Source organism: Silene latifolia, chromosome 6, assembly GCF_048544455.1.
Source record: "Silene latifolia isolate original U9 population chromosome 6, ASM4854445v1, whole genome shotgun sequence".
NCBI lineage: Eukaryota > Viridiplantae > Streptophyta > Magnoliopsida > Caryophyllales > Caryophyllaceae > Silene > Silene latifolia.
In genome coordinates this window covers 16,423,925-16,496,013 of record NC_133531.1, presented here as the reverse complement: position 1 = coordinate 16,496,013, position 72,089 = coordinate 16,423,925, and the positions used below count along the sequence as shown (strand labels likewise).

At 40.2% G+C, this 72,089-nt stretch overlaps 4 protein-coding genes across 4 annotated transcripts; all 4 read left to right on the top strand.

Annotated features, from left to right (window-relative positions):
- Positions 1-41,700: 41,700 nt before the first annotated feature.
- LOC141587612 (uncharacterized) lies at positions 41,701-42,510 on the top strand. The gene has a single exon (XM_074409087.1). It carries the CDS (start codon positions 41,701-41,703, stop codon positions 42,508-42,510), a length of 810 nt encoding a protein of 269 aa, XP_074265188.1.
- Positions 42,511-47,035: 4,525 nt separating this feature from the next.
- On the top strand, positions 47,036-47,722 carry LOC141587611 (uncharacterized). Its single transcript, XM_074409086.1, has one exon. It carries the CDS (start codon positions 47,036-47,038, stop codon positions 47,720-47,722), a length of 687 nt encoding a protein of 228 aa, XP_074265187.1.
- A 6,060-nt stretch (positions 47,723-53,782) lies between these two features.
- On the top strand, positions 53,783-54,547 carry LOC141587610 (uncharacterized). The gene has a single exon (XM_074409084.1). It carries the CDS (start codon positions 53,783-53,785, stop codon positions 54,545-54,547), a length of 765 nt encoding a protein of 254 aa, XP_074265185.1.
- A 16,147-nt stretch (positions 54,548-70,694) lies between these two features.
- LOC141587609 (uncharacterized) lies at positions 70,695-71,880 on the top strand. Its single transcript, XM_074409083.1, has 2 exons — positions 70,695-70,809; positions 70,910-71,880. The coding sequence occupies exons 1-2, from the start codon at positions 70,695-70,697 to the stop codon at positions 71,878-71,880; spliced, it is 1,086 nt and encodes a 361-aa protein (XP_074265184.1).
- Positions 71,881-72,089: the final 209 nt, after the last annotated feature.

Sequence of the window (72,089 nt, the reverse complement as noted above, 5' to 3'; positions counted from 1 at the left end):
ACATCTTTGTGATCCTTGCGTCGAGGGTAAGATCTATGTATCGAATTTGTTATATTTAATTAAGTTTCGTTAAACCCTAATTTTGGGAATTGGGGATTTGTGGTAGTTTTGTGTAATTAGTGATTATGTGATTATATGCTAGGAGGAGGATTCGTAGAAGAGGAATTTTGATACAGCTGTTGAGACCGTCTGATTGTGTTGCTATTCCAGGTAGGGTTTCCCTACTCAGTATTACTTACATAATGTGTGGTGATTGTGCTGTAGTTAGTGTGGTTGATTGATTCAGACGGTTGTGATTATACATTGTTGATAGATTCAGACGGTTGTTGATATTAGGATTGTGATTGTTTGTCTATGGTTCTCGAGATGCGTTCTCGGTTGAGTGGAGTCACTTGCGGGAGTGGATTCACGCCCTAGTTTCGCCCTTCGTGGAACCCGCCACGGAAGGGGATGTGCACATTAATGAGACAGGGTTATCGCTCGGTATGATGAGCGGGGATTTGGTGGGTACGGCTGCGGTCCCCCACTAGCGGGGCTGGTCCAGTGGACAGTCGGTGACGGAGATTGATTGGAGTGGGTGTGATTGTGTGTGTGACCGTTTGAGCGGTGTTGTTTGTTGTGTTGTTGGATTATATAAATTGTGTGATTAGTACTGACCCCGTTTAAATATTTTAAAAACTGTGGTGATCCATTCGGGGGTGGTGAGCAGTTTACAGGTATATCTTGGATACGCGTGGGATCTAGCTGGGGATGGAGTCATCACATATCAGAGTCTTTAGTCTTCCGCTGTGTTTGTTAAAACAGTTCCATTCAGTTGGTTTATAGTTTGAGAACAGTTGTATTTTGCTTACAGTTGGTTTTGTTATGTAATCACTTAAACTTATTTAATAAAGTACGTTTTCTTAAGTGATCCTGGTAAGACACTTGGAGTATGGGGGTGTTACAAATGGTATCAGAGCGACGATCCTGAAACATGTAACCAATGAATTTAATGAATATAAGGAGTCAATTAAAATGAACCCGGGGTAAAGGTTGTAGGAGCTAATGCAAAGACTTGGGAGACGTCCTAAAGTCGCGAACTCGCCCTACAATTTTGAACCGGTCACCATGGGATATGAGTCGGGATCGCTATGTGTTTTTCTTGTGAATTGTGTACCTATATGGTGATGTGTGGCATGAATCAGTTGATGTATGTATGTGGAGAATGAGAATGTGTAGAAAAGATGGTGATGATGTGATTTTGTAAGTTATTGATTGAAAGCATGATAGTTGTTTTACGATATGGCATTATAGAGATACGGGAGGAAAATTTGTTTGATTTGAGTTATACATAGAGTTATGTATACATATATGTTGTTGGTAGTGTTGTACGAGTTTATATAGCTGAAAGTTTGAGTAAGAGCATGAATAATTGGTGGAAAAAGATGATAAGTGTTGCATGATAATATGATTTTTTTTTTTTTTTTTTTTTTTTTTTTTTTTTTTTTTTTAAAGCATGTTGTATGATGGAAGAGATGTTATAATTTTGTTGTGCTAGTAACATGTGAATATGATACTTGATGTCATATAATTGTAATTTTGTTTACGTAAAGTTATATAATAAAAACATGTGGGTAATATGTGATTGATAAGTTGAATGATATATGTGCATCGAGTTATTTGTTGCTTGGCTTTTGAAGATAGTAACATATGACTAGGAATACTGGTTTTATGAGTTTTGGATTGGTTTTGTTTGCTTGGTTGTTGTCTAAGTTGTTTGGAAGTAAAAATCAAATAGTTATGTCGTCTGATTACAGCAAAGTTGTCTTTAAACTGTTATAACTTGAGATGCATAAATTATTTTGATGTGATTCTAATTGGAGGTGATAGCTTGTCCTTTTACGATTCTAACGATAGGTCACACGCCCAAATCGACCAAGAAACGAGTGAGTTATGACTGTTTTACGAAAACTGGACAATGCTGAGAATTGCGTAGGGTACTCGATCGAGTAGCCTTGGCACTCGATCGAGTGGGGGGCACTCGATCGAGTACCTCAGTTACTCGATCGAGTAGCACTGGTGATTTGTTTTACGTGCTTATGACCTTCACCTACTCGATCGAGTAAGTCCCTTACTCGATCGAGTGGCTCAGACTCGGTCTAGTGACCCTGTTTTGGGTCATATGCTTATCTTTTGACTTCGTTGCATATTATGTTTAATTCAAAGTGGTTATTTTGCTTCTTTATGCATTGTTTTACATGTATGTTGGTCTTGATACGTAAGTTACCCAATCTTATGGGGTAGTGAGTGGCACCTTTTGGTGAGTATGAGTTTGGTGGGAGGAGATGAGCTATATGTGGTTGTGATGGATAGTGGAAAAGGAAAAGAAAGATCGTTATGGCTTAATTGAGACATAGAGCATGTTTTATGAGATGAGAAGAGTGATATGATTGTGTGTTGAGTAACGTAAAAGCAAGTGAATATGGGCAAGGGATGATGTGAGTCTAAGGAACGTGAGAATAAAAAGATTGAAAGTAAGGATGTGGATAGTGGCAGCTTGAGATGTGTAAAGAATTATGGAGGGAGATGGTTAGGAGTCGTGTGGGTTATGGATATATGTAGTGAAAGTTCGTTTTAAAGGGGGTTGAGAAGAGTGGTAAACAGTGAACTTTATGGAGACATGTCGCGAGGTAGATTTGTACACAGTGAGTGAGTTTGGGAGATTTGGTTTATTAAGAGATGAAACTACTGTGGGATTTCCTTGGGCATTTAACGGTATGAAATGAATTCTGATTTCTAAAGAGGTACAAAGGAGATACAATTGTTTAAACAGTGAACGTTGATTTTATGGATTGATTAGTGGCAAATGTGAGTGATAGCATAATAAGAGAAGATCCATGGTAAGAAAGAGTGAGATGATATCGATATAAAATAATGGGATTTGAGTTTTGGAGCGATGAGAAGGTAATTGGTGCACTAAAGGGTTAGATAGAAGTAATAAGGAGTTGAGCTATTAAATGGTATTGTTGAGTATAAAGAGAAAAGAAGGATAACAGTAAGTTGAGAAAAATGTTCCCCGGAGTTATGTAACATAAAAGTAAGGAATCGTCGAGACGTATGATACTATCAAGAGTAAGTAAGTTAATGGTTATACAGAAGTTTCAGGACAACATGATTAATCATGAGTTTCGAGGAATTAAGGGAGTAAGAAGTTGGTAGAATATCTGCATGATATGAGATTTTGGTGGAGAGTTAGATGATGACATAATTAAGAATAGTATTGGGAAGAATGTTGAGGTAATTTTGTTGATGGATTCGATGTTCGTTATTTGGGATGTTAACCAAAGATAGGAAAGAAATCGTTATGTTTAGAGATGAGTGTAAGAGGTTTGATGTCCGGACAATGGTAGTGTTATGGTTTGTGACTAGTGGTTAAGGGTGATGGTATATTAGAAAGGTAACAATTCTAAAGAGGTTGATTTTGCTTAGACCAGATTGCTATGTATGATTGTGAGAGAGTATAAGGTGTGGTTATATGAGGCGGTTGTTAGTAGTTGAGTATTACTAGTATGGTTATATTTGGCATGAGTTGATGGTTATGCGAATGGGAGAACGTGTTATGAGGGGCATACGAGTTAAGCTCGGGTGAGAGGTAATTTTTTTTAAGGTGGTAACTTACGTGATCAGGATTGACTGGTTGGATGTGATTACGGGTCTGTGATATATATATAAATGTTTGTGTGAGAATTTGACCTCACAAGACGTGATATGGTGTGATTATCATAAAGTTGTTATTTGAATGTTCTGTAATGCATGTTGGGTACGCTAATCTAATTGAATGATGATTAAAAAATGTAATAATTTGAGTGATCTGGCATGACTGGTTATACCTGTATATATTCATGATACATTTCAATCTGTGATATGGTAAGGGGATGATATTCATGAGGTTATTATCTGTTTAATTCATAAAATATATTGCGTTGTGATTTAGTAAAGTGGATTTGAGTAAGTTTTCCTTGTGTGAGAAGTTATTCTGAGTCAGTGTTTATGGGAATTGTATGCAGTTGTGATGTCTATCGATGTGGTTGTTGTGCCTCGGGTGGTGATCCGGGCACGGTACATAGTGTGGTGGTGCGGGTATTTTCGCACTGCGGTGTGGCTGTTGGTGGCGGTGTTGCGATGCCGTCACCGGTTGTGGTGGAGTAGGCGGGATGATTATGATACGAGTTCTCAAAAGTACATATCAGTTATACATAGTTGTTGTTTTGTTTGTTGTTGTTTCCGGTGAGTTTCAGTTTGGACAGATAGACTGTTGTTTTGTTTGTTGATGTTTTCTTTACCAGGTTAAGTTTGGGAATGAGGGTAGAGTACGATATGAAATAGAGTTGTATATGTTTTCGTTGTTGTCATGGTATAGTGACATTCTGTTGATGGGACACGGTTGTGAGAGGTTGTTACAGTAATTCTGATCTTGTTCTAGATAAGGCTTTCGTAGACATGGTAATGGCAAGTGATTCGTAAAACATGTGTGGTAATGACCTGAAAGATGCAGGGGGTTCATAATCCTTTGTGGAGACAGTGAGTGTAGGGTGTTGGGGGAATTAGTGTCATGTTAAGTTATGTATGAGTTTTGCAGTAATCAAGGAAAGAACTTGAGGATCTAGTGTGAGTGTACATAACGAGTGTGGATCGTGAGTTATGGTTTTGGGAGATAGGTGCTTTACATAGAGAGGTATGTTGCTTTGCAGTAATAATGGAGAGTTAGTATGGTGATTTTGCTACGAGTTTTATGGTATAGGTTAGGTGATGGGCCGAATGAGTTGAGATATGAGAAATGTTGAAGTAAGAGAGCTTTGGATATATACATGGCGAGTGTTTAGATTATAGGTGGCTATCTTTGACATGCGGTGGTGATGAGAATAATGAGACAATATAGCTAGGATTTAGTATTAGTGAGTTACGAGGACGTAACATTTATCTTAACAGGAGTAGGATGCGATAAAAGAGATTTTGATGGTTGTACATATGGTGGTATATTTTTGGAAGTAGAGTGTTGGTGTAGCATAAAGGACGGATATTTGTTTTGATTTTTTTTTAAAGGTCATGACAGTTGGATGATGATGTTATGAGTGTGAGTAAACTTCGAGGACGAAGTTCCTTTTAAGGGTGGTAGAATGTAACATTCCGTTTGATGTTTATGAGTGTCTTGATAGTGGATTTTCTAGTGGATAATAGGTTAGTGAAACGGAGCTAGCAGCGTTAGTGGACGGTAGTTGGTAGTGTATGGAGTTGGTGTCGGGAGAGTCGATGACGTAGTTGATACGATATCGCGAGCCATGTTGTGGAGGTAGGAATAGTTGGTGGAGTTGGTGTTGAGAGTTCATGTTTTATAGGTTGGGCTTTTGTTTTGAGTTCTTAGTTGCGTTGTTGTGTCTTAATCGAGTCAGTATGTTTGTTTTATGTATGGGTTGAACTTCGGGGACGAAGTTCTTTTTAAGGAGGGAAGACTGTAATACTACGATTTTATGAGTCTTTGGGTACTCTATCGAGTGGGCCTTACTCTGTCGAGTAAGGGTGTGTTGCGTTTTAAAATAGTTTCTGACCTGTTGGGTACTCGATCGAGTAGCCTTGGCACTCGATCGAGTAGGGGGGGCACTCGATGGAGTACCTTAGTTACTCGATCGAGTAGCCGGATTACGGGGTGATGATTTGTCGGGTTTTGTTAATAATGCGATTGAATATATAAACAACTCCGTCACTTCCTTAATACATTTTATCAAACCTAATTACGTTCAAAGAGAAAACAAACTACGTTATTCGCATCAATCACATTATTGACAAATCCCGGAGCTTGAGTGGTCGGATTTCATCGTTCTTTACATCTTTGTGATCCTTGCGTCGAGGATAAGATCTATGTATCGAATTTTTTATATTTAATTAAGTTTCGTTAAACCCTAATTTTGGGAATCGGGGATTTGTGGTAGTTTTGTGTAATTAGTGATTATGTGATTATATGCTAGGAGGAGGATTCGTAGAAGAGGAATTTTGATACAGCTGTTGAGACCGTCTGATTGTGTTGCTGTTCCAGGTAGGGTTTCCCTACTCAGTATTACTTACATAATGTGTGGTGATTGTGCTGTAGTTAGTGTGGTTGATTGATTCAGACGGTTGTGATTATACATTGTTGATAGATTCAGACGGTTGTTGATATTGTGATTGTGATTGTTTGTCTATGGTTCTCGAGATGCGTTCTCGGCTGAGTGGAGTCACTTGCGGGAGTGGCTTCACGCCCTAGTTTCGCCCTTCGTGGAACCCGCCACGGAAGGGGATGTGCACATTAATGGGACAGGGTTATCGCTCGGTATGATGAGCGGGGATTTGGTGGGTACGGCTGCGGTCCCCCACTGGCAGGGCTGGTCCAGTGGACAGTCGGTGACGGAGATTGATTAGAGTGGGTGTGATTGTGTGTGTGATCGTTTGAGCGGTGTTGTTTGTTGTGTTGTTGGATTATATAAATTGTGTGATTAGTACTGACCCCGTTTAAATATTTTAAAAACTGTGGTGAGCAGTTGGTTGACAGGTATATCTTGGATACGCGTGGGATCTAGCTGGGGATGGATTCATCACATATCAGAGTCTTTAGTCTTCCGCTGTGTTTGTTAAGACAGTTCCATTCAGTTGGTTTATAGTTTGAGAACAGTTGTATTTTGCTTACAGTTGGTTTTGTTATGTAATCACTTAAACTTATTTAATAAAGTACGTTTCCTTATTGTCTTATGATTATCATTGCCTCGGGTAACCGAGATGGTAGTATCCTTATACCTGAGTGATCCTGGTAAGACACTTGGAGTATGGGGGTGTTACACCCCATCCCCAACCCTTCAATTTTCCCGCATCAACATTCACTTTACTCCACCCTTGCCTAGGCTTCCTCCATCCTCTCCCTATTACCACCTCCTCCTCAACCTCCCTTCGACCAGCCCCTTCATCCCTCATCTCCTCCACTTACTCACGCACACGCCTTAGAACCGCATCCACACTCCACTGCTTTCCATCAAACACCACTTTATTTCTTGCCTCCCATATAGCCCATAAACCAGTCATGAAAGTCACACTCTCGCTAACACCCAGCTCCCTCACCACCGCTTCCACCCACTCCCTCACCCTCTCAAACCCGACCTCCTTCAAAGCCTCAATCCCCAACCCGTCCCAAATCCCCCCAACCCAATTACAACCCCACACCACATGAAGGCTAGTCTCCTTGTTACACGAGCACATCAGGCATTCATCATCAGCTGCACTTATCCTTTTAGCAATGTTACCTTTTGTGGCGATGGCGTCATTACAGAGTTGCCACACAAATACCTTAATGTGAGGTAACACAGGTGCTTTCCAAATCTTACCCCATAACCACTTCTCATGAGAATAGTCGGACTGCTCCACCAGCTCACTCCAATCATCCACGAGAGCCCAATAAGCCGTTCTCACCGAGTACTCCCCATTCTTCGTCAAGCCCCAACACCATTCGTCTTGACCCCCACCCGCACTTAAACGGATATTCAAAATGCGCTCAGCTTCAAACGAAAGGAATAACTCCTTGATCATCTCGTTATTCTATCTCCCCTCCCCCTCCACCATCAGCTCTTCCACCCTCATATCCACACTACAATTCCCTCTTGGCGAAAGGGCCCTGCTACTCTTCGTGAGTGGTATCCACGGGTCTCCCCAAACCCGTGTATCCTTGCGTCACCAATTCTTTTCCGAGCTCCCAGCCTCATCACATCGCGTGCCTCCCAGATGCTTCTCCATGTGTAACTCGGGTTTTACCAAGAGCTGCCTCCATAAAAGTGGTATCCGAGAAATATTTCGCCTTCAACACTCGCACCATCAGTGACTCCCTTTCCGTCATGAGCCTCCATGCTTGCTTACCTAACAAAGCCATATTGAATTTGTTAAAATCTCGAAATCCTAACCCCCCTCTTGACTTCGGCATACAAAGATTGTGCCACGCCATCCACGCCATTTTCCTCTTCCCTCCCTCGGTTCCCCACCAAAAGCTCGAGACAAGCGACCGTAATTCATCACAAAAATTAGCCGGCAATTTAAAGACACTCATTTCATATGTCGGGATTGATTGGGCCACCACCTTTATCAATACTTCCCGCCCCGCCTTACTGAGTAACATTCCCCGCCATCCTTGTAACTTCTTACTGAGCTTATCCCATATCACTTTTGACACAACCTGCCTAGAATGCCCCACTACAGTAGGGAGCCCCAAATACTTATCCTGCACCCCCACTACCCGTACTCCAAGGACCTCAGCCACCCGGTTTCTTCGCGCTTCACTTGTTCCCTTACTAAAAGATACAGTGGTCTTATCAAAGTTAACGACCTGACCCGATGCCTTCTCGTATGCATATAGAAGAGCTTTCACCCTACCAGCCTCCCTTTCATTAGCCTTGACAAAGAATATGCTATCGTCTGCAAAGAGCAAATGAGAAATCGCAGGGGCAGTTGGGGCAATTCGAATACCATGGATAGCGTTATTTTCCACTTCTCGACGTAAAAAACTCGACAACACCTCCGCACATAGGATAAAAAGATATGGTGAAATCGGATCCCCTTGTCGAAGCCCCCTCTCCGGAGTAAAGTTAGTAGAAACCGTCCCATTCACCAGCACCTCATAATTGACCGTCGTCACACATTCCATAACCCTCTCGACCCACGACCCATCGAAGCCCATCTTTATCAACACAGCTTCCAAAAACTTCCACTCCACCCGGTCATAAGCTTTCGACATGTCTATCTTAAGAGCCATGTGTCCTCCACCCCCTCTCGAATATTTCATATGATGAAACAATCAAAGGCCAACAAAATATTATCAGTGATAAGATGGCCTGGAGTAAAGGCACTCTGATTTTCCGACACTATATCACCCAGGAACTGCTTCAACCTATTTTCCAACACTTTAGATACAATTTTATAGACCACATTACACAAACTTATGGGCCTAAAATCCACCATTTTGTCTGGCGCCTTCTTTTTCGGGATTAAAACAATTTGGGCTTTATTCAATTGAGCTGGGATGCGTGCGCCTTTGAGAATATTCAAAACCTGTCTAATAACAGACGGTCCTACAATATGCCAGTAAGTTTGAAAAAATAATCCATTAATACCGTCTGGTCCAGGCGCCTTGAGCGGGTTCATTTGATTCAGTGCCGTAATAACCTCCTCTCCTGTGTATTCGGCTCTCAAGAGCTCGTTCATATTCCCAGTAACTCTGCCTTCTACTCCCCGCAATATATCATCAAACCCAGCAGGGGATATAGGCGAGAACAGCCCTCGAAAATATCTAGTAGCAGCTGTTTAGGTATTTTTACCCAAGTCGATTAATTAGGATCAATGTAGTCTATATTCGTTGGTTGGATGTACGTTTGTTCGTATGTCAATAAGTAAATAGAAAAATAAAGTGCGTAATGTAAATTAACACGTGAGATTTGGTGACGCGGAAAACCCAATGTTGGAACAACCGCGGGAGGGACGGTACCCTGCCAAGTATTGAACTATATGAATAGGAGGATGATTACAATTACGGCACAAAGCTAATCCTGCTGGCCTTAGGCGTCAGGCCTGCAAGATCTTGGATGAACGTATACTATCTGTTGAGATGTGATCTTGAGTGTTGATGTATAAGTGCGGGTGTTCAATGAATGAATTCTTGATTTGCTTCCTTGGCTATATATAGGGTAAGAACCCTAGACATGTCCTACCTCGAATATGGAAAGGGAATATAATTTCCATAAGGACTCTTTCCAAACCCGGACTCCCTTGCCAATTCTCCCTGATCTCCCTAACTTCTCCCTAACTTCTCCATGACGCTTCTTTCCTTAACGCGGACGCCTCCTATGATGGGCTCCTAATCTTCCTTAAGCCCGTTTCCCTTTTCTCCAATCGCGGGCTTCCTTCCTCCTCATCACTTCTTTCATAATATTTACTTTATTAAGTGGGCCTTCTTTATTGTGCTATTTTTAGCCCAAAAAGTTTGTCCCAAATTTCTTGTGAAGTACGCTTTCAAGTATCGAGCAAGGAATTTTACGTAACCAAATGCCAAAAAACCCTATGCCGTCTTTTTTACTCCTTCCCATGCAAGCCGCCCCTCTCCTCTTTTCTCGCACCCTACTCCCTCTCTCCTCTTTATAACCCCAACGTCCATCTTCCACTCTCATTAATCACTTCAAATCATTTTAAAAATACTTCTCCTTTCTTAAACCCTCAACCTTCCTTCTTTTCATCTTTCGCCGGCTCCACTGTTCATCTTCCCCGTCTTCCTTATCAGGTAATCCTTCCTCCTTCCTTCTTTAATTTTCACTTTCTCTCTCCACTATGGGTAAAACTCGTCAATCCTCCACACCTTCTGATCGTAATCTCGACCCTACTTTTCCTTCTCGGGGACTCTTTAAGCACCCCCACGACTGCGATTCTGCTTTAACTCCGGCCGACATTCCCACGATCAAGAATCTGCTTGGTCTTGGTGACGGGGTGGATATCGCCATCCCTGAACCGGGACAAAAAGCTGACGCCTTTCGTCCAGGGTGGGTTAGTTTCTACCTGTACCTGTTTAGATATGGCCTCCGTTTTCCTTTCCCTAAACTCATTCAAGATTTCATCTTCACCAACAATTTTGCCATGGCACAAATTTCTGCTGCCATTTGGAGAGTTCTTCTCTATTCTCCGCCGGTCGAGTGACTGCAAAAAATCTGTCACTTTGGGTGATCTAGCCCATATGTACAACATCAGATCCCTGGGCAGGGGTCAATTCTCATTCTGGGGCCGTGGAGAGGCTCCCTTCAGACACGTGTCAAAATCCCGTGATGAGAAATGGTTTGAGGACTTCTTCTACGTGAGGAAGGACTCCATCCAGCCTCCTGCTGACTACATTTTCGAGAAATGGGTTCTAACTTCGAGTAAGTAGTCTTCCTGTCACCTGATTTGTTTTATCTCGCTGCTTACTAGCTTACTTCATCGTTTTCGTGCAGGCCCCTGTGACCTTACCCGTATTGGCGCCAAGATCCCTACCTGCAGCAAACTGTTCAGCATCTCTGAATCTGAGAAAAAGTTTCCATACCTGCTTCCTGGTTTTTCACCTGCTTCTTCCTCCAATCCTCCTCGCCACCCACGTATGTCTTCCTCGGTAAGACTTCTGCAACCACTTTTTATTTGCATGCTGTTTCCGCTGACGTTTTAAGTATTCTGTCGTCTGAGGCTATGTATGTTTGCAGGTTCAAAAGTTGATCAATTGGAACTCATCCTTCAAAGTGCTAAAAGAAAGAGACCTTCTGCCAGCCCTGATGTGGCCTCTCCTCCAAGAGGAGTGCTCCTGCCGCTCCTTCCGGACTCCTCCCACAGCTTTCCGATTCACCGCACGTGAGCCCTTGGAGGTCAACTCGTTATCTCGCCATCCGCCTACTCCTCCTTCCAGTCCTCGTGCTTCGTCTAGTGGAGGCATCATTGCTCATTTCCCAGAAGGCTTTGGGAATGTGGACAAGGTGCCCTACTGGCCGGAGATTGATCAGCTGCTCTTTCCTCCTGTTGAGGAAACGTTTTTGAGTTCTCCCCGGAGGAGATGGCTGAAAATGACGTGCACAACGCCTTCATGGTAAATATTCTTCATTTTCTACCCGTCTGCCTCGCTTAACTTAGATTCTCGCCTCCCGACTTCCTTTTTTGCCGACTCTTGATTTTTCCCCGCCTGCACCCTCCAACCGCACTTTACAACAGAAGATGATCAACATAGTGCGGATTTACCAGCCGTGCTACCAGCGCCAAGAACCGGAGTCAAGGAGATCATGCGATCCGGCACAAAGCGGCGGATCGATCGAAGGAGCGTGTGGTGGAGCTGAAGACCGAGCTTGCTGTCACCAAGAAGAAGCTGAAAGAGGGGGCTGATCAGCTGGCGCGTACTCAGGCGGTGTGCAATACTTTCTCTGACTCCCTCAAGCGCTCTGATGAGAAGATCAGTGAGCTGATCTCCTTGGCCACCAATGTTGTCGCCTATGCTACCTGGCGGGGAAAGATCAGCGGGATGCGTGCTGCCCTTGAAGAGGCTCCTACCCAGTAGGCTATAGAGGAAGAGGATAAACAGCTGGAGATGCTCTACCCGACCCAACCTGATCTGAGTGTGCTGATGCCTGAAGTTGGGGAGGTTAATTCTCCTGCACTTGCTGAGGAAGCTGCTGGGGATGGAGCTGGGACGTCCCAGGATGCTGCTGACGAAGCTCAGGGCGCTATGGCAGCTGAGGATGCACAGGCTGGTGTGGTACCTGAAACAAGAGGTCAGCAGGCAGAGGAGGTGCCAGAGGTTGAGGTCATTAATGTGACCGATAATTATGTTTTTTTTTGTGTTTTGATGAACTTTTGGTAGTCTGGCCCAGAGGTGGCAGACTTTGTAATTTTTTTTAAAACTCTTTCTGTGTTTGCTCCGCCAAGGAGGCGGTTAAACTTTGGGCCGTACTTTTGGATATATTTTGAAAATACCCCTTGTCATAGTTTGGCAAGGCTTTAGCTTATATATCGTGTGCTTGTTGTTTACTTTCCCTATTTTTAGGAAATTTGCCGTGTCAGCCTGTTTGACTGATTTAGGCGAGTCCTGTCATCCTGAGAAGGTTGACGTTATGACTCAGCTAGCTGCCGTGTCAGCCTGGTGGCTGATTTAGGCGTATGCCGCAATGTAAGGAGGAGTGGTCGTGTCAACCTAGGAGGCTGATTTAGACCAGCCTGGTCAGCCTGAAAAGGCTGATCCAGACTAAGCTAGCTGCCGTGTCAGCCAGATGTCTGATTTAGGCGTATGCCGCAGTTTTGGACTACTTAACCTTGTTCATGATGCAAGGTGTGTTCATCTCATTTAAAGCCGACAGGGGCGTCATTGAGGCAAGTTTATCGTCATTCTAGGACCGATGGAGACGCTGCAGGATTTTGGTAACGTAGATATCCCTACGTTCCATGTTCGTGTGCATGCATGCTGGGGCCCAGATTAATTGCGATTAGTGCGAGCTACGTCCAAGGGGTGATATCAGGGGTAGTTGGATAAGCGTATTCAGCTGTCAGCCAGGCTCCCTTTCGTATGTTCCACAGTCCGCCTGGTGAGGGTGCTCCTTATGTAGAAAATAGGTTAGGCATGTTGGAGTGCCATGTGCCTTGTCACCCCGCGTTGGCAGTTGAGAGTCCTGCTAGACATCCTTTCAAAGTACCATAGATACCAGAATTCAAAGTGGTGTACTTAGAGAAGCCTGAAAATAAAAGAATCTATTAAAATGATGTGAAGTATCTGTCGCCATCTCATGGGGTACCAGAGCAATTGTGGTCCCAGGACGCTGCCAGACCACACCATCTAATAATAGTTTAAAATCTTAAAATAACTAGAGACACCAGAAATAAAAGTGAAAATGGCAGTATGCCTACTACCGGATTTTTATTTTAATTTTTAAAAGACGGTTTGGCTTTTCATAGTACATCATTCTGAAAGCTAGAGTCTACTTATTATTAAAAGTAATATCTCTTCAGGTGAAGTATGTTCCATGGGCGTTGTATGATTTGACCTTTCCATAATCATCAGTCTGTATGCGCCATGGCCAACAACTCCTTCTACCTGGTATGGTCCTTCCCATTTGTAGGAGAATTTGCCTGCCTTACGATTCTTGGTGTTTTGAAACACCTCTCAGAGAACCAGGTCTCCTACCTCCAGGAGCCTGACTTTCACATTCTTGTTATAATTCCTGGCCACGGACTGTTTGTAGGCAGCCAGACGGATTTTTGCGTTTGCTCGCAGCTCGTCAATTGTGTCTAGGCTTTTGATCATCTCTGCATTGTTTAGTTCCCCTGTCATATTTTCATACCTGTGAGTGGGGACTAGAACTTCTGACGGAATGACTGCTTCTGCGCCAAACACCGGGCTGAAGGGTGTTGGGCTTGTTGCTATCTTTGGTTTCGTTCTGTCTGACCATAACACTAGTGGCAATTCATCTGCCCACTTTCCTCCAACTCCTGTAATCTCCTTCTTAGATTGTCCATGATGATTTTGTTTGCTGGATTCAGCTTGCCCGTTGGACTTTGGAGTCCTAGGTGCTGACTTTTTTAAGGTGATGTTCCACCTGGCACAGTATCCCTCGGTATCGTTTGAGATCATATGTGAGCAATGGGCTTTATTTGCCAGACTCTTGCCCCCTGCATGGTTTCCACACTCGCCACTGTGGAGAGCATGCAACACGGTCTGTGCTTCTTCCTTGCCCAGGCACCGTAGGTAGGGGCCTACTAGCGATTTTCTGAACAATGTGTCATCAATAAGTATGAATCTGGAGGCCTTTACTCTGAAAACTCTTACTTCCTTCTTGTCATCTGGTAGCTTGTTATAGCGCAGCCAGTCTAGGTAAGGTGTGCGCCAATCGTCTGCCTGATCGGCTATTTGGTCTGGCTGCCTGTTTGGCTGGGAGCTCTCACCTTCCTCTGTAACTGCTCGGATTTCTTTCTCGCTCTGTGGATCATTCAGTTCGCCTCTGTCTGTTTCGTCCGTCTTCTGAATAGACGGTTCCAGCATGTGTGCTATTGGAATGCTGGATAGCTCTGTTGGTTTAAATGTTGCTCCCAGGGTTGCTAGGGCGTCTGGTTCCACGTTCTGGTCTCTAGGGATCTGTTTAAGTTTGCAAGTTTCGAATTTCTGTTTTAACTCCTTTGCTACTTTTAGGTATGCAATCATCTTCGAATCTCTGGCTATAAACTCATCATTCACGTGGTTGACTATTAATAGAGAGTCGCTGGATATGAGCAGGTGCCTGACCCCTAATTCCAGAGCTAGCTTCATTCCTAATATCAAGGCCTCATACTCTGTTTCATTGTTGGTTGCCTTGAATTCACATCTTACTGCTTGCGCTATCGTCTCCCTGTGGTGACCGCAGACTAATCCTACGCCGCCCCCTTTGGTTGGGAGGCTCCGTCAATATGCATCCGCGACTTCTACCTCCTTGCTTCCTTCTAAGGTGAGAATCTCTGTAGATCTCGCGGTTCTCGGATGGCAGGATCAAGTCCGATACGAAGTCGGCCGTGCTTGTGATTTGATTGTTGTTGGGATCATATTGGATGTCGTACCCACCGAGGTGCACGACCATTTCGACATTCTCGCCGACGATTCAGGCTTCCTCATGATAGCTTTTAGTGGGTAATTGGTCACGACATGTATAATGTGGGACTCAAAATAGGGGCGCAGTTTGCGAGATGCTACTACCAATGCTAGTACTAACTTTTCAAGGGATGTGTACCTGGTCTCTGCCGGCAGCAGAGACTTGCTCACGTAGTATACTGGCTTCTGCTCCCTTTCTTGCTCTCTAACCAGGACTTGCATCTCCTCTCACGTGTCAATGACTTGACCAATGAACTTGTCAGTGCTAAAAACATCACTGAAAAATGGGAAGGAAGTCAAACCGTGTTAAACTTCCTCACGAATCAAACCGAGAGATGTAACAAAACTGCTGGTTTGGGGTTCAAATGGAACAGTCAGACAGACTGTTACATCCTGAAGCCTAAAACTGATTTTAGAAGGAGAAAGTATGTTGGTCTTCCCGAATACATTATTTGCAATTATTGTGGTAAGAATGGTCATGTCCTCAACACTTGTGAAAAAAGATTTCATGACATTAACAAGAACATCAAAATAATTAAGCAAATATGGATTAGGAAAGATACCATAAGATATGTTGATCACAAAAGGGGACCCAAGTTTGTTTGGGTTCCTAAACTCAAAGTCTAATCTTGTGTAGGGCTTGGTGAGAGGCGGCCGCAATTGGTACTTGGATAGTGGATGCTCTCGTCACATGACGGGTGATAGAAGCCAATTCCTCTCACTTAAAGCATACAATGGTGGCACGGTAAGGTTTGGTGACAACAAGAAAGGTGAAGTAATTGGCATTGGAAAAGTTGGTAAGTCACCATTACTTTGTGTCGACAACGTGCGGCTTGTCAAAGGTTTGAAGCATAATCTCCTTAGTATCTCTCAACTTTGTGATAAGGGTAACATTGTAGAATTTAGTGCTAATATGTGTCGAATATTTGATGCCACTACTAATGAACTAATACTCGAAGGAAGACGTGTCAAAGACGTATACTTAACTAATTTGAACACTCTATCCGGTCACACCATGTCTTGCATGAGTGTAATGAACAATGATCCTTGGTTATGGCATAAAAGGTTTGGTCATGTTAGTACAAAAACTCTTAATACTCATAAAAGACTTGACTTAGTTGAAGGTATTCCCAACATGAAGTTTGATTTTGATAAAGTATGTGATGAATGTGCTAGAGGCAAACATGTTAGAAGTTCCTTTAAATCCAAAAGAATTATGAGTACATCTCAACCTTTGCAACTTTTACATATCGACTTGTGTGGACCAATGAGAACTAGAAGTAGAGGTGGTAGTCGTTATGTGTGTGTCATTGTTGATGATTACTCTAGGTTCGTTTGGGCACTCTTCCTAAGCTCTAAGGATGAGAAATTTGATGAGTTTCTAATTTGGTTAAGAAAGATTCAAAATAAACTTGGTTTAAAACTTGTTTCGATGAGAACCGATCACGGAACCGAATTCGAAAACTCATCATTTGGTGCTTATTGTGATGACAATGGTGTCAACCATAACTTCTCGGCTCCTAGAACACCACAACAAAATGGTGTGGTTGAAAGGATGAATAGAACCCTTGAAGGAATGGCTAGAACAATGTTATTATCTAGTACGTTGCCTAAGAACTTTTGGGCCGAAGCGGTAAATACCGCTTGCTATATTCATAATCGTGTCATGATAAGGAGTATATTGAATAAAACTCCCTATGAATCGCTACGTGGAAGAAAACCCAACATTTCATATTTTAGATGTTTTGGAAGCAAATGTTTTGTTCATAACAATGGTAAAAACAACTTGGGTAAGTTCGATCCACGTAGTGATGAAGGAGTATTTATTGGGTACTCCGATCATAGCAAGGCCTATAAAGTTTACAATAAACGAACCTTGTTAATTGAAGAAAGCATCCATGTCATTTTTGATGAATCTAGTGTGCTTGGATAGGTACAAAGCGTGAATGATGATGATGATAGTGATGACGATGAGTTTGAGATTGGTCTTGTTCGAAAGGACTTCGTATTCGAGGATGAAGAAGCTCCCAAAGATCGACTTGCAATGAACACGAGGACTGTCACCTTCAAAGGAAATCAGCAACTCGGGGGAACACGTAGCACATCTCTTGTTTCTTCTCTGAAGCAACAGACCCAACGATCAAGTTTCCACCTCCGTAATCGAAACAACCCATAACAGTGAGGATGAAGATCCCTCTAGGCCAAAAGAAACAGTCACTGTGACCGATGCTGTTGAGGGGGAACAAGAAACCATTGTTCCAAAGAAGTGGAAACATCAAAGCTCTCATCCACTCACTAATCTTACAAGTGATCTCAACTCGGGAATTCGAACAAGATCATCCCTCAACAATCAAGCTCATCTCAATGAGTATTGTGCCCATAATGCCTTCCTTTCTCAAATTGAACCTTCAAATGTAACAGTCGCTTTGACTGATGCAGACTGGTTGCTTGCTATGCAAGAAGAACTCAATCAATTCAAAAGAAACGAGGTATGGCACTTAGTCCCTAGACCGCCTAATAGTACCGTCATTGGTATTAGGTGGATCTTTCGCAATAAGCTTGATGACTCGGGAGAAATTGTAAGGAACAAGGCTAGGCTAGTGGTGCAAGGTTATAACCAACAAGAGGGTATTGATTACGATGAAACCTATGCACCGGTAGCTAGACTTGAGGCCATACGATTGCTCATAGCTTTTGCGGCTCACAAAGGTATTAAACTCTTCCAAATGGATGTTAAAACCGCTTTCTTAAATGGATATTTGGAAGAAGATGTCTTTGTAGAGCAACCACCGGGTTTTGAGAACAATGACTTGCCTAACCATGTTTTCAAATTAGACAAAGCTCTTTATGGTTTAAAACAAGAACCTAGGTGTTGGTATAATAGATTGTCTAAGTTTCTTATTGAAAATGGTTTTAAAAGAGGCTCCGTTGACAAAACATTGTTCTTAAAGTCACAATCAGACGAACTGTTGGTTGTACAAGTATATGTTGATGACATTATATTTGGTGCAACAAATGAACTCCTTTACTTATATTTTTCGGAACTAATGAAATCGAAGTTTGAAATGAGCATGATGGGTGAGCTAGAATTTTTCCTTGGGCTCCAAATTAAGCAATCAAAGGATGGAATCATGATCCATCAACAAAAGTATATTAAGGAAATGCTTAAGAAATTTGGGATGACTAATGGTAAGTCTCATGATACACCTATGGTAGCCGGGTCCAAATTGGACAAAGATGAACTCGGTAAGAATGTTAGTGATAAGGTGTATAGAGGTATGATAGGCTCCCTTCTCTACTTGACCGCAAGTCGTCCCGACATTCTCTTTAGCGTTTGTTTATGTGCTAGGTTCCAAGAAAATCCGAAAGAATCACATTTTAAAGCCGTTAAACGAATTCTTCGGTATTTGATTGGAACACAAAATCTTTACTTATGGTATCCCTTACATTGTCCTTTTGATCTCATAGGCTTTTCGGATGCGGACTATGCGGGATGTACGGTTGATAGAAAGAGCACCTCCGGAATTGCAACATTCTTGGGTCCTTTTTTGATCTCTTAGGGCTCAAAGAAACAAAATACGGTAGCTCTTTCAACAGCCGAAAGTGAGTACGTTAGTGCCGCACATTGTTGCTCTCAATTACTTTGGGTAAGACAACAACTCTTGGATTTTGGTATTATTTTTGACTCCGTTCCCATAATGTGTGATAATACGAGTGCAATAAATATTTTCAAAAATCCTATTCAACACTCTAAAACCAAACATATTGATATTCGTCACCACTTTATTCGTGATCATGTGGAAAAAGGACATGTTAAACTTATCTTTTGCAAAACCGAAAATCAAATTGCCGATATTTTCACTAAGCCACTTGCAAGAGAACATTTTGAGAAATTTAGACTAGAAATTGGGTTAATTAATTGCTTGTGATTTTTAGTGTGAGTTTTACAAATTTTCTTAATTGATTAAATTAAAATTGAATATATGTTATTAAGTATTCTAAGTGCATTGACATCACTTTTAGACCAAAAATTGACACCGTATTCGTGAGTCGGTAATCACTCAACCTCTTATCTAAATTTACGTTTATAATATACTACCTTGCGTTTTTATTTCGAGTGATTGAAATTAATTGGTTGGGCCAACTACCTCACTTACCACATTTATTGGGCCATTTACTCCCTCAAACCAACCGAACACCCATAACCCACTTATCCCTTCATCTCCCAAATCCATAAGCTCCCTCAAATCTTACCTACCCTTTAACCCACCATGGTCAAGACCTCTTTCAATACCCCTATACCCGTCAAACCAGTAAAAATGACATCCCCACCTGTCACATCTAACCCACCGACAACAACAACTCAAACCATGCCTTCACAAAAAATCTCCCATGCCTTTCCTCCACAAACCTCAACCACAACTCCAACCCCATCACCGAACCCAGAACCACCAAACCCTCATCCAACACCTCTCTCCACTGTCCCACCATCATCGGTCCCATCTGACGACATCCCCATCTCCACTATGGTCGGGCGTCATACTCGAGGAGGTCGGAAGAAGAGTACTACTGTCCCAAGCTCTTCCTATGAAACGGTTACGGTGAATGTTGATGATATTGAAGAAACTGAAATTGATTTGAATGAGAATCCGACTAAGTCTGCCGAGTCAGATCCGATTCCGGCAAAGAAAAACAACAAAAGAAAAGATAAAGCCTCTTCATCCCAATTATCCCCTATCTCCGAAAGTGTCGAGCAAAGCAACATTGAAAACCCCACTATCCCTGTTGAAACACCCAGTGAACCACCCCTGAAAAAATCGAAACAATCAAAGAAAAAATTGGTGTATCTTTCACCCTCTGATTCGGTTTCCCTGACCTCTAAATGGGATTTGGCTCTTGTTTGGGATCAACTCGAAAGTCTAGATCTTCCTACCTTCATATACAAAAATTGTGAGAGGTTGATGAATCCCAAAGCCATCCATTCTCCTCGGGTTTACAATCAATCTTGGTTCGAGCCTCCCGCCTTTCACACTGTCCGTGACGATTTTGGCTCAAGGTTGAGAGAAACTGTTGGAATTACGTGAACCGGTCTTTGTAAGTGAGGTGATTCAATTCTTTGCATCCGTCCGAGTGGATAAATCGGGTGATTTCCTCACGGCTAAGGTGAATGGTAAGCCTCTGAAACTGACTCAATCTGATTTTGCTACCGCCCTTAATATTTCAACCGGAGGTTATGATAATCTCCCCTCTGAAACCTGGATTGCCTTACCCTACGCCTCACCCCTAGCAGTCGCTCAAGTTGTTTGTCCTAAAACAGTCACTTGTGGTCCTGTGAGCAACACCCAAATACCCCCTCCTCTTCGAATTGTTTTTAATATGTTGTGTCGTTCCATTTACCCTTCGGGTGACCGGGGAAAACTCTCCATAGCCCAACAATACCTAAGTTATCACATTGCAACTCACAAAAAGGTGAATTTGATTGGGTTAATGTTTAAGCGCTTTCATCTCATCTCGACCAAACTCCGTAAACCCTCTTCTAGCATGCTACACTTACCCTATAGAATGTGGTTGTCGGTTGTGCTCAAGGCACACGGGGTATTAGTGAGTTCTAGTTTGGGTTCATTAGACATATGTGACATCATGAGTGATGGTCAAATGGGGAAAATGCTTATCAAAGTGGAAAATGACGAATTGATCTCTGTGAAAATTAAGACGGATCCTGAGGGTGGGTCGTCTAATCAAGTGAATACGGGTAGTATGCGGGAAGTTCTTCAAGATGTGGCTGAGTTGAGTGCTTGGATTAAGCACGATGCTGGTCAAAAGGATTTGGCCATCTCGGCTCTTGCTTCCACCGTGGACCTCATTCGTGGTGAAGTGGACATTATATCCACTCTTGTCTCAACAAAGGAACATGGTGATGATGCTCCATTGGATGATGATCCCTTGGGTAGTGACTCGGATGGTGACCAAGCTTCCTCTCCTTAGCCTATCCCATCTATTTCGGCCCCTTGACCTTATCCTTGACTTTTTCTTTTGTCCCACCATGTTGTGCCCTCCTAAGACAATTTCTTTTACTCGTTATTTTGATGCTTGGTGGTGTATCTTAAACTTTATTTAGCCGTGGTGAACTATGGTTAACTTATGTTTAATCCGTATGTTTATGTTGACTTTGTTACCTTGTCACGGTTATATGTGTTTTTTTGTGTTTTCTTGTGGTTATCTGCACTCTAATGCCTTTGACATCCCTATCCTTTTTGATGATGTCAAGAGGGGGAAAAGGTAAACTCATGCTCTTAATCTCTTTGCATATTGATTAACTAATGTCTAGGCCTAACCTTCTTCGCTTTGAATCTTGTTTTGGGGCAATGTAAAATTGTCATGGTTAGTTTGATTCTAGTTCTTGCTCTTTATAAGGTAATATTGTCCCTTCTCTCATTTGATCTTGCTTGTTTAAAATCTTGAATTAAGGTGTTTACATTGCTTATACATTCGTTTAGGGCTTGTCATCATCAAAGGGGGAATTTGTTGGGTTCCTTATGATTGATGATAACATGCCCATTTAACTTGTGTTATCTTAGTTTACCTTTTCAGGATTAATGATTAAATCAAGCTTGGATTAAGAAGTGTTGAAGTTGTTAATCATCCCATTGTATCGAGTCTTATGTGTCATCTAATATACAAGTGAGAAAGTAGAGTATCCTAGAGTAATAGAAACAGTCAAGACGACTGTTACTTTTACAAGTAAACAACTGCTTGGATTGTTGCCACAACTCGTAACACTTGAAGCCTTTTTATCTTTCGAAACTCCTTCACGTGTCTCTTATTTTTCAAAGATAAACTTCAGATTTTTATTAGGATTTGGCCTTCAATAAAGAGTGGTTTGAATAATTATTATTTTCAAAATGTTTCCTCTTTATGCAAATTTGACCCTTTGGTCCTTTAGAAAACAAAAAATGCTTTTTGCCATATTTGTGTAAACTTGTCATCATGTGACTTGTTTTTCCCTTTTTGTTTTCTGAATTTGCATGAGCTTTTATGGATAGTTTTCAAACACTCTTTCCTTTCTTTTGCCTTTGCATAAGAACCTTCTTTGGTGCAAGTATTGGGTGGTTGTTGAGGCTCTTCACATGTGTGGTCTTTGACCCTTCAAAACCCTAGCAACCTCCTCACCCATTCTCTCTATAAAAGGCGAGCCATTCCTCCATAAAAATCTCAAGACTTTTTCTGAAATATTTTCTAAGTTTGCAAGTTGTTTTTAAAGCTTAAAACCATGTGTCTTTGCAAAACTTCTAAGAGTCTTCTAGTTGTTACAGTCGTGGCTACTGTTACATTAATATACTAAACTCTCTTGCTTATGAATTGTTGATCTTGTAAAAGTTGTTCATCTCTATTCTTTGTTAAGAATATGTTAGTGGAAACTTGATCCTTATAACATTCTAAGTGTGTTAGTAGAGTTTAGGACGGAGTAGTCTTCAACTCTTGGCAACCGGAGTAGGTTGCGAGTTGGCTTGTCATAAGAACGGAGTAGTTCTTGGACTTGTAACACAACCGGAGTAGGTTGTTGCTTTTATTGTACGGGTCTTTTAGTTGTCGGAGTAGATCACTAAAAGAAATCAATAAAAAGTAGATTGGACGTAGGCACTTGAGTTTCTTGCCGAACCAATTCAAAAATCTCGTGTTTAATTTTCTCACTTTATTTCCGCTGCTCTTTTATTTTTGTTTGTCTTGCTCTGCTTACATTTCGAAGTAACAGTTCATCATACTGTCACATTTGGTCTGCAGTCTGTATTCCATAAACTGAGACAAATAGATACAGTCCGAACAGTTGTTACTTTCATTCTTCAGCAGACATTCATTTTAGTACTCGTGTAATCTCGCAATATTACTCGAAGTATTCTCTCTTCTCTTTTGTTCTTGCAACTCACTTTAATTAATAAAGTTGTAGTTAAAATTTTTAAATAGCACCTAATTCACCCCCTCCCCCTCTTAGGTACTTGAATCCATAAACTCAACAAAAAATAATCCCCAAACCCCAACTACTTAGATTTTGACATCTCACATAAAAAACTGGAGATGAAAATTGGGTCACTCACGTTCGTCGTGGGATGGGTCAAGAAAGTTGGGTCATATATATTGGGTTCGAGTTGAGTCAAAGTAAGCTGGGTCACATATATTGGATTTGAGTTGGGTCATATTGGGCTATGGGTTGTATAAACTTGTATTGAATCAATAAAAAAACCGGGTTCCTTACTGAAGTTATAATTAGAAATGTTAAGCTTGACCCGACCTGAAAATCCCACTCGAATCGCTTTTTCAAGCTGGAAGACCCGTAATTTTTGACCCGTGATCCGAAGTAATCCGAACCTGAAATGACCCATTATTTTAGGGTCGAAACCCGACCCACTCGTTCGACCTGATGAGTGAAAGATAAATAAAGAATATTATTAAAATATTAATATTTTATATTTTTATATTTTATTTGAAATAATGAACTGAAAAATAATTTTTTAATATTTTATATATAAAAATTAATTTTATATTATTTTATAATAAAATAATGTACCACAATAATTTTAATTATCTAAAAATCTCTTAGTATAGTACAATAAGTAATGAATATAATTATAATATTATTATTAAATATAATTTAATTTTACAAAAGTTGTTTTTTCGGCTAAAAATGGTAAAATTAAAGACGGCATAAACATTTTTCTACCAGAATTATGACCCTGACCGACCCGAGACCCGTATAACCCAACCCGTATTTTTACTCGACTCATCGATCAGCTCGACTCGTTTAACAGGTCTAGTTACAAATTACAATACATATAGAATCATCGTTATATAGGGGCTTTATTTTTGTCAATATAGTATATCATATGGGGGCTTTATTTTTGAATCGATAATTTCACGCGTAAACAATTTATGGACATATTGATATTAGTTTTAAGTAATTGATGTGAATGTCAAGTTGTTGTTATTTCAAATATATTTTAAAGGTAAATTGTTATCAGTTCATCCATTAAGTTGAGTCAATCATATCACAGTCATGTTGAGTTTGGGTGGGACAAATAAGGTTACTATCGGTAATTGGTATAACTTCAAGTCAAGTCGGTTTGGATTCAGTTAATCTAATTTTCGGGTTATATATGGGCATATGGCCAAGTTTAAGGCGGTTTGGATCGGATCAACTTTTACCTAGCAGCTCGTCAAGGTCGACGCCTAAGGCCCTATTCTTTTGAACTTAATTTCAGCTCATTTGAGTTCAACTCGGCTCTATTTAGTTCAGTTCAGCTTCATTCATTTTAGTTCATTTCAGTTCTCTCTTCACAAATTAACTATTTCCTTCACTTCAGTTCAAACCGTTTTAGTCCAAAAAAAGAGGGCCTAACTCAATTACTAAAACCCTAAATATTGAGTCATTAACCCCTGAAGATTTTATGAAAATTAACCTAGGTGTTCATACAATAGAAAACTATCGTTTCACTATCTCATGGAGATAACCAAGAAGAGGAAGAAGACGAAATCATTGTTGAAATCAAAGTACATTCCACCTGAATTATTACCTCTTATATTTGCAACATTGCCAGTGAAAACTCTCGTTAGCTTCAGGTGTGTCTGTAAATCTTGGTGCTCCGTGATTGATCACCCTGATTTCGTTTCTATGCATCTTAAACTCTGTGTTTTGGTAAATTTCTACCAATTTAGGGTTAAAGTGACCGCTCTTTTTGGCCTCGTATCGGGGGGTTGAATTATATGTGATTTGTGACAGAATATGTATGTAATTAAGACGAAATAACGATGTAAGTAAAGTAAAGGACGAAATAAGGGAATAATGACACAAGAGATTTTGGTGACGCGGAAAACCCGATGTGGGAAACAACCGCGGGGGGAGTCGGAATCCCGCCAATAGTCCACTATGTAATAATCGGAGTACAAGTACAATATACAACGGTCTAGATCCGATGACGAATAACTTGTCTAACGGTGCAGATGGTATGCAAATCGGACGTCAATGGCTATTTGTGGGTTCGCACTGTTTATACGTAGGTTTGTATATGGAATCATAAGATGGTGGTAATGATTGGATAATCATTGTTTCAATGATGGTGGTAACTTATTTAGGATTGGTATCTTGTACGTAGTGATAATAGGGTTTGGGTGATGATGTTGAATGACGCAAGGGAAAACATGGTGTATGGCCTTTCAGATATTATACGGATGTTTTCCGTATGAATCATGGGGTTGGTCATATGGTGAAGCTCTGCCTACTGTCGCTATTCTGCTACCGGTAAACCGTTGCTATCCTTCTGGATTATGTTTGCTATTCTCATTGAACGGCCGCAGCCAACCCATCTTTGTGGGGCATCATTGAACAGATCATCAAGCTCGATGGAGAAGTTTGCTGGAATTCTCACTGAGCAAGTCGCTGGTCACCGGATATGACTCCTACTAGATATACTTGAGATAATTCAGCATCCCTACTATGTGCCTAGAATTATGGTACCCTGGCCTGCTTGATTCTGCTGAATCGTACTCTGCGTCCTCAGTAGACGATTTACTGCTCTCCTTGGTTCTCGCCGGGATCGGAAGTAGATGTAAACTGATTTTTTTTACTGACGTAGACTCGTGTACTCATGTTAGCAGACTTTTCAGGAAGCGGCTTTCTGCTGGAGGATGCTCAGAATAACTGGTGGACTCTAGGATCCTGATTGCTGACGTTGGAGTCCTGATGGTCAAAAGCGGGGAATCGAAAGGGCCGGTTCGAGTCTGCGGATGGCTTTGGGAACCAGACGGCTGATGCTGGGAGCCTGATGGCTGAATTTGGGAACCAGACGGCTGACGCTGGGAGCCTGATGGCTGAATTTGGGAACCAGACGGCTGACGCTGGGGACCAGGTGGCAGATGCTGGGATTTCAGACGACTGGCTCTGGGAACTGGACGGCTGACACCGGGGACCAGAAAGCTGATGCTGGGAGCCTGACGGCTGGATCCTGAGAAGCACTTTTCACATGTCCTTTCCGTTCGGTTATCTGGTCACCAAGGGTAGATCTGGTGGTCGGAACTTTCGGCACAAGTTTGCTGTGCATTTGCTATGTAGGTGATACCTGCAAAATATTAGTAGTGCGATGCATGGACTCTCTAATGTATGATGCATACTATATGATGATTAGACATGCTGTAGACTATCATATGTCGTGAATGCAGTGTCAACCATGACTATATGCTGTGTCTCTGTCATTTCGTTTGCCTTTGTCTGGAGTTTAGTTCCCACTTTATGATTTGCGAGGAGGCTGACCTAGTTCCAGGTGCACAGCCCTTGCCCCTGGTGACAGATACTTGATAACATATTTTACCCATGACGTAAAATATCTTATCACTAGGATTAGCTGACTAGAGTGTACCTACATTGATTGTTTCTGACTAACAAGGAATGTTGCGTTCCTTGTGGTTCCAGACGTTTGAAATCCGTGCGTGCACCTTTTGTTCTACGACATAGTTATGGAATTACTGAGTTAACGTTAAGGTATGGGTGGTCTTAGTATGTCGTACCCTGCGCTCTACCTCGGCGTATGCTCTCCATGTGGGTTGACTTAAGATAAATATCTTCGCAGCCTCACATGGCATGGGCTGGACCCTCAAAGTGTCCCTTATCCGTCAAGCAACCAATATTAATGTTAAAGCCTTTCTTCCTAGAAGCCTGAAAGATAACCAAATAGTACAAATACCTGGTGCTATCTCATGGTGTTCCAGAGCAACATCTGGATCCAGGAAGCCACATCGCGTACCACTTGGGTTTTTAGAAAATATTTTGTTTTAAATAAAGAGGAATAAATAAAATAAAATAAAACAAAAACAAAATTTTGAAACTCAAAAAAGGGACTCGATAAAACAAAAGATATTAGAAAAAAGGTTTTTGCTTCATGGACTGTTGAAAGGTACTTTGTACACTAAGGTTTTGGCACTTTGTCAGACAAGGTACGGTCGGGGATTATACAAGATTTGACCTTGCATGGCCATCAATTTGTACACCCTATTACCTGGCGCTTTCAGCCTGTCATTGTCCTTTCCGATTGTAAGCAAATTTTTCAGCCTTGTGATTTTTGGTATTTTCAAATACCCTTCATAGCACTAGGTCCTCTATTGAGAGAGTCCTGATTCTCACGTCGCTATCATATGCCCTTGCTTCTGATTGCTTGTACGATGTCATGCGTATGTGAGCACTTCTTAGTTCAGTTGTTGCGGCTCTTTCTTTTTGCTATCGTTTCAGGTTCTCAACATTGAGTTTGTTGTTTGACCAAGCTTGCTCGATGGACTGTTGACTTCAGCTGCCGCGTGGGGGACATAGTCTCTGCCCCCTGCATGCCTTTCACGGCTTTGCTGTGGATGGCATGCAAAATATTATGAGGCCCACACTTGCTTTTTACTTTCTTGCTGAGAGTAGTGTCACTTCTTCTTGTCATTTGTTATTTCACATTCTGGTGTCCAGGGAACCAGGCTGGTGGCAGCAAGTGTTGTTGTGATTTTTCACTTTGGGAAACTGATGCAAGGATGTGTTTTGCAGCATTCTGGCTGCTGCTTGTCTCCCATATATTCAGGGTGCTAGGAGCTTTTATGTACCAGCGGTACATTGATTGAATTGCCCCCATGTCATTGATTCATGTCCTGCAAGCTGCTGGCGGAGCTACCGGTCCTGCTGGCCCGACCTGTGCGCGGGGAGGCTGTTTCTGCAGGCCGAAAATTTGTTTTAGGAAGCGCTCTGCATTCTGCGTCCTGCGTCCTGCATCCTGCATTCCGCGTTCTGTGTTCTGCGTCCTGCATTTTGCGTCTTGCGTTCTATTTTCTACGGTCTGCGTCCTGTATTCTATATTCTGCGTCATATGCTGCATGAGGAGCTATTTTATATGGGGAAGGAGTGGCAGGTTCTGGAGCCTGAGTAACCACTCCTGCTGGTAGGGAGATCTCCTGCAAGAAATTATTCTAATAGGGCCAGCAGATGGCATAGCCAACGACCTTCCAACGCTCAAGACAATAGTTATTCAAAATATAACAGGGGAAGCAAGATTACGAAGTTTATGAATTACTTTAAGAGCGACATACGGACATGAATTTTTCTTGTTCTTCGTTTACCATGGTTTTAGCACATGAATGATAAGCATAAGTGGTGAGATACCTAGCTTGAATGCTACCCCCAAGTTGTAAGGACGTCTGCCTCCAGGTTCTGGGTTGTGGCTCCTGGCTGGGGACCTATCTGGTTTCAGATATTCTCAGATGCCCGACTCTCAGGGTCGCTACATGCTCGGACGATCAGGCTCTCTCCTGGTCCCCTCGCGGAGACCTAGGTACCAGGCTACTCTTGTCTCTCTTATTGGAAATTCTGCTAGTGTGTCATGTACAACTCTGATTCCTATTTCCCTTTTAGGTTCCCGATGTTTTCATCTACCTAGGTCTGGGGTGCTGGACTAGAGTTAGGTGCTAGTCTAGCATGGTTGTGACTTAACTGTCATTCGAGGTTCGAACTTTAGGGTGTGAGCACTTAAGCGTATGGTTCAATTGGTCATTGTTCATTTACCCTAATAGCTCTAGTTTTTTCATATAGGCTTTCAGGGATAGTCAATTACCGCATGGATATGATGAGACTAAAATAAGAAAGAATTTACAGAAAGTTATAACAAGTGAAAGAAACAGTTTTTCAAGTGACGTGTACCTGGTCTCTGCAGGATGCAGAGACTTATTTGAGATAATATTCTGGGTGTCAGTATGACGCTAACTGAAGCCTTGGTTACCGACAGGTATGGGGAACAGGTGCTGGGACCAGGCGCGGGGAATCAGATACAGGGACTAGGCGTACTGTGACCAGGGTTCTTCTGGTTCTAGCCCGGACAGTAGAGGTAGTACTAGGGTTCCCCTGGCTCTGCTCCCTTTGGCTGATGGCTCCTGTAAATGGGCTATGCAGAAGTCTGGCTCACTCTGGGTCCTGCCTTCCATCTGGTCATGTTTCCTGCCTCCTCAGGTTTTGCATCTGCTTCCTCCTGCATCCTTCTTCCGACTTCGTGCTTCCGACTTCCTGCTTCCAGGATTTCCGTTTCAGGTTCCTCCTGCTTCCAGGATATTTCTGGTTCCTTCTACTTCCTGCCTCCCAGAAGTTAAGAGGAGATAGTTGGTCGAGACTTCTTTTATTCTACTAGGTCTCAGCGTCTTGGGGACCTGGTTCTAGGTGCTGATGAGATCGGCTCCCCAAAAATGATGCTTATTGGGTCAGCCACCCGAAAATACTGCTGGTCAGGTCAGCCACTCGAGAATGCTGCTGGTCAGGTCAGCCACCCGAGAATACTGCTGGTGAGGTCAGCTCCCCTAAAATGCTTTTGAGGCTGCTGATGTTCCTGAGCCAGAGCTAGTTCCTGCAAGAGAAGATCAAACACAGCAAGGTAGAAAAGTTGGTGTAGCTGCTGCCGAGGAGAGAATCATGTTAGGAGGACCTCTCCTCTAGCCCGTTTGTACTCTTGTTTATCATTGCCTGGCGACTTGGCCCTTTTGTATTTTGCTTTGTTTCGGGATTTTTTCCAGAGATGTAGACTGGGTATGAAACTCGCTTTAGAAGCTCCATATGAGATACTACCCTGTGAGGGTGACCATTGGAATAAGCATCCAAGCTCCTGGCGGACTGCCTGTCGATTGCTATTATTGTGTACCGGTTCTTATATTTCAATTGTTTCTTTGCGAGCTCCGATAGTTCAACCAGAACGCTCATTCCGGTTTGCCACTTGCTAGATTCGATCTGCTTCCTATCATGTAACCGTAGGACAAAGCGAGAACTACCACGTTAGTTTTAAGAAATTCAAACATTTGACGATGAAGATTACCTGTGTACTCTGAATCTTTAGCACTGTTCGTTCCGGGTTCAGCTTACCCACGTTCTGTGGCATGCCTTTTTCCCCTTTAAGTATTTTAGGTTGCAAAGTTTTGATCCACCTGTTATCACGTAAATTATTCTACCACAAATAGAGGTGTAAATGGTAGAACCTGACTCGTGGAGCTTATTTTACCGGACCTGCCTCCACGTGATAACGGGTGGTGGCTACTCCAGGTTTTCTGGTCCTGCAAGAGGATTAGAGACATGCAAAATAGTACCAAATATGTTACAACCTAACAACACTTCTGCAGAGGTCTGCCCCCAGGGTCGCTGGCTAGTGGAGTTGTAGTGACACTAGTTCAGTTTGTCATTCTGGTTCATGTTGGCTGAAAGTTCCTGCAACAAGGAGGAATTTAGCTCCAAAACAACTACTAGATACGGTGTTACCTGATGCTGCCTCCATTCTGGTCAGCATGGGAGAGTAGTAGGATGCTAGGCATCCGGTATAGCCTGGTGTCCTCTCGCTTCTGCGCAGCTCCGTGATTGTCTCTCTGCAACTTGCTTCTGGATAGCCTAAGTCAGGTTGTGAATTTCCATCTGGAGCACCAGCACGACGTCTAGGGATCTTTGGTCCTGCGATTCTGGAGGTCCTGATCTGCCCCCATCCTGGTACCTTCGAGTTTGTACCCATGTACTGAACATTCCTGCTGGTCCATTTTTCTGCTGGTACACTTGTTCCTTGTACGCTGCTGGCGGTTTCTGGTGCACTGACCATTCCTGCTCTAGTAGCTAGAGGCTGGAGGGATTCTGGCTTCCAAATCTGCTATAGGACTCTAGAGGATCTCTGGAGAGCAGTTCTGCTGCCATCATCTGGATGAATTCTGGGACCAGATCTGCTGGAGGACCCTGGGAAATTTCATGGACCAGATCTGCTGGAGGACCCTGGGAAACTCCATGGACCAGATCTGCTGGAGGATTCTGGGGAACCAGACCTGCTGTCGGACAGGGTCCAAATCTTTGGCTTTGGGGAGCAGATCTACGGCTCTGGAGAGCAAATCTACTACTGGATTCCGGAGGAATTCCGGGAACCAGACCTGCTGTCGGACTCAAGCTTCTAAAGGAAATTCGGGGATCAGGTCTGCTGCCGGATTCTGGAGGAACTTCGAAGACTAGATCTGCTGCCGGACTCTGGGACCAGTTCTGCTGCGGGACTTCTGGAGGAACTTCGGGGACCAGATCTGCTGCCGGACTCTGGGACCAGATCTGCTACCGGACTCTAGGACCAGATCTGCTGCTGGTCTTCTAGAGGAACCCTGGAAGCTGATCTACTGCTGATTTCCGGGGAGGGTCCCAGGAAGCAGATCTACTGCTAACTTCTAACGGAGGGTCCCAGGAAGCAGATCTACTGCTGATTTCCGGGGAGGGTCCCAGGAAGCTCTGACTTCTGGCAGAGGATCCCAGGAAGCAGATCTGCTGCTGGTTTCCGAGAAGGGTCCCAGAAAGCTCTAACTTCTGGCAGAGGAGCCCAGGAAGCAGATCTGCTGCTGACTTTCGGGGAGGGTCCCAGGAAGCAGATCTATTGATGGCTTTTAGATGACTTCATGGATACTGATGAGATCTTGTTCGCTAGGGGACATGGCACCGAATACTGACTTGATGACAACTTGTTTATGGAGATCGATCACCATGTCCCACGGTGGGCGCCAAACTGTTTTGGTAAATTTCTACCAATTTAGGGTTAAAATGACCGCTCTTTTTGGCCTCGTATCGGGGGGTTGAATTATATGTGATTTGTGACGGAATATGTATGTAATTAAGACGAAATAACGATGTAAGTAAAGTAAAGGACGAAATAAGGGAATAATGACACAAGAGATTTTGGTGACGCGGAAAACCCGATGTGGGAAACAACCGCGGGGGGAGTCGGAATCCCGCCAATAGTCCACTATGTAATAATCGGAGTACAAGTACAATATACAACGGTCTAGATCCGATGACGAATAACTTGTCTAACGTCTGCGTATGGTATGCAAATCGGACGTCAATGGCTATTTGTGGGTTCGCACTGTTTATACGTAGGTTTGTATATGGAATCATAAGATGGTGGTAATGATTGGATAATCATTGTTTCAATGATGGTGGTAACTTATTTAGGATTGGTATCTTGTACGTAGTGATAATAGGGTTTGGGTGATGATGTTGAATGACGCAAGGGGAAACATGGTGTATGGCCTTTCAGATATTATACGGATGTTTTCCGTATGAATCATGGGGTTGGTCATATGGTGAAGTATAATTGGGTGTGTTTTGGTAAATTTCTACCGTTAAAGTGACCGCCCTTTTTAGCCTCGTATCGGGGGGTTAAATTATATGTGATTTGTGACGGAATATGTATGTAATTAAGACGGAGTAACGATATAAGTAAAGTAAAGGACAAAATAAGGTAATAATGACACAAGAGATTTTGGTGACGCGGAAACCCGATGTGGGAAACAACCGCGGGGGGAGTCGGAATCCCGCCAATATTCCACTATATGATAATCGGAGTACAAGTATAATATTCAATGAACTCGGATCTGATGATGAACAACTAATCTGGTACGCATATGAGACAGACGGTACATAAACTGGTCATTGGCGGTCTTTTGTGGGTTTATGACAAAGTACGTAGGTTAGTTTGTATTGCGGGATTATAATTATGGCAATCATTGATTGAATAATGATTGCACAATGATGGTGGGATAATTCTTATGGAATTAGTTTGGTTCGTGGATGGTTTAGTTGCTGCTTCTTGCTTACTTGCTTTCTCTTTCTTGTACGCCGTGGTGTATGTTTTTGTGTGGATGAATATGGATCCCTTCTCTTGTTTGTCTTCCTTGTATTTATAGTGAATAAACCCTAGTGGGTTTATTAGGGTTCCCCACTTAATTGTCTTGTTCCTCAAGGTAGAGTTTGGTAACAACTTGGACTTTCCTTATCTTACCCGGGATCTTATTAACATCTTAGTCCAAGCCGAACTCTTCATCACCTGCTGTCCTTGGCAGATTATCCTGCTTCCAGACCTGCCTCCTTGGCTCGGTCCATGGGCCCGACTCCCCATGTATGTAATGGGTCCATTGCTCATTAATTAACCACTTATCTCGTGCCACGTAGCCTAGGAAAAATACGGTAATTTTGGCCCTAACAGTTGCCCCCAATTTCGCTTCTCAGCTTTGTTGAGGAGGGAAATTGATTCTTCAAGCTCTCCCTACTGTCGCTATTCTGCTACCGATAAACCGTTGCTACCCTTCTGGATTATGCTGTTATTCTGCTGGAAGGGGCTGCAGCCAACCTACTGTGATAGACCGATGGAACAGACTGCTGAAGCTCTGATAGAGAAGTCTGCTGGAATTCTGCTGGAGCAAGCTGCTGGCTGCTTGCCGGATCTGACTTCTGCTAGATATACTTGAGATAATTCCGCATCCCTACTCTGTACCCAGAATTCTAGTACCCTGGCCTGCTTGATTCTGCTGAATCATACTCTGGTGTCGTTGTAGACTGATTTCTGGCTCTCCTTGGTTCTGCTGATCGGGAAGTAGATGTAAGCTGATTTTTTACTAATGTAGACTCGTGGACTCCTGTTAGCAGACTTTTCAGCAAGCGGACTCTAGGTGGATTTCTGCTGGAGGATGCTCAGAACAACTGGTGGACTTTAGGATCATGATCTCTGACGTTGGGGATCCTGATGGCTGGTGCAGGGAATCAGACGGCTGGTTCTGGAGTCTGGCAGGTGGCTTTGGGAACCAGACGGCTGATGTTGGGAGCCTGATGGCTGAATCTGGGAACCAGGCGGCTGGCGTTAGGGACCAGACGACTGACGCTGGAGACCAGATGGCTGGCGCTGGAATCCTGTTGGCGCCTGGGAGCAAATGCTTGACACTAGGGACCAGGTGGCAGATGCTGGGATCCAGACGACTGGCTCTGGGAACCAGAAAGCTGATGCTGGGAGCCAGACGACTGGGTCTGGAAACTGGACGGCTGACACTGGGGACCAGAAAGTTGATGCTGGGAGCCCGATGGCGGATGCCAGGGAGCAGATGCTTGACACTAGGGACCAGGTGGCAGATACTGGGATCCAGACGACTGGCTCTGGGAACTGGACCGTTGGCTGTGGGAACCAGAAAGTTGATGCTGGGAGCCAGACGGCTGAATCCTGGGAAGCACTTCCTACCTGTCCTTACCATTCTCTTATCTGGTCACCAAGGGTGTATCTGGTGGTTGGAGCATTCGGCATAAGTTTGCTATGCACTTGTTATGTAGGTGATACCTGCAAAATATTAGTAGTGCGATGCATGTGCATGGATGGACTCTCCGATGTATGATGCAGACTATATGATGGTTAGATATGCTGTTGACTATCATATGTCGTGAATGCAATGTCAACCATGACTATATGCTGCGTCTCTGTCATTTCGTTTGTCTTTGCCTGGAGTTTAGTTCCCACTTTTGATTTGCCAGGAGGCTGACCTGGTTCCAGGTACATAGCCTATGCCTCTGGTGGCAGATATTTGATAACATATTTTACTCATGACGCAAAATATCTTATCACTAGGATTAGCTTACTAGAGCGTACTTTCATTGATTGTTTCTGACTAACAAGGAATGTTGCGTTCCTTGTGGTTCCAGACGTTTGAAATTCCGTGCGTGCACCTTTTGCTCTACGACATAGCTATGGAATTACTGAGTTAACGTTAAGGTATGGGTGGTCTTAGTATGCCGTACCCTGCGCGTTACCTCGGCGTATGCTCCCCATGTGGCTTGACTTAAGATAAACGTCTTCGCAGACCTCACATGGCGGGGACCCTCAAAGTGTCCCTTATCTGACAAGCAACCAACATAAGTGTCAAAGCCTTTCTCCCTAGAAGCGTGAAAGATAACCAAATAGTACAAATACCTGGTGCTATCTCATGGTGTTCCAGAGCAACATCTGGATCCAGGAAGCCACAGCGCGTACCACTTGGGTTTTTAGAAAATATTTTGTTTTAAATAAAGAGGAATAAATAAAAAGAACACAAAAATAAATTTTGAAGCTAAAAAAGGACTCGATAAGACAAAAGATATTAGTAAAAAGGTTTTTGCTTCATGGACGGTTGAAAGGTACTCTGTACACTAAGGTTTCAGCACTTTGTCAGACAAAGTACTGTCGGGGATTATACAAGATTTGACCTTGCATGGCCATCAATCTGTACACCCTATTATCTGGCGCTTTCAGCCTGTCATTGTCCTTTCCGATTGTAAGCAAATTTTTCAGCCTTGTGATTTTTGGTATTTTCAAATATCCTTCATAGCACTAGGTCCTCTACTGCGAGAGTCATGATTCTGATGTTGTTATCATATGCCCTTGCTGCTGATTGCTTGCACGACGTCATGCGTATGTGAGCACTTCTTAGTTCAGCTGTTGTGGCTCTTTCTTTTTGCTATCGTTTCAGGTTCTCAACATTGAGTTTGTCGTTTGACCAAGATTGCTCGATGGACTATTGACTTCTAGCTGCCGCGTGGGGGACGTAGTCTCTGCCCCCTACATGCCTTTCACGGCTTTGTTGTGGATGGCATGCAAAATAGTATGAGGCCCACACTTGCTTTTTACTTTCTTGCTGAGAGTAGTGTCATTTATTCTTGTCATTTGTTATTCCATGTTCTGGTGTCCAGGGAACCAGGCTGGTGGCAGCATGTGTTGTGATTTTTCACTTTGGGAAGCTGATGCAAGGATGTGTTCTGCAGCATTCTGGCTGCTTCTTGTCTCCCATATATTCGGGGTGCTAGGAGCTTTTATGTACCAGCGATACGTTGATTGAATTGCCCCCATGCCATTGATTCATGTCCTGCAAGCTGCTGGCAGAGCTACCTGTCCTGCTGGCCCGACCTGTGCGCGGGGAGGCTGTTTCTGCAGGCCAAAAATGTGTTGTAGGAAGCGCTCTGCATTCTGCGTCCTACGTCCTGCATCATGCGTTCTGCGTCCTGCGTTCTGCATCCTGCGTTCTGCGTTCTATGTTCTACGCCCTGCGTCCTGCATTCTGCGTCATATGCTGCAGGAGGAGCGATTTTATATGGGGAAGGAGTGGCAGATTCTAGAGCCTAAGTAACCACTCCTGCTGGTAGGGAGATCTCCTGCAAGAAATTATTTTGATAGGGCCAGCATTTGGCATAGTCAACGACCTTCCAATACTCAAGGTAGTAGTTATTCAAAATATAACAGGGTAATAAGATTACGAAGTTTACGAATTACTTTCAGAGCGACATATGGACATGAATCTTCCTGTTTTTGTTTACCGATGGTTTCAACACATGAATGAAAAGCATAAGTGATAAGAAACCTAGCTTGAATGCTACCCCAAGGTTGTAAGGACGTCTGCCTCCAGGTTCTGGGTTCTGGCCCCCGGCTAGGGACCTGCCTGATTTCAAATATTTTCACGTGCCATAATCTCAGGGTCGCTACAAGCTTGGATGCTCAGGTTCCCTCCTGGTCCCCTCGTGGGGACCTAGGTACCAGGCCTGCTCCTGCCCCTCTTATTGGAAATTCTGCTAGTGTGTCATGTACAACTCTAATTCCTATTTCCATTTTAGGTTCCTAATGTTTTCATCCACCTAGGTCTGGGGTGCTGGACTAGAGTCAGGTGCAAAGTCTAGCATGGTTTGTGACTTAACTGTCATTCAAGATTCGAACTTCAGGGTGTGAGCACTTAGGCCTATGTTTCAATTGGTCATTGTTCATTTGTCCTAATAGCTTTAGTTTTCTCATATAGGCTTTCATGGATAGTCAATTACCGCATGGATATGATGAGACTAAAATAAGAAAGCAATTTACAGAAAGTTATAACAAGTGAAAGAAACAGTTTTTCAAGTGACGTGTACCTGGTCTCTGCAGGATGCTGAGACTTATTGAGATAATATTCTGGGTGTCAGTATGACGCTAACTGAAGCCTTGGTTACCGACAAGTATGAGGACCAGGTGCTGGGACCAGGCGTGGTGAATCAGATACAGGGACTGGGTGTGGGATCCAGGTACTGCGACTAGGGCTCTTCTAGTTCCAGGCGGGATGACATTGGTGGTACCAGGCTTCCCCTAGTTCTGGCTTGGACAGCAGAGGTAGTATTGGGGTTCCTCTGGCTCTGCTCCCTTTAGCTGATAGCTCCTGTAAATGGGCTATGCAGAAGTCTGGTTTACTCTGGGTGCTGCCCCCCATCTGTTCTGTTGCTAGATTCTGGCCACCTGGGTTGCTGGCGAAAGGGTTGCTGTGACAACTAATCCTGGTTGCTGTTCTGGTGTATGCTGACTGCTTCCTGCTTCGTGTTTCCTGCCTCCTCAGGTTTAGCCTCTGCTTCCTCATACATCCTGCTTCCTACTTCCTGCTTCCAGGATTTCCATTTCAGGTTTCTCCTGCTTCCTGGATTTCCGTTTCAGGTTCCTCCTGCTTCCTTTAAAACTTGGAAGCTAAGAGGATACAGCTGGTCGAGACTTCTTTTTTCTACAAGATCTCAGCGTGTTGGGCACCTTGTTCTGGGTGCTGATGAGATCAGCTCCCCGAAAATGCTGCTGGTTGGGTTAGCCACCCGAAAATGCTGAGGGTCAGGTCAGCTGCCGGAAAATGCTACTTTAGAGGTAATCTCCCCTAAAGTGATGCTGAGGCTGCTGATGTTCCTGAGCCAGAGCTAGTTCCTGCAAGAGAAGGTTAAACACAGAAAGGTAGAAAAGCTGGTGTAGCTGCTGCCGAGGAGAGAATCATGTTAGGAGGACCTATCCTCTATCATGTTTGTACTTTTGTTTATCAGTGCCTGGCGACTTGGCCTTTTTGTATTTTGCTTTGTTTTGGGATTGTTCCCTAGATGCAGACTGGGTATGAAACTCGTTGTAGAAGCTTCTTATGAGCTGTTACCCTACAAGGGTGACAATTTGCTGGAATCAACATCCAAGCGCCTGGCGGACTGCGTGTTGATTGCTGTTGTTGGTTCTTATATTCCGATTGCTTCTTTGCAAGCTTTGATAGTTCCTGCAGGACGCTCATTCTGGTTTTCCACTTGCTAGATTTGGTCTGCTTCCTATCATGTAATCGCAGGACAAAGCGAGACATGCCATGTTAGTTTCATTAAATTCAAACAATTGACGATGAAGATTACCTGTGTACTCTGAATTTTTAGCACCGTTCGTTCCGGGTTCAGCTTACCCATGTTGACTGAGTTTATTGTATCCACTAGAATGTTTCTTACGGTGTAGTTTCTATGTACGATGTTACGATAAGAGCAACCAGGCGGTGTTTCTGAGTATAGGCGATCTCCTTTTGTTTCTGTGAAATGCCTTTTTTCGCCTTTCAGTATTTTAGGCTATAGAGTTCTAATCCACCTGTTATCACGTAAATTACTCTAACACAAATAGAGGTGTAAATGGTAGAACCTGACTCGTGAAGCTTATTTTACTGAACCTACCCCCACGTGATAACAGGTGGTCGTTGCACCAGGCTTTTATGATCCTGCAAGAGGGTTAGGGACAGGCGAAATAGTACCAAATATGTTACAACCTAACAACACTTCTGCAGAAGTCTGCCCCCAGGGTCGCTGGCTTGTGGAGTTGTAGCGACACTGGTTCAGTTGGTCATTCTGGTTCATGCTGGCTGAAGTTCCTGCAACAGGGAGAAATTTAGCTCCAAAACAACTACTAGATACGGTGTTACCTGATGCTGCCTCCATTCTGGTCAGCATGGGAGAGTAGTAGGATGCTAGGCATCCAGGGTACAGGACGTCTCTGCTTACTACAGGCTCCAGACTGTCTCTCTGCAACTTGCTTCTGAATAGCCTAAGTCAGGTTGTGAATTTTCATCTGGAGCACCATCACGACGTCTAGGGATCTCTGGTCCAAAGATTCTGGAGGTCCTGATCTGCCTCCAGCCTGGTACTTCTGAATCTGTGCACCTGTACTGAGCATTGCTTCTGGTTCGTATCCTACTGGTACACATGTTGCTGGTACGCTGTTGGCGGTTTCTGGTGCACTGACCATTCCTGCTCTGGTAGCTAGAGGTTGGAGGGACTCTGGCGTCCAGATCTGCTATAGGACTCTAGAGGAACTCTAAGGAGCAGTTCTGCTGTCGGCATCTGGATGAATTCTGGGATCAGATCTGCTAGAGGACCCTGGTGAACTCCATGGACCAGATCTGCTGGAGGACTCTGGGGAACAACAGGGACCAGATCTTCGACTTCGGGGAGCAGATATACGGCTCTAGATAGCAAATCTACTGCTGGATTCCGGAGGGATTCCGGGAACCAGACCTGCTGTCGGACTCAGGCTTCTGAAGGTATTTCGGGGACCAGATTTGCTGCCGGACTCTGGGACCAGATCTGCTGTCGGACTTCTGGAGGAACCGGGGACCGTCTGCTGCCCGGACTGGGGCGGATCTGCTGCCGGACTTCTAGAGGAACTTCGGGGACCAGATCTGCTGCCGGACTATGAGGCCAGATCTGCTGCTGGAGGAACTTCGGGGACCATATCTACTGCCGGACTCTGGGACCAGATCTGCTGCAGGTCTCTAGTGGGACTTCAGGTAGTAGATCTGATGCAGAACTTCGAGGACCAGATCTGCTGCCGGACTCTGGGGCCAGATCTGCTGCGAGACATCTTTAGGAACTCTGGAAATAGATCTACTGCTGGCTTCCGGGGAGGGTCCCAGGAAGCAGATCTACGGCTGACTTCTAGCGGAGGATCCTGGGAAGCAGATCTGCTGCTGGCTTCCGAGGAGGGTCCCAGGAAGCTCTGACTTCTGGCGGAGGATCTCTGGAAGCAGATCTGCTGCTGGCTTCCGAGGAGGGTCTCTGGAAGCTCTGACTTCTGGCGGAGGATCCCAGGAAGCAGATCTGCTGCTGGCTTCTAGGAAGGATCCCAGAAAGCAGATCTACTGATGGCTTTCGGATGACTTCATGGATAGTGAGGAGATCTTGCTCGCTATGGGACATGGCACCGAATACTGACTTTATGACAACTTGACTATAGAGATCGATCACCATGCCCCACGGTGGGCGCCAAACTGTTTTGGTAAATTTCTACCAATTTAGGGTTAAAGTGACCGCCCTTTTTAGCCTCGTATCGGGGGGTTAAATTATATGTGATTTGTGACGGAATATGTATGTAATTAAGACGGAGTAACGATATAAGTAAAGTAAAGGACAAAATAAGGTAATAATGACACAAGAGATTTTGGTGACGCGGAAAACCCGATGTAGGAAACAACCGCGGGGGAGTCAGAATCCCGCCAATATTCCACTATATGATAATCGGAGTACAAGTATAATATTCAATGAACTCGGATCTGATGATGAACAGCTAATCTGGTGCGCATATGAGACAGACGGTACATAAACTGGTCATTGGCGGTCTTTTGTGGGTTTATGACAAAGTACGTAGGTTAGTTTGTATTGTGGGATTATAATTATGGCAATCATTGATTGAATAATGATTGCACAATGATGATGGGATAATTCTTATGGAATTAGTTTGGTTCGTGGATGGTTTAGTTGCTGCTTCTTGCTTACTTGGTTTCTCTTTCTTGTACGCCGTTGTGTATGTTTTTGTGTGGATGAATATGGATCCCTTCTCTTGTTTGTCTTCCTTGTATTTATAGTGAATAAACCCTAGTGGGTTTATTAGGGTTCCCCACTTAATTGTCTTGTTCCTCAAGGTAGAGTTTGGTAACAACTTGGACTTTCCTTATCTTACCCGGGATCTTATTAATATCTTAGTCCAAGCCGAACTCTTCTTCACCTGTTGTCCTTGGCGGATTATCCTGCTTCCAGACATGCCTCCTTGGCTCGGTCCATGGGCCCGACTCCCCATGTATGTAATGGGTCCATTGCTCATTAATTAACCACTTATCTCGTGCCACGTAGCCTAGAAAAAATACGGTAATTTTGGCCCTAACAGGGTGTAGGAAAGGTGGGTTTGTGGTAACAAAGTAACCATGATGAGATCATCATCACATAATGATGATTAAGGTTTCCATGGATGGAATTGTTTGTAGGTACCGTACGTGGTATCGCCTAGCTAGGAAGCTTATGCCGTCTTGTGTGTATGTGAATATGGATGAATATGGATGAATATGGATCCCTTCTCTTGTTTGTCTTCCTTGTACTTATAGTGAATAAACCCTAGTCAGTTTATTAGGGTTTCCCACTTAATTGTCTTGTTCCTCAAGGTAGAGTTTGGTAACAACTTGGACTTTCCTTATTCAGAATATGGCAATAATTAGGATTTCCTTGTCTTACCCGAGATCTTATTAATATCTTAGTCCAAGTTAAACTCTTCTTTACATGTTGTCCTTTCCCGGATTATCCCGCTTCCAGGCCTGCTTCCCTGGCTCGGTCCATGGGCCCGATGTAACACCCCCGCACACCACACCCGACTCCCCAAGTATGTCATGGGTCCATTGCTCATTAATTACCCACTTATCTCGTGTCACGTAGCCCAGGCAAAATACGGTAATTTTGGCCCTAACACTCTGCAAAACTAATATTGACAGTAAAAAGTTATTAGCTATTGAGGGTTTCGGAGACTATATATGGTTATGAAGGATGCTTATTGACAGTTCGTCACAGTAACACACTTAGAAAATCTGCTCAACTTTTCAGAAGTTCTAAAATAACCCGTCTTTTAGGGAAGTGTAATGGGCTGCTTTTGATGCGTTGCTCGAACGAATTGAGATTGTGGAACCCTTGTATCAGAAAATCATTGGCAATTCCCCCTTGTCCGCTTTGTCAGCCATGGTTCTGCCCTGTTGTGTTTCTATTTGGATACGCAAATGATAGTAAGGATTACAAAATCATTGCAATATCATTCGAAGAAGATGAAATTAGGACGACGGGGCCAGTCAGAAATATATGTGTTGCAGTTTATACGCTTAATGATCAACAATGGAGACTGAGAAATAATCATGACCTTAATATCAGTTGTTGGTACTTCGGCCATATGTTTCCACGTAATTATCATCAAACAAATGTATTAAAATCTTTGATCTTTCAGGGGACAGCATACTGGATCGAAAAGGACCCAAATAACCCTGATAGCTATGAATCAACACATCTCGTTTCTCTTGACTTTGATTTGGAAAAATTCACCTATTTGGAACTCCCTTTTACTTCGGAGAAAAGATGGGCATTGAATTTTGTGTTTCGTCTTGGGGAATCACTTGCGGTTTTCAGTGCTGTTAATGAAACTGCACGCATATGGCTGATGGAACATGAGGTGTGGACTCCGTGGTTTTCCGGGCCTTTAAGTTGGGATAATTGCCCAAACGAACCACCAGTGTTCTATTGCGAGAGTGATGCTGGCAGGTGTCTTCTCTCTGGAAAGTACTCGTATAATATTGATAGTTGCCAAGTTCGGAGTCTTGATAGACAAATGAGCAGTCATTTGAATTTGGAAATGTATTTGGAGAGCCTGGCGTTGTGCAAAGGATACGGAGCCGAGGATTTGACATCTTTACCTTGAGTAACAAATGCCACTCCTTCCTCATGCTGTTTTATTAGCATGAGGAAGGGAGTCACGGGTTTTGAACCTAGATGATGAGCACCAGCCTCGATTTTTTTATCAACTAAGCTAAACAAACATTCTATTATCTGCTTATGCAAATCCTTTTTTGGTGTGCAGCTCTTTTTATGACAGTCGATTTTGGCGTTTAAATCATTTATCAACTAAAATTTATGAGAACAATTTGTCTTCCGTCTCATCTAGAAATTTAGGAGACTAATTTAAAGTATGGTGATGGATTCTTAGATTTACATTTCAATCGAGATCTAGTTTGATTGCAGTTTCCAGCATTCCCTTATGTAAATTGTTAGGAACTACGAATGACAATAATATTTACAGAACAACAGTAAAAGATCAGTCTACTTATGTTCGTTTTGGGTACAATTTGGACGTATCATTGGAACCGAATAAACTTGTGAAATAAGGCATACTTGGTTTTTTAGCCTTTTGCTTTCAATGTCATCCAACTAGTAGCTGTTGATAGTATTGTCTTGAGTTTTTAATACAGCTTATGTTGGTTGATCGTAGATATTTAGCGAAATGCAGTAAGGATTACAAAACCATTGCGATCATTCGACACAGATGAGCTTAGGAGTTAGGAGCCTATTAGAGAAATATGTGCGTTGTTACTGCTTATACACTTAATGATGAACAATGGAGACTGAGAAATAATGGTTACCTAAAGCTTTAGTATGTTTCCGAGAGGCTATTATCGGAAAAGGGTATCTAAAAATTTAATCTTTCGCCAAAAAAAAAAAAAAAAAGCTTTAATCTTTCGCCAAAAAAAAAAACAAAGCTTTAATCTTTCAAGGGGCAGCATACTGGACGTGATAGCTATGAATCGACTCATCTAGTTTAACTTGACTTTGATTTGGAAATCTTTACCTAGTGGAAATTCCATTTGCTCTAGAGGAAAGACGGGTATCTACATTTGTTTATCGTCCGGAGGAGTAGTCTCATTATAGACGGGTATATCCGTCTAAAGATGTAGGCGAGTTAAATATGTCATCAGACTCACCACTTTCATAAGACAACCCCCACCATCCCACTTGTTTGTCTTATTATTATGAAAGTGGTGACATATTTGACCCATATATAACTTTAAAGGATTCCGGTCTAAAGTGAGATTTTGTGTTCGGTTTTCAGTGGGTTTTTTTCCTGTGGAAGTCCCGCATATGAGTGATGGAACAGGAATATTCTCATTTGTATCCTTAACTTTTTCATTTTTTAAGGTGTACCCCTCGTTTTTCAGAAAACAAAATTGCCCGACAATATATTTCAGCTACAAATTCAGAAAACGGATTTTTTTTTTCAAACCACTAATCTCATGAAGGCCTTGAGTTTCAAAACAACATTCACCGCTTTATGAATTCATATTCAGGAGCTATGGTTGGTCAAAATTTCTTTAACGAAGAAACTTTGACTAACTATAATTCTCGAATCTCGACTACGAGTTCAGACAACGGTAAAGTTATTTCAAGTCGAAAATCTCCTAAAGACAATAAAAATTGAGAGTTAATTGACGTTCAAAGATTTTTTTTTTTAAGGAAAAAGGAGTATGCCTTAGAATTTGAAAATGTTGAGCATATCCCAATTTTTTTACGAGTATTTTTTTATTCATTTTTTATTATTTTATCTCTCTTATAATGTTGACAACTTGCAAATTTAATTTAATTTATCTTACTTTATTGAATACTTATTATTGGTTTTCTTATTTCTAGGCCCGATAAAAAAGAGAAGATATACAATAAATTCAAAAGACTGATCGAAAATATGTACTTCCATCATTCAACTTCACTCTACCATATTTTATTTTGAGTAAATTATCAATTACACTCACGTTTAATCCCCTTTTTACACTTACTCCTACGTCAATTTTTTTTTTAAATTACACCAAATTAATAGTTCAGGTTATAATTTGCACTCAATGGTATTTCCAGGTGAAAAAAATAATAAAATGACAATTTTGCCCCTGCATCTATTCTCTTCTTCATGCTTCCCTCTCATCTTCTCAATAACCACCATCATTTTATTGCTCCTTCTACATCACCATGGTGAAACCTCCAATTAGCAGCTGACATGGCTCGCACACCATCTACACTTAACCAAGCGAGCTCGAAATGAAACCCGAGTTTAATTCGGTCCAGAACAACCATCAACACCAGCAGCACCAAGCGCGACCTTTCACCATCTTTTGCCACCACAAGCCCAATTCACCATTACAACCTGAGCCCACTTCGAACATCGTGTGACCACCACATTACTACCACAAGAGCAACCTCAATCGACCTACAAACAAACAAAACCCTTTAAACTTCCCCGTCCCCTTATCAATCCCAATGTCTCCTCAATCTCCCCAAATTTCGCAAAGTACTCGTTAACTTCTTCGGGTCCAATATTTCGCTCATACATTGCTCACTTAAATCTTCTTCTGTGTATACTTTCTCTATTTCGAACTGATTGCTCTCCTAAAATACTCGAATTTGTTGTAGTTTATATTTTCGAATTGAGTGCTAATGTTGTCAAATTGATTTGTAATGTTTTCAAATTGATTATTAACCTAATTTCTGGGTTTTATATTTGCTTGACATTACCCGAATTGATTTGTAACGTTTATAATTTCTAGGCATTAAACAATAAGGAGACTTGCCTTGAAGATGAGGAAGATGAGGGAGCAATATTGGTGCTACCGATAGTAATCGCTACACCAGTTGACATTGCGATCTCAGTCAAGTTCGAAGATCATAAAGGAGGAAGATGAGGGAGAAATTAAATTGGGGATTCAGGGAAGATGAGGGAAAAGTTAAATTGGGTAAGATAAGGGTGAAATATTGGTGCTAGCAGTTCGAAAGCTGAGTCAAGTTTGAAGATCTTCAAAGAGGAAACCATGGATGATGTTTTGAGAAAGTTAATGTATTTCCAACAATTTGATACAGTGACTGATTCTTCTGGCCATCATTACAATGAATGAGAATGAGGAGAAAAAACAAATTTACAAGTGACAAGTAAGAAGAAGGAAGGAAGGGCAAAAATGTCCTAAAATCAATTTTTTAACCCAAAAATTTTGAATTTTGACGGAAAAGTGGCCTGAAATCGTTTTTGGGTGCAAATTATAACCTGGGCTATTAATTTGGGTGTAATTTTAAAAAAATTGATTTGGGAGTAAGTGTAAAAAAGTGGATTAAGCGTAGGTGTAATTGATAACTTACTCTTTTATTTTTCATCCATTCAACTACACTCTAACACTTTACTAAAAAATTATGTAAAATGACCCATTTATCCTAATGAAAACCTCGTATTTACAACTTTTGTCACTCTTATTCCACTATAAATTAACATCACACTCCACCCTAATTACTTATTTATTGTTACCTTAATATTTGTGTATTTTGAATTATGGTTGAGTGAAGTTAAATGAGGAACTAATTTGAAAAGACTTGTTGAAAAACTCAAGGAAAAAATGTCTCCACAGTTACAGTTATATACACTGTATATAACCATCTCAAAACCATAGAGATGGCATAATAAACCCTACGACTTCTTTCATCACATATTAACCTCTCAAAAAACCCTTTTCAGTTTTCAGTTTTCCCTTGTCACTAAGTCCATCAACGATCAATTGGAGAAGAAAAAAATGAAGTGCAGCAACATAAAGATGGCAAAAATGTCTTCAAAAGTATACATACCCCCAGAAATATTGTCTCTAATTTTTGTAATACTCCCGGTGAAATCCCTATTAAGATTCAGGTGCGTATGCAAATTTTGGTGCTCCCTTATCGATAACCCTGATTTTGTTAACTTGCATCGTAAAGTTTACAACAATAATAAATTGAATTCGGGTAAGTTATTATCCCTCGAGAGATTGGGGTTCACACGATATGAAGGATGCTTGTTGACACTTCGTGAGGCTGACACTCTTCGAAATATCGATCAAATTTTTAAGACTACTGAAAAGTATGATCTTTATGGAATATGTCATTCTTTGCTTTTATTAAATCGTTCTCAAAATTTCTTGTCTAAAGGAATGAGATTATGTAATCCGAGTATTAGAAAATCATTGCTACTTCCTCCTTGTCCCCTACGTCCCAGTGATGGCTATATTGGAAATATTAATTCAATTAGTGGTCTTAGTGGGTTTACCACAATGGTCTTAGTGGGTTTACCACTTGTTAGTGGCCTTAGGAAATGGTCTTAGTGGGTTTACCACAATGGTCTTAGTGGGTTTACCACTTGTTAGTGGCCTTAGGAAATGGTCTTAGTGGGTTTACCACTTGTTAGTGGCCTTAGGAAATGGTCTTAGTGGGCATTTTCTTAGACTACAATATGATGTTTGTTGCACTAGTTTGTTGCTATATAAGCCTTGTAATTTCATTAGAATCAAAGCAAGTAATTTCTTCCTTCCTCATATTTGTTTTGTCACATAAAACTCACAAAATTCACAACAAATTGGTATCAGAGCTCTAGGTTTCATATCCTAGGACTTGTCATGGCTTCCAATGGAGCAAGCTCAAATGGTTACTCTCAATTGCCAATATTTAAGGGTGTCAACTATCAATTCTGGGAATTGAAGATGAAGACTCTGTTCAGATCACAAGAGCTCTGGGAACTGGTTGAAAATGGGTTTGAAGATACCAAACCAGCAGAACCAGATGCAACTCTTAAGGAGAAGAGAAAGAAAGATGCCAAGGCTTTGTTTATCATTCAGCAAGCCTTGGAGGAGGAGTTCTTTTCTCGGATTGCTTCTGCTACTACATCAAAGGAGGCCTGGGATATTCTGAAATCAGAATATCTAGGTGACAAGAAAGTAATCAAGGTGAGATTACAAACTTTAAGGAGAGAGTTTGAGACTTCTCTCATGAGTGACAAAGAGTCTGCACAAGACTATTTGTCCAGGGTATCAAGAGTAGTGCAGCAGATGAGGGCATATGGAGAGAAAATATCGATGAGCAAAGTTGTTGGGAAGGTGTTAAGGAGTCCGACAAAGAAATATGACTACATTGTGATCGCCATTGAGGAATCAAATGATTTAGAGAAATATTCATTTGATGACTTGATGGGCTCACCGTTAGCTCATGAAGAAAGAGTCAACGGATCTTCGAGAAGAAGGAGGAGCAGGCATTTGTCTCCAAGGGTGAGTCTTCCAAGGACAGATCAAACAGTCTGGAAGAGGTAGAGGAAGGGGAGGTTTCGAGAGGAAGAGGACGTGGCGGGACATCCGGCCAGTCATCCAAACTCAAGCTAATGACACTCCAAAGGGTCCTATGAAGTGTTACTACTGTAACAAGCCAGGTCATAAGGAGGTGAACTGCTGGCAGAAGGAGAAGGATCAGAACACTGATCAAAAAGTGAATATTGCTGAAACAGAAGAAAGGCTTTTTCTGACAAGCAATGGGGCACAAGAGATCAGGGAATGTCTGGTATATTGACAGTGGTTGCTCTAATCACATGTCAAGTACCAAGTCTTTGTTCAAAGACTTGGATGAATCCAGGATAAGCAAAGTAAGACTTGGGGATGATAAGCAATTAAGTGTGGAAGGTGTTGGGACTGTTGCAGTCAAAACTGAGCAAGGTAATATTAAATTACTTCATCATGTGCAGTATGTACCTCAATTGGCCTATAATTTGTTAAGTGTTGGTCAATTGCTTGAGTCTGGTTTTTCACTATCATTTGATAATAATTCTTGTGAAATTAAGGATAAAAAATCAAATGAGATAGTGGCCATGACATCAATGGGAAGGAATAAAATGTTTTCCCTTGATTTAGTCAAGTCAGTGGGTAGAGCATTGACAGTAAAGGAGGATGATAAGGCCAGACTGTGGCATCTTAGGTATGGCCACCTTAATGTTCAAAGTTTGAAACTTTTGAGTAGGAAAGGATTAGTGGATGGTTTGCCTGGGATTGGTGAACTTGGAATTTGTGAGGGATGCATTTATGGAAAACAGTCTAGAGACTCATTTCCAACTGGGAAGGCATGGAGGGCTAGTGAATGTTTAGAATTGGTGCATGCTGATCTTTGTGGCCCTATGCAGACAGAGTCATTAGGAGGAAGTAAATATTTTTTATTATTTACTGATGACTGCAGTAGGATGAGTTGGGTATACTTTCTGCAGTCCAAGTCTGAGTCATTTGAATATTTCAAAAAATTCAAGGTTATGGTAGAAACTCAGAGTGGTAGAAAATTGAAGTGTCTGAGGACTGACAGGGGAGGTGAGTTTACTTCCAAAGATTTCACAATTTTTTGTGAAAATCAGGGTGTAAATAGAGAATTGACTGCTCCATATACTCCTGAGCAAAATGGTGTTGCAGAGAGGAAGAATAGAACTGTGGTTGAGATGGCAAGAAGTATGCTAAGGGGAAGAAGTTTACCAAATGATTTATGGGGTGAAGCAGTGTCAACTGCAGTATATATCTTGAACATCTCACCATCTAGGGCTGTTCAAGATAGAATACCTTATGAGATTTGGAAGGGAAGGAGGCCAAATGTGGAACATCTCAGAGTGTTTGGGTGCATAGCATATTCCCTAGTGAATTTAAGGTCAAAGCTTGATGAAAAGTCAGTAAAATGCATATTTATTGGCTATGCTACTCAGTCAAAGGCATACAGGTTATATAATCCTGTAAATGGAAATGTAATAATCAGCAGAAATGTTATTTTTGCTGAAAATGAAGTCTGGGATTGGTCACAGCAGGCTGATAATCAAAGAGTATTTACATTTGAGTGTGAGTCTAAACCACAGCAGGAAGAAAATCAAAATGTGAATCAGGAGTTGGATGCAATACCAGCTACACCACCAGAAACAAATGAAACATCAGAAGACTCATCTTCTTCTGATGAGTCACCTCCAAGGAAGATGAGATCCATGGAAGAAATTTATGAAACATGTGGGTTTGCTCTAGTCACTGCAGAGCCAATCCACTTTGTTGATGCTGCAAAACAAGTTGAGTGGCAGCTTGCTATGGAAGAAGAAATAAAGTCTATTCAAAAGAATAAGACTTGGGAACTGGTTGACCTACCAGTTGGCAAAAATGTTATTGGGTTGAAATGGGTTTTCAGGACCAAATTCAACACAGATGGGAGTATACAGAAGCATAAAGCCAGACTAGTGGCCAAAGGGTATGCTCAATTGGAGGGGATTGATTTTGAGGAGACTTTCTCACCAGTGGCAAGATTTGAGACAGTTAGAGTCATTTTAGCTCTGGCTGCTCAACTCAAACTGACAGTCTATCAGTTTGATGTTAAATCAGCCTTTCTGAATGGAGAATTGCAGGAAGAGGTCTATGTGGAACAGCCACTGGGTTTTGTCAAAAGGAAAGAAGAGGGAAAGGTTTACAGGCTGCAGAAGGCTCTATATGGACTGAAGCAAGCTCCTAGAGCCTGGTACAGCAGATTAGATGCATTCTTTGCAAAGAGTGGCTTTGACAGAAGTGAAAATGAGCCAACTTTGTATACCAAAAGAACATCTAATGCTGGGTTTTTGGTGGTATGTGTGTATGTAGATGACATAATTTATGTCAGTTCATCTCAAGAAATGCTGAATGAATTCAGAAAGGCTATGATGAAAGAGTTTGAGATGACAGATCTAGGAAAGCTGCAATATTTTCTTGGATTAGAGGTGAATCAGACTGAAGAAGGTATCTCTGTGTCTCAGAGGAAGTATGCAAAAGATTTATCAAGAAATTCAGAATGGAGGATTCTGAAATTGCAATCACACCAATGAATGCAAATGAGAAGCTGCAGAGGGAAGATGGCACTGGTAGCGCAGATGAGAAACAGTTCAGGAGCATTGTGGGTGGTCTGAACTACCTCACTCACACCAGGCCAGACATTGCATACAGTGTTAGTGTGGTCTCTAGGTTTCTGCACAGTCCAACAAAGCAGCATCTAGGAGCTGCAAAGAGGATTTTAAGGTACATTGCAGAACAGTAGAGAAGGGAATCGGGTATGAAACCTCAAGATTTCAGTCTGGTTGGATTCACAGATAGTGATCTGGGCAGAAGTCTTGATGACAGAAAGAGTACATCAGGGTCTGTGTTCATGTTAGGGTCTGGTGCTATTACATGGAGTTCAAAGAAGCGGGACACGAGAGCATTGTCATCTAGTGAGGCGAGTATGTGGCAAGGTGCAGTGGGAGGCAAGCAATCTGGCTGAGAAAGTTACTGTCAGATTTGGAGAATGAACAAAGTAAGGCTACTGTGATATGGTGTGATAACAAGTCTGCTATTGCTATGACTAAGAATCCTGCATATCATGCCAGGACCAAACACATTGAGGTTCAAAGATCATTTTATCGGAGGCTTAGTCGGTGAAGGAAAAATTGAGTTAAAGTTCTGTGGTACCAATGAACAGAATGCAGATTTGTTTACCAAAAGTTTATTCCAAGCCAAGCATCAGAATTTCATGGAGAAAATTGGAGTTTGCAGTATTTGAATTAAGGGGAGGTATTGGAAATATTAATTCAATTAGTGGTCTTAGTGGGTTTACCACAATGGTCTTAGTGGGTTTACCACTTGTTAGTGGCCTTAGGAAATGGTCTTAGTGGGTTTACCACAATGGTCTTAGTGGGTTTACCACTTGTTAGTGGCCTTAGGAAATGGTCTTAGTGGGTTTACCACTTGTTAGTGGCCTTAGGAAATGGTCTTAGTGGGCATTTTCTTAGACTACAATATGATGTTTGTTGCACTAGTTTGTTGCTATATAAGCCTTGTAATTTCATTAGAATCAAAGCAAGTAATTTCTTCCTTCCTCATATTTGTTTTGTCACATAAAACTCACAAAATTCACAACAGGCTACACGCCTACCTTTGCTCTTGGTTTTGCGACTCGTAGTGAGGATTATAAAATCTTCGCAATTGCATTTAAACAACCTCAAGTTAATGAGGTTCCAGAAATGCGTGTTGTAGTTTTCACACTTAGTGATCCACAATGGGTCACAGGGATAATGGCCTCAATATCGACTATTCGTCCTTCAAGCATTTGTTTGGGCCGTATTATTTCTGTGAGGGGGCAGCTCACTGGCTTGGAAATGCTCTATATGGAGATACTAGTAGTCAATTTGATTATCCGACTCATCTTGTTTCCCTTGATTTTGATTCGGAAAATTTCACCTTTTTGGAATTGCCCACTTCGTTGTATGATATAGATACTAATTCAGGGTCTTTGTTTCTTCTTGGGGATTCGCTAGCATTTTTCTGCATTTCTGCGGTTAGTTTAAGAATATGGGTGTTGAAACAGGAGAGTGGAAGCAGAGAGTGGTCTCTATGGTTTTCAGGTGGTTCGAGTAGTGAGGGTTTTGATTTGTTCGACTGTGTTGGATCAACAACACAAAAGGTATTGTATTGTGAGGGTGATGGTGGCTATCTCATTTATTGGAAGAAGTCATATAATATTCGTACTTGCCAAGTACGGGAGCTTGGACAATCTATGAGCCATGATGTAGACATGACGACATATTTTGAGAGCTTGGTATTGTGCAATGGATATGGAGTCAATCAAAGTAAATGTGAGCTAAGTGTTGTGGATGATTCTGAGAAGACCCTCACTGGTTCCGACCTGATTTTGCTTGACTGATGCGTGATACTTATCGTCTTCAAAATTAGGACTCTTTAGGTTTAAAGTATGATGGTGGATTTTGAATGTCTTTGTTTCCAAAGACTCCCATGTTCCTTCTACTGTCTATTGTTATCAACTATGATTGACAAGGAAATTCACTGAACATTAGTGACAGATGAATCTACTTTTGTTATTTGTATGTTATAACATGAGTGTAGCAGTGTTTTGCTTTGTTATAATTATTTCTGTTTTGGCTTGGAAAGTGTTTTTCCTTGTTGTATCCTATTATAAAATTAGGATATTATTCGGCAAAGGATAGAGAGTCTTTGAATTGCCATGAGTACGAGATCCTGTCTTAGTGATACGCTGATATGTAATGAATCGCTCCTTCTTCCTGGTGCTGTTAGATTTGCCAGATGTACTACTATTTGTTGCATATTGTTGCTCTTCTTTAGTTTTATTGTCCATTTTGTTGTCGATTGATTGATTCTATTTTTCTGGTTCGAGAGGAGGTACATGCCATATAATACTATTGAGGTGAGATTTCCAACCTGCAGCCTATCGTACCTAGGTTCCCTGTCTTTACCGTTAGCTAAGACTTGTTCAGTGATGTTGCTGTTGTTGTCCGTGAAGAATTGCATCGAATGTCAGATATTTCACAATAAAAAGAAGGGCAATCATTTTAGTGAGTCATTTTGCTTTATTTATAGGGAGTGATTTGTTTGTTGCAGGTCAATGATGCAGCAATTCAAATGGAACAGTGCTTAATGAGGTTAGTTTGTTGAGTTCATATCTGATGCTGTTAACTTATTAATAGGATCAATTTCTCCAATTTGTTATAGCAATTTGATTTCAGTCTCCAGAAATCTTACAAAGGTTATGAAGCGCCAAGATGTACTTTCCGAGTTCTAATAGAACATTGTAAATAATTAACTATTTCCTTATTCTAGGAGAAAATTTGTAAATAATTAATTATTTCCTTATTCTAATAGGAAAATTAAATAATCATCTATAAATAATAGTGTTTTGCAACCGTTGGAGACTATCAAGTCTCTCCAAAACAAAGCTTTTTTTTTTTTTTTTTTTTTTGAGGGAACAAAGCTTTTATTTATATGGATGATGATTTGATTGTTATTGATATTGATTTTTCTTGATAATTCATTAAATTCGTTCCTCCAAAGTCCAAATGAAAACCCTTGTGCGGCTCTACTCATCAATTTCATATGTGTTAACTGAACTTCTAAGGCGAATGCAAAGAGCTGGAAAAAGCAAAGAATCTTCATCGTCATCGACCATGGTTCATAGTTTCGACTTCAAGTACTTGCCTCCGGAAATTTGGAGACATATTCTCTCAAACTTACCGGTGAAAACCCTAATAAGATTCAGGTGCGTCTGTAAATCTTGGTGCTCCATTATTGATCACCCTGACTTCGTTTATGAGCTTAAACGACCCAAAATAAATTCGAATACGTGTAACATTTTTGCCCTTGAGCTGTTAGACTTGGAACATCATCTTGGAGTAGCATGCTTCTTGAAAGATAATAAGGGTTACACTCTTAATAAAACTGTTCATATTTTCGACAGTTGCGATTGTTACTTTATATTAGGGAAGTGTAATGAGTTGTTTTTAATGCGGTGCTTTGTTATTGACGGCAATAAAGACAGTTTTTTTTCGAAAACAAATGAGTCTGTGGAACCCTTCTATTAGAAAATCGTTGTTATTGCCTCCTTGTCCATTGAACAGTCATACAGATTTATTTGGATTCGCGCCTCGTAGTAAGGACTATAAAGTTATTGCAATTTCATACGGACAATCTGAGATTATAAAGCCTACAAAGATGAGTGTTGCAGTTTATACACTCAGTGATCAACAATGGACTGTTAGAAATGATAGCCTGGATATCAGCATTAGCGACATTAAGAGTATTACGTTGGGCTCATGGGATATACCAGATGATTTCTACTTTGAAGGGGCTGCACATTGGATTGGACGTAAACCTGGTTATCAATCACCTCATCTTGTTTCGTTTAACTTTGATTCGGAAAAATTCACTTTTATGGAAATCCCAGCTGCTTCGGACGAACCAAAAACAATAAGGTTTTTGTTTCTTCTAGAGGAGTCATTAGCGCTTCTCAGCATTTCTCGTGTAAGTTTCAGAATATGGGTGATGGAGCAGGGGAGCGGAAAGGGGGTATGGACTAAATGGTATTCTTCGGATTGTGATGTTTATGATTTATTCTTTAACGACGGGAAAACATCAATTGTACTCTATCATGAGAGTGATGATGGAAGATTTTTCATTTTTGGGGATAAATCGTATAATATTTCTACTGGCGAAATAAGGAAACTTGACTCAATGATCAGCTGTGTGAATTTGGGAGTGTATACGGAGAGCTTGGTGTTATGGAAAGGATACGGAGCTGAGAATATGACGTCTTTACCATAAATAAGAGAACAATACTACCATCATTTACGGATTATTTTGGAAAGGCCGTGTGCTGGTAAATGAAGGATATGTGAGTCGCTAGTCAGTTTGTTCTGTTTGCTGTTCGATTAGCTAAACTAAATAAAACACTGTTTATTCCTAGAGTAATTTTTATGTTTAGTATTAATTAATGTCCTTCATTGTTTAGCTGCTCATATGATTGGTTTTATTCTGGAATTCTGATTAGATGTTGAACTCTGTTGTGAATTTTTAGTTACTAGATAATTAGGATAGTCATTCCAGGAGTATCAGTGAGTGATTAGCTTTGAGTTCCTTTTATCAGGTACATTGAATTCAATGCTTTCCATTATTTTTATCCGGTCTTCATATTTGTTAGAAAAATAAGAACAAGAGTGTTAGCTTTCAATCCACTCATCTCGTTTCTCTTGACTTCGACTTGGAAAACTTCACCTACTTTGAACTCCCATTTGCTCTAGAGGAAAGAGGGCCATCAAGCTTTGTGTTTCGTCTTGGGGAGTTACTCACGATTTTCAATGCTTTTTATGAAAATGCGAGCATATGGGTGATGATGATACAAGAGAACGGAACAAGGTTGTGGACGGATGGAGCCCAATTTCTCTCCATTTCCTAAAAAGAAATGGAGAGGCAAGTTCCTATGAATGGTCCGGATCGCATTTTGGCAACATCTAACGGTTCTAAATTTACGCATAAAAATAAAGGGGAAATGAGAGTGAAGGGGTAATTATTATTTAAATAGATTGTGAGAGGAAATGGAGAGAAAGGAAATGGAGAGGATCCATTTCCGGACGGATGTTAGTCTCCACCTTGCAGCACTTCCTAATTTCCTTTCTTACTTGTGACGGTCTCTTCAAAGAGACCTCGCGGCTCTCACAGCCCCTCTCCACTTGCCCTCACAAATGAGAATTTGTGTAAATATATTTTCCATTCTTTGTTTACATAAGAGAGATTTGATTAAGCTTGGTGAAGGGATGAATCCGTTCAATTTTCCTTCTAACCGATTTCGTCCATCTTCTTTCCCTCCCATTCGCATTTTTTTTTTTTTTTTTTTTTTTTTGGCAACAGTGAAGAAAGGTAAACCTACATAATGTTCGGGCATACTATGCCCTTATTACACTCGTAAGTAAACAACACTACGATACAAATATTAAACACTAGCAAAAGACAATGTCGGGTAGCAAACTCGGGTTGGTGGAGTACGAAAAAATGGAGGCGAATCTCCTTATACACGTCTTGCAAGCTGCTAACATCTCTTGAAAACCCCAGAGGCAAGTGAGTTGCGGAGTGGCGATTGCGTGGTGTACTTACGCCACAAGAGCGTAGAAATGAATGATGGATAACAGACAAAAGGCTGCTTCCAATGGAGCATGGACTCCTACACCATGACAAACGAACTCGACAGTCACATGAACGACGGATCAACAAACCCAGCATGCACACAAACCACATCAAAGGACTTCTCTCTTCCAATCTTCTGTCCATAGTTGCTTTTAAGCATCGTCTACCGACGGATCCAACCCAAACCAGACAACAATCTTCCTTAACTATAACCAAAACCCCAAGGATAAAGGGACAGGACACCCTAAACATCCGTGGAGAGACGGCGATAGCCAAAGCCCCAAGGATACGGGGACAGGACACCCAACACATCCTTGAAGAGACGGCTAAAATTATTTGGATTAACATAAAACAACTCAAGGAAAATTTAAACAGCATAAGTTTACAAAAGAGACCACCGCATCCAACCCAAACCAACACAACTACCGGACCCCAAATCACCCCAACCGTGACACTTCACATACCGAAAAACCTTCCATCCGTAAGCACATTCCAGACGTAAGACGGACCCAACGACCACATACAAGACCAACAAAACAAAACGGTCAGACAAAGTGACAACAAGAAAACCCAAACCAACCACGATTCTCACCATCAACCTCCCGAGACCACAACCTGACATGCAACTAGACCAACAAAGCCCAACAAGTAATCTGACCAGACACACGAAAAAACAACCACATAAAGCCGACACCGAAACAAGTGACAGACAAGGCAGAGAACCGATAAGTGGGGGAAATGGGGGGATCACCAATCGGTCCCAAACTGCAACTGACACAAGGGGGCTCACCAGACAAAGGACCGATAGGTGGGGGAAATGGGGGGATCACCAATCGGTCCCAAAACTGACCCATAGAGCACAACTCATTGATGAACACAACAAGAAAAGTTCCGACAACAAAAAGACCAACCCCGATCTTTACCAAAGACGTCGGAAACACAACCACAAGGACAGATTAAACCAAGGACAAAGAAGCCTTACCAGGGAGTGGGGAAAGGGGCGAGGGGAAGGGGGAACACTCCCTGACCAAGGATGCATGCAAGACCGGCGCAGACAAGGCGACAAATCGGAGGAATGAGAAGTCATGTGGATCAACTAGGCCGAAACCATCACAACCAAACGGTCAGACGAGTAGCCAACATCAGAAAATCGACGGAAAGAAAACACGGAAAGACAGAAGGAAGGAAGAGGAATGAGAAGTGTCGATTCGCCAGAGATAAGCCCAGGGATGAGCCCATCTCCGGCGAAAGGTTAGGGAGGAAAAGGGAGGTAGTGTGTGGAAAGAGGAGGCGGCGGATCAAGGTAATAAATTAGGGTTTTTGTTTATAGAGAGAAGGGGGAGAAAACTAGAGAGAAGTTCTTGTTGCAACTTTTTTTTTTTTGAAAAAACCCTCCCATTCGCATTGAATTCGGTTATTTAAACAAGATTTTAATTACTTTATGCGTTTTCAGCCTTTGTTTCCCATGTCTTTGCTGTTGAGCACGATTAGTAACCCCCTTCCCCATTTTGCTTTTTTTTTTTTTTTTTATCAATCGTGTGTTTGTGTAGAGGATTTAGGGGGTGTATTACTGTTAGGATTATTATTATTATTATTGAAGAGTAGTATAAAAGACTACATTACATTACACATTACACACACCATCAATTAGACTACCTTAGAAATTAGACTAAAAAAATTAGTTCATCTTTCTCTCAAATATTTTAGAACCCTAGTTAGAATATTTCTCCTCTTTCAATTTTCCTCTTACCCAAGTTGTAATCTTTACTCAAAAATTAATACAATTGTTCTCTTGTTTATCCAAGTTCTTCCATCAATTCAAAGTTTCCATGTTGTTGGTATAATTCTCTCCCTTAATTTCATGTGTTTACATTTACTTTCATTCAAGTTTTGTTAATTGTTTATGCTTGAATTCCTCTCTTTTGTTGTTAGATTGTTATTGTCTCTATCTTGTTCATCTTATTCATGTTCACCATTGTTGTTTCTCATCTAAAGGTTGAACCTTTGGGTGATTTTGTTAAAGTTTGAGTCTTTTTGTCTTAATCCTTGCTCTTCTTAGTTAAATTAGCATTTCCTATTAGATTTGTTGGGTAATTGCATGATTAGTTGTAGAATCCATTTTCACATCATGTTCATGATTAAAGAATCCATCTGTATTGTCTCTTTTGTCTCTTTATGGTTTAAAACATGCTCCTAGGGCTTGGTATGATAGGCTTTCAAAGTTTCTATTGGAAAATGGTTTTATACGTGGGTCCGTGGATAAAACGTTGTTTATCAAGTCACAAGGAGATGAACTGTTGCTTGTGCAAGTATATGTCGATGACATTATCTTTGGAGCAACTAACAATGTTCTTTATAAGTACTTTTCTGATTTGATGACTTCGGAATTTGAAATGAGTATGATGGGAGAACTTGGATTCTTTCTTGGTCTTCAAATCAAATAATGTGAAAATGGAACGATGATTCACCAACAAAAGTACTTAAAAGAAATGTTAAGTAAGTTTGGGTTGACTGATTCTAATCCTATGCCTACACCAATGGTGCCTAAAATCAAGCTTGATAAGGACGAAAATGGTAAGAGCATTAGTGAAAAGATTTATCGAGGTATGATCGATTCCTTACTTTACTTAACCGCTAGTCGACCCGACATACAATTTAGTGTGTGTGCTTGTGCCCGTTTCCAAGCAAATCCTAAAGAATCTCATTTCAAAGCCGTCAAACGGATTTTTAGGTATTTGATTGGAACACAAGGGCTATATCTTTGGTACCCAACTCACTACGAACTTGATCTTGTAGGTTTTTCGGATGCGGACTATGCCGGTGATACATTAGATAGGAAAAGCACCTCGGGCATTGCTACTTTCCTAGGACCGTGTCTCATTTCATGGGCTTCGAAGAAGCAAAACACCGTTGCATTGTCCACGGCCGAAAGCGAATATGTGAGTGCCGCTCTATGTTGTGCACAAATTCTTTGGGTACGTCAACAATTGCATGATTATGGCCTTACTTTCGAGACTACCCCTATTTTTTGTGACAACACTAGTGCAATTAATATATCAAAGAATCATATACAACACTCACGAACTAAACACATCGACATACGACATCATTTTCTACGTGATCAAGTTGAGAAAGGTCATATTTGTCTAAGCTTTTGTAAAACGGAAAATCAAATTGCGGACATTCTTACAAAACCGTTAGAAAGAGAACAATTCGAAAGACTTCGGTCGGAAATTGGTTTATTAGGTGACATACCGCTAAATTAAATTACGTCTTCCAATGATTGATTAGAGGGAGGATTTACATGTAATTAAATTTTAGTTAATATGGTAGAATGCATGCAAATGTCGAACAAATGAAACTGACAACCGTATGAGTGCACTTGAGTTATTTTTACATTGAGCTTCCCAAATTACTTTATGTCCCATCATACTTAAAAGCCTACACCCTAGCCTCACACTATCAACACTCAACCGTCCTTCACCTAGAATAATTACACCATCCCCTCATTTACTTCCATGTTTCCACTAAACACACCCTATTACCCACTAAATAAACAACCAACCCTCACCTTTTTCGGATTCCCAAAACCGTCAAAACCATTTCCCCTTCCACTCTCTTAAAATGCCTCCAAAGTTTTCAAAAGAAGTTCTTCAACTCAGAGATACATTTAACCCAAAATACATTGCCAAAAAGATGGCTCCCAAAACCGCTGCCAAACCAAATGAGATCACCTCTGCCACTGCCAAACCAACCGTTGCACGAAAGAAGACAACCGCCAAAAGGGGCGGTGGTCGTGGCAGAGGAGGAAGAAGTAGGAATCCTCCTATTTCTCTCCAATTAGATGCTGAGGTGGACATTGACACCGATGAAGAAGACTCCGGTTCTAAGGGAACCAAAAAGGATGAAGACTCTCGAAAATCAAGTGATGTTGTCGAAACAAATGAAAAAGGAGATCACTCAGGTGAGATGAAAGAGGGGGAACTTGAAGGTGAGAAATCAAAAGAGGGTAAAGAAAGCAAAGAAAAATCAGAAGGAGACAATGAAAATCAAAAGAAAGTGAAGAAAAATCAGAGGGAGATAAAGAAAAATCAAAAGAAAGTGAGGAAAAATTAGAGGGAAACAAAGAAAAAGAAAGTGAAGAAAAATCAGAGGGAGAAAAAGAAAAATCAAATGAGAATGAAGGGGATTCAAACGAAAAGGAAAAGGAGGAGAATAGTGATGTTGCAGTTGAAAAGAATGATGATGATGGTGTGCTCTTAAAAGATTTAGTGAGTAACACTTTAGAGAAGGATAAGAGGAGTGAGATTGATGCAACGGAGGCCTCCACTGTTGAAAGGGAAATCGGTTCCAATGCTGAAAAAATCGATTATGAAGTTGTTGATGTTGAGGATCGTGATGATGCCACAGTGGTGTTTGATGATGGGCTTGACCCATTATTTTCAAAACCTGCATCACGAACCCGGTCCAAGAGGAAGATGCTTGAAATATTTGGTGATGATGATGAGGATGTGACCCCGGAGGCATCCCCTCCAAAACCCAAGGTTACTCAAAGAAAAAGGGGATCCGGATCAAAATCCAAAGCACCCAAAAGGGCTCGTTATCAGCGGGATTTACCGAGCATAGATGAGAATGAAATCATTAAGGAGAAGGTGCCTCTCAACACATGCATGGACCTTGTTATTGCTCCTTATGCCGAATCATTCAAGAATGATATCCTCAACCATCTCAATTCTCTCGATCTCCCTGAGGAGATCTTCAAGATATGTCACGGTATGCTGATTTGTTGCTTCCACAGTGGAAGGCGCTATAAGAAATCCTGGTATGACACATCTCTTGCTTTCAAATACTTCAAAGAAGCCATGTATGCACAGGGTTGGGTGAATTTGTTGGACAAATATAGTCCCATGTACTTGTCCGAAATCATCCAATTCTATGCAACAGTCAAGGTCGATGTTGAATCTGGAAATCTCTCAGCCTTTATAAATCAGAAACCCTTTGTCCTAACAATCAACCAACTTGCTGCCCATCTGGATATTTGTGATGTCGGGCTTACTTCCTTCCCCAAACGTGATTGGGGTGAAGTTGATGAGGTTACCTCTACCCAGGTCATGAAGGTTCTTCGACCTCATGATGACGATGGCCCTACCAACATATATGCCTTTGAATTAACCGCACCCATCCGGTTCATCTTTAACCTGGTTTTTCGTAACCTTGTCCCTTCCAACAATAGCCGTGGGAGATGTTCTCTCCTTGACATGCTCCTGATTCATCACATTGTCAAGCACAAACCCATTAACCTTCCTCGTCTTATGTTTCACCGAATTCTTGAAATGTCCACTGAGTTCCAAAGTGGCAACTTTGACAAAAATGCCGTGGTTCCTTATGGTATGTGGCTCTCGATCATTTTTATGAGGGAGGGGTTAGTGTTGAAGGGAAGCCATGCGATTGAGAAATTGAGTGATGAAATGACACCGGGCCTTCTTTCTCGGATGAGCTTGGAGATTAAAAATGGAAAATTGGAAAGGAAGAATCGGTCCGGTTCTACAGCAGGTTCTACTGTTGAAATGGGTGTGGTGTTAGCAAAGTTGGATGAACTCCTTGGAATTATGAACCGGTTGGTCAAAGAACAAGCCAAGTTAAGGGATGAAGTCGGTGATCTTCGCACCATGAATGAAGATCTCCTTGAACGTCTTCAGAATGCCTCCTAAACTCTTGTCTCTTTAACCCGTCTCTCCTTATAAACTTTGGCTCCTTGTTGTTTTTTTTTTAAAGACACTCTCTTGCACCTTCGGTTGTTTGTTTTTATCTTGCTTGAACTATTTGCGTGTGTTTTAATCGTGTTGCTTGCCTTTTGGACATGTTTTATCCTCCTTTGACGATGTCAAGAGGGGGAAGTAGTTTAATTATGCTATGTGTGATCTTCTAACTCTTAGGCTAACGTCCACCTTAATTATGTCTTAGCTTCCATGATTAGATGTTTTACTTTGGCCAAACATGTTGCACCTTTCGACTACCTTGATCATGTTTATTCATTATGTTTATGTTGAAATTGACCAAAGACCGACTAACCATGGGCTAAGGGGGAATATCACACATGTTTGGACTTGTCATCATCAAAGGGGGAATTTGTTAGAACACATTGGATTGATGATGCCAAGTCCCCTTGTTATTTGATTGTTTGCTTTTAGTTGAAATAATTAGTGAATGAAGCAATCAAATGGACTTTCAACAATGATTCAAGATGATCAAGCCAATCAAGGAAGTCAAGACAATGATACTTTCCAAAGCCCTAGTCGATATATGTAAGAGTAAGTGTAACATTCTCATTTTGTCAAGTAATGGCAAAACCATGCAACAAAGATCTGTTGTCTGTGGTTTCTGATACTATCATACGGAGGAGGAATTTCGACCAAATGTTTTTAAGTGTCAAAACTTTGCAAACTTTAAACCTTAAACATTTGAATTTTCAAAAGCTTGAAAATAATCTGAAATTTTGGAGTCACAAGCCCACTTGACTAAGCCTCTAGATTTGTTCAAACACCTTTTACCAAAATGGCAAAGAAGACTTGTCAAACTTCTAAAGTAAGAAAGGCTTTTTGTCATTTCGGTAAATTGTCACATGTTGAGTGTAGAAGCTTAAGTTTTCTGATTTCTTAAGCCCCAAGCCTACAAGTCTAACACTTACCATCACTCAAAGCTATCATTTGTATATTGGATTTAATTTTTCAAAAGTGTACTTACCTAAGACTAAATCCACTATAAATAGAGTGTCTTAGTCACATTTATTTCTTAAGACTTCCAAAGCATTTATTGTAAAAACCTTGCAAATCATTTGTGCATTGAAAGCTTTGTTCTTCAAGTATTTGCAAAACGTTTTTCTGATTTTAAGTCTTCAAAATTGTTTTCGAAAAAAGCTGTAAAACCTCCAAGTATCAGTTCGCTGTACTGTGACATGATGAGTTTGTTCCATGATTCTCGTGTTAGATCTTCATTGTAATCTCCTTGTTCATTTAGCGAACTCTTGAGATTCAAGATTCTGTAACACCTTGAGATAGAACCCATAAACTCTTGAAGCGGAGTAGCTTTAAGTTTGAGTGTAACCGGAGTAGGTTGGCGAGTTATTTTCATTGTAAGGGGTTTAGTAAGTTTGAGTAAATTTCTAAACAAGCAATAAAATAACGGTTGGACGTAGGCCTCGGAGTAGAGGCTGAACCAATTTTTAAATGTCGTTTGTTTGTTCATTTACTTTTACGTTCTTCCACTTTGCTATTTCTCGCATGTACCTAATCAAGTTCTGTGTCACAGTCACCTATACCGTGACATAGAACTGCTGTACCTTCTTGTGAACTTACATCTAATTAAGTTTCTCAAATCTTGTACTTCACTTATTCTTTACTTAAGTTAATTAATTAACCAAGTTAAGGATAAATTTTAAAAAAAGGGTACACCTAATTCACCCCCTCCCCCTCTTAGGTGTTAATCGTTCTTAACTCTTCAGTCTTTAATTATTTAGCTGCTCATATGATTGCTTATATTCTGAATTCTGATTAGATGTTGAACTGTTTTGTGAATTTTTAGTTACTAGACTAGATAATTAGGATAGTCATTCCAGGAGTATTAGTGAGTGATTAGCTTTGAGTTCCTTTTATCAGGTACATTGAATTCAATTAGTTTCCATTATTTTTATCAGATCTTCATATTTGTTAGAAAAATAAGAACAAGAGTGTTAGCTTTAAATCGACTCATCTCGTTTCTCTTGACTTCGACTTGGAAAAATTCACCTACTTGGAACTCCCATTTGCTCTAGAGGAAAGAGGGGCATCAAGGTTTGTGTTTCGTCTTGGGGAGTCACTCGCGATTTTCAATGCTTTTTATGAAAATGGGAGCATATGGGTGATGATGGTACAAGAGAACGGAACGAGGTTGTGGACTGATGTTTGTCTCCACCTTGCGGCACTTCCTAATTCCCCTTTGGGTGGTTGCTGGAATGTAAAATAGGAAGGGAAAATAAAAGGAAAGGAATGAGATGAAATGAAATAAATATATCAGTTTAGTCCTTCTTGCTTGTCACGGTCTCTTTAAAGAGACCTTTAGGCTCTCACAGCCCTCCCCACTTGCCCTCACAATTCACAAATGAGAATTTGTGTAAATATATTTTTGATTCTTTATTCTGTATTTACATAAGAGAGATTTGATTAAGCTTGGTGATGGGGATGAATCCGTTCATTTTCCTTATAACCACTTTGGTCCATCTTCTTTCCCTCCCATTCTCAATTACTTTATGCGTTTCGGTAAATATATTTTCTCCAAGTTTTGCTCCATCTATGTAGCCATGTAGGCATTAGCTTGGAACCTTCGATCTGATAGTTAAAGGATGAATTAAGCAACTATTAAAGTACATCTTAGGGGCCATTGAGGCGAATGATTAGATGACAATAATGTAATCCGAAAGACACGTCAAATCTATAAAATATAATTAAAAGGCTACCCTAAAATGACAAATAAAAGCCACCTAGACAAAGCCACCTAGGATCCAAAAAGCCACCTAGATTAAAATTTAATGTGATGTGGCATATTTAAATGTGATGTTACATATTTTTAATGTGATATGGCGAATTAATGTGATATGGATTATCAATTTATTATTACATGACATTAATTTAAATCATTTATCTATAAAATAATTTAATTCACTTATATCTATAATATGAAAGGATATTATCATTATTCTTAAATTAATTTTGTATATTAAATATATTGTTTTCCAAAATTTATATAATCCTTACAAATTTACATCAAAGTTCATAATTTATATTAATATTGACATTTTAATTGAAATTTTTGTAATAAAACATATTAATAAATTTCATAATTTATAATTAAAATTGAAATTTTTGTAATAAAACATGTTAAGGATTAATTAAATCTCTTCATATTAGTAAACACTCACCATTATTAACATTTTTCTATTTAATTCATTGTTTTTAAATTTTTTGTAATAAAACCTGTTAATAAGTTAATTAAACCTCTTCATATTACTGAACACCTACCATTATTAACATTTTTCTATTTAATTTTTTTTAATTAAACATGGTAATAAATTGATTAAAACTTTTCATAATACTTAACACACACCAAATAACAAAAAGTTGTTCCTATTTAATTAATTTTTGTAATATAATATGTTAATAATTTTACTAAAACTCCTTATATTACTCAACACCCATAATTTTCATTAACATTTTGTCCTATTTAATTCATCTCTTGAGGTCATCGGCAATCAATTATCTAATTTAATAATACCACAAAATAAATTAAAAATTAAATTAAAATATGGGAATTTATGGTTGTGTAATGACTTTATAACCTATAATACCTATAATAGTTTCTATTCACTTTATTTATTTAAAATATGCTCATTTGTCATGAGTTTCTAAGTTGTGAATTGTATTTTATGGTTTAATTTATTTATTTGATTATATTTATTATATTGAGTATATTGATTATTATTGTCGAGTATTATTGTTGAGTATTGTCGTTGTTGTTGTTGTTGTTGTTGTTGTTGTTGTTGTTGTTGTTGTTGTTGTTGTTGTTGTTGTTGTTGTTGTTGTTGTTGCTGTTGTTGTTCTTTTTTTTTCATTGTCTTCTTTATTTTGTCAATAAATTATATTTTAATTTGTTATATTGTTGGTTTTATGAATCGTTTGATTTATATTTGAATTCATGTTTTCCAATTGGTTTTATTAAAGTGACTTACATGTGACAATGTTTTGATTCGTTTGTCAAGTTTTTGCAGGTTGATATTTTATCTTTTGGCCAACGTATTTTTTGTATAACTTTAAAACACCATGAAACGTATATGAATGAAGATAAAGCAAACCATCACGTGGGTAATCTGAATATGGAAGAAATACAAAAGGTACGAAACTGAGATAAAATTAAAGGTAAAAAAATGTAAGATGGAAACTGACAAGTAATGGATGATTGTTGATCTCAAAATAGGTGTCTTATAATATTTCTTATAATTTGTTATTAAACGTATATTGTGGTGTATTTTTATTATTATACTTTCCTGATCAACCTAATTGAATTTGTATTTTTGTATTCGCGACTATAATCATCTCTAACATATATTTTTCTTTTTCATTTTATATGTACTATTATCAAGGCATGTAATAAAAGGAAGCGAAAGTGAAGCTTCGGTAAATACTAAATAGTATGATTTCTAAATTCTACTTCGTATGTTTTTAAGTTTATGTGTTTTTTTTTGTCAAAATAGAAATAATACATAAAACTTACTCTCATAATTTCCTAAAAAAAAAACAAAACAAACTCTCATTATTAATGGTAAATAAATAAGTACAAATAATTGAATGAAAAATCTTTAAAATTTCACAATTTACTTTTTGAACCATCATGACAATAATTAATCATTTTAATTATGTCATTTCCTCTTATGAATGTCACTGTTAGTAGACCTGGAAAACGGGTCAATTTCGGATCGGTTTATTTCGGGTTTATAGATTTTGGGTTGGATCGGGTCGAGTCGGGCATTTCGAGTTCGGGTAAGCTATTATGAAGTTACTTATGGATAATAATCAGTTTGTAACAATAAACATTCGGGTCGGGTTATACTCAGCCATTTGGGTTCGGGTCTAGTTCAGATGTCAGGTCAGATTTGAATTGGTTCAAATTTACCAGGTGTAATTGCTAGTGACTGATCAAAACATGAAAATAATAAAGAAAATTCTCTTATGAAATTCGGAGTATATTGTTAAGGTGATTTATTCTTCTAATTTTTCATTGCATTCTTCCAATAAAATATTTTTGGATATTCTACATGGTACCACTCAATTTTTCGACTTTCTACATGGTACTCCTACACTTTTTAAAACATACATGGTACCCCTAATTGTTGTCATTATCACTAAGTGTACCCCTCCTAAACTTTATTTTCCATCAATTAAACTCAGTTTTAGGCGTTAGGTAATGACTTATCCCATAACATAAAGACTCTATTAGGCTTAATATGGGTAACACTTTTCATTACGATTATATGGCACTCTCTTTGTTTTAGTGTGGAATGCATTTCAGAACATATATGGCACTCTCTTTGCTGATCTTGAGAGACATATATGGGTAACACTTTTCATTACGATTAGTGTTATTATTTTGAATTGAGTAATGAAGCTACATTTGAGAACAAGGTACTTACAAAGCGCAGAAGGATAATTCACTTAACACCTTCAAAGAGTGGATAAATAAGCGGTCAACATAGCTATCATGAGGGGACAAAACGAAACCTAGTGTTTGTTAGTGGTTTGTTACGGTTACGGATTGTTTGTTTTTCTTTTCCGTTCTTTTTTTTTATAAACTTGTGTGAGACCCTGCTCGCTATAAGTCTCTGGGTTCATCCCTTTTATTGATAAAAAAAACTATTGAATTTGATTAAATAAATATGCTTTATGTTTTTAATTACATTTAAAATATGGTAAAAAAAGGTGTTAGTAACTATTTTTTTACTCATTTTTTTAGCCTAATTAAGCCGTAACCTGTAGGACCCGCCCTGCATAACTTGACCAAAAACCTGGCCCGCTCAACCTATCCGACATGTCAATCTATGAATCTAACTTACTTAAGCTATTTAATTTCATCCCTATTATATTGACAAATTCGCCTTAAACTTAAAATTAGTTAACTACGAGTATAATACATGGACAATAACATAAAATTAGCGACTATCAAAATAATTGTTCTATTTGTACAAATGCAATGATATTTAACATGTTTAATTTTAAGACGTATATACTTAGACCTGGCAAAATTGACAAGATGCGAATAATCCGACCCGAACCCTCCCGACACCTAAAGTGACTACGGAACCCAGTATAACCCGACCTGAATGTTTATTGCTAGAAACTGACTTCTTCTTCTTTTTCTTTTTTCTTTTTAAAAAAAATAGGAAACCTGCAGCCGCAAACCACGTATATCAGGTAAGCCACCGAGGGTGACAAACTCTAAGTTTAGAAGGCATGGAATCAGGCCATAAATCTCTATAAAATCGCTCTTACGGAGGCTTGAACCTGAGTTTCTTATAAATTTTACACAAATTTTAACCACTACACTCCACCATTCACAAATAACTTGATAATAACTAGTTTAGATTTCGTGCAATGAATGCGTGGTATTTATAGAGTTACCAATATAGACCTCGTGTAATTATGCACGGTATTTATAAAGTTTTACTTTTTAGGGTATATTTATAGAATTTAAATTGATAGTTCACTTATTTTTCACGTTTCTCCTTAATGTATTTTGAATAGAAAAATAAATAAAAAATTAAACCGTAAAAGTATAATAAAATGAGTGTTTTTTTGAATTTTTTTTTTACAGAGAAATTAATGATATTAATTTACAAATATTTACTAATAACATATTTTTTAGCTCCAAGTTTTTATCACAAAAATCGATGAGTTTTAACAAATGTTTACTAATACCATATGTTTTAGCCGCAACTTCTTATCATAAAAAAGTCAAATAACTTTTTATCAATAAGTTCTTTAAAAAAATAATTTCCTTATCAATAATCAATACTATATATTAAATCCAGAAACCAAGGGACTTCAATGTAATTAAAGAAAGTTATACAAATTAATTTTACTATATAGTTTTAAATCACTAGCATCGTGTGATGGACCCGATTAAGGGATCTCAATGCAAATATTATATAGTTTGGGTTAAAATTAAATTATATAGAAGTTTGGTAATTTTCCTAAACATTTATAAGAGACTAAAACATGGTCAATTTCCTTAACATAAAATAATTAATTAAGATGGTCAATTTCCTTAAAATAAAATAATTAATTAAGATAGTCAATTTCAAGGAGACTAAAAGAAAGAAGATGCTTGGTAATTTTCCTAAATATTTATAGAAGTCTAAAAGATGGTCAATTTCCTTAAAATAAAATAATTAATTAGTATAAACACGCGCACTTATGCTATTAATTATTATCATCATAAAAGTATATATTAAATTTAAAATCTATGCAATTTTATTAAACTTTATTGTTTATTAGATGTATAGAGATGTTAATTATTTAACATACAAAAATATAATATAAGTAGGTTATAAATATTTCAAGTTAGATTCCATAATATATAATATTGCATATTTCTTTCAATTTGATTTAATGCATATATGTAATATATTTATATAAATATATAATCCTCTTAAAATTGCATGCCTAAGTAGTAAAAGTAATATCGTCAGTAAAGAAAAGAAAAATTGCATGCCTAAGTAGTAAAAGTAATATCGTCAGTAAAGAAAAGAAAAATTGCATGCCTAAGTAGTAAAAGTAATATCGTCAGTAAAGTAGAAGTAACAATATTATCAGCGAGATTAGTGAAAGTGGTAGAAACAACAACGGGAGTGTTGAAATAATCAATATTAATGCGGCAATAGTGAAAATAACAATAATTACGGCGGGAGTAGTGAAATTATCAATATTAATGCGGCAGTAGTGACAATAATAATAATTACGGCGGGAGTAGTGAAAGTAACAATGATTACGGGCAAGTAGTGAAATGTTATTACTATTGTTTCATTAATAAGAGTAAAATATTAATTACGAGAGTAGTGAATTTGTCTCAAAATTTATTTCATCGTAATTTTAGGATATATTATAGAAAAATATATTAATGATAAATTTATGAGTTATTCAACTTTATATAATTTTTTTTAATGAAAAATAATAATAATTGTAAGTAAAGGTATAGCCCGGACGAAGCCGAGCACCAATACTAGTCCTAAAAAAATCGGAGATAAATTTGTACAGAATGTGAAATATTAAATGTTATAAATATTTAAATACAAAAGATTATATTCATTTATAACTTATCATGTCCACACTTATAATCCCCCTTAAACTAAAAGAATAAGAAAACTGAAAATTTTCCCGCCTAAATGCTTTTAATTAGAAATTGGGCCTAACTTTATCTAGAAATGTATTGGACCTAATATATGGTCTTTATGTGTCAAAGTATCTTATCAAACACCGCAACTTCTATAGTTGGGCCAAATTTATTTCATTCATTATTATCTCATTAGTCAATTATATGTATTTTAAATGTCATAAATTTTCTATTTAAAACATAACCATATTTTACTCATATAAAATCAGTGTGTGTGCTTTTCACTTTTTTATTCTTTAAATTTTTTACTCCGTTTAAATTGTTACTCCGTATATTGTAACAAAAATTACAAAAATAGTTATATGCTTCAAATGCGTAAAAATAAGCATAAGTTTTTGTAATTAAACTAACAATCTTCTTTTTTTAATCATAAACTTATTCAGAGTAAAAATGTAAAATTCGTTCTATTTTAATTCTTAGTATTTTTTACACACTAACAATTGTAGATAATTACAAATAAAATTCAAATTTTATTTATATATTATTATTATTATTATTATTAGCTCTAATTGTTAATTTCTCTACACATGACATTCTAAAATACCGTGCTTTAGCACGGGCTCTATACTAGTATATGATAAAAATAATAAGCACTATTCTAAAAAATACGTTTTAGGCGGAAAAAGTTGGAGTTTCGCCGATCCATTTAGTAAATAGGGGATTGACGGACCGGACGTTTTTGCCCGATCTATTCATCCAAGTACATCCAACGCATCTCTCAGTTTAACCCCAAACATCTAACTTTCCCCGATTAATAAAAACCTAGGGTTTCATCTGAAAAATCCCTCTTTGCTTCACCATCTATCAATTGCAGAAAATGAATCGCAAGAAGATGAAGATGCGTAAAGCATCTTCAAATAAATACATACCCCCAGAAATATTGACCCAAATTCTCGTAAATTTGCCAGCCAAAAGCCTACTGAAATTCAGGTGTGTGCAAAACTTGGTGCTCTATAATCGATAACCCTGATTTTGTTTCAATCCACCATCAATTTTGTAAGAATAACAACTCTAATTTGATTAAATTATTAGATCTAGAGTGTTTGGTACCACCACGTGGATATAGTGGATGTTTGTTGACACTTCGTAAGTCTGACAACCTTCGAAAAATTGGCCAGATTTACAAAAGCAATGAAAGATATTATCTTCATGGAACATGTCATTCTCTGCTTTTTGTGTCCCCTTCTAAAGCTTTAGACTATGGTTGGTTGAGATTATGTAACCCGAGTATTAGAAAATCATTGCAACTTCCCCCTTGTCCCCTTCTTTCCTGTTCCGGCTACCATTCTTATACCTTTGTACTTGGATTTGCGGCTAATACTGGGGATTATAAAGTCATTGCAATCTCATTTGAAAGCAGCTTGGGTGTAGAGATTCCAAAGAAGCGTGTTATGGTTTATACACTTAGTGATCAGCAGTGGGCTGCTAGGGATACTGGCCTCAACAACATTGACTGTTTGCGCTATACGCATTTGTTTGGGCCCTATTATTTCTGTGAGGGGGGAGCTCATTGGCTTGGAAAGGATCCATACGGAGATACTAGTAAACTAGGTGATAAACCAACTCATCTTGTTTCCCTGGATTTTGATACGGAAAGTTTCGCCTTTCTGAAACTGCCACATGCGTTGGATGAAGTAGATACTGTTATTTCAAGGTCTTTGTTTCTTCTTGGGGAATCACTAGCGACTTTCTGCATTTCTTCCGTTAGTTTCAAAATATGGGTGTTGAAACAGCAGAGCGGAAAGAGGGTGTGGACTCTATGGTTTTCAGGTCCTTCAAGCCGTGATGGTTTTAACTTGTTCTATTATATGGGATCAAAAACAAAAAGGGTATTATATTGTGAAAGTGATGGTGGCCGTCTTGTTTATAAGGAGTACTCCTATAATATTACTACTTGCCAAGTGCAGTTACATGGAAAACCTATGAGCCGTTATGTAGAACTAGTAAAGTATTCTGAGAGCTTGGTATTGTGCAATAGAGACGGAACTGAGGATATGGTATAATTGATCAAATTGTAAACGTAAAGTAACTCTTATGAGACAGTTTCCAGCATTCCCTTCTGTTCATTGCTAGGAACATTAGTAAAAGACTAAAAAGATCAGTCTGCTTTTGTTGTTTTGTGTAAAATTTGGATGTCACTGGAACCGAATAGACGTGTAAAATAATGCATGTGGTTTTTTAGCCTTTTGCCTTGAATGTCCTCCATCTTGTA

What these genes read in the sequence shown, in the direction of transcription:
- LOC141587612 (XM_074409087.1), top strand. Translation starts at nt 41,701, where the DNA reads ATGCGTTGCTCGAACGAATTGAGATTGTGGAACCCTTGTATCAGAAAA.
- LOC141587611 (XM_074409086.1), top strand. Translation starts at nt 47,036, where the DNA reads ATGGCTTCCAATGGAGCAAGCTCAAATGGTTACTCTCAATTGCCAATA.
- LOC141587609 (XM_074409083.1), top strand. Translation starts at nt 70,695, where the DNA reads ATGAATCGCAAGAAGATGAAGATGCGTAAAGCATCTTCAAATAAATAC. An exon ending in AAGCCTACTGAAATTCAGGT is followed by an intron (nt 70,810 to 70,909) that starts GTGTGCAAAACT and finishes TTAAATTATTAG; the next exon opens with ATCTAGAGTGTTTGGTACCA.
- LOC141587610 (XM_074409084.1), top strand. Translation starts at nt 53,783, where the DNA reads ATGAGTCTGTGGAACCCTTCTATTAGAAAATCGTTGTTATTGCCTCCT.